This window comes from Lygodium microphyllum, unplaced genomic scaffold (genome assembly GCF_053477565.2).
Source record: "Lygodium microphyllum isolate KBCC unplaced genomic scaffold, Lygodium_microphyllum_v1.1.10 scaffold_31, whole genome shotgun sequence".
Taxonomy (NCBI): Eukaryota; Viridiplantae; Streptophyta; class Polypodiopsida; order Schizaeales; family Lygodiaceae; genus Lygodium; species Lygodium microphyllum.
Window position 1 is genome coordinate 15,886,658 of NW_028229514.1, and position 72,089 is coordinate 15,958,746.

The window sequence follows — 72,089 nt, forward strand, 5'->3', positions numbered from 1 at the left end:
TCCAACACTAAAGAGAGAAAATTATGAGAATGGGTAGCCTATTATTCTCACCGTGGATACAAGCCCAATTGGCATTGGTTGGGAAGTGGGCCAGGATTATGTTGATGGGAATAGGTATGCCATTTGGTTTGGAGAAAAGGTCCTCAGTGAACGGCAATGGCGGTATTCTCAGGTCAAAAGAGAGCTTTGGGGTGTTGTGACAACCCTTAACTATGATAGGGGGTATTTTATGGGAGCACATGTAGTGGTAGAGACTAATTGTCTACCTCTATTGAGCATGATAGTAAATTGCTGAACTCCTGATATTGCCATGTTACAGTTGATTGCATATATAAAGTCACTTAACCTTGATTTTTAGCATTTACATGTAGAGATAACCCCATGGCTGACATGCTTCCGTGAGCAAGGTTTGAAGATGAAGAGGATGATGTGGTAGGTGCTGAAAATGGCTTTATAACAACAGGGAATGAGTATGTTGTTACTACAGGTACAACTCTTGTAAGAAGGATTTCAGTAGTAAAAAAAGAACTTACAACCATGAAGAAGAGATCGGTAGTAGAGAGAAACCATCATCAATGTTATGCTTCATTAAGAACACGATTTTTGGAAGAGTTGTATGAGGATGATTGGCTAAAAATAGAGGCCAATATCTTAGCCTCATGACAAACAAGGATGAGTGATCTAAATCTGAATTCAAAAGGATTAAAAGAAAAGCTTATGGGTTTTTCTTGAAAGACCAATATTTATGGAGGCATGCAAAGAAAAAGAGAGGAGCTCTAGTACATGTATTGGGAGATACAACATCTCAACGATAGGTGATGTAGGAGTTTCATGAAAGCTTATGGGTTGGACATAGAGGAGTTTGGGGCACATTTGCCAAGGTTAGAGGGAAGTATTGATGGCAAAACATGTATAAAGATGTGGAGCATTATGTGGAATCATGTAGCGTCTCTCACATGTATTCCATGGTAAAGCATAGAGATGGGTTGCAACCGACCTATCCATTGTCTATGCATTACAAGTGGGTAGTTGATTTGGTTACTATGCCTAAAGGTTTATGGAATATGATCTTGTGCTTGCATAAGAAAACTTGACAAATAAAATGGAAGGTCGAGCTCTTAGTGCAAAGACTAGTCAAGAAGTTTGCAGATTCTTATTGGAAGAAGTCTTTTTGCAAGTATGGTTGTGTTGGCAACGTGGTTGAAGATAGAGGAGAATTGGATGCAAATGAGGCTCATCACTTATTTTCACAATTGGGTATCGAGCTGGCTTTAACTTCAGCCTATAATCTTAAAGAAAATGGCAAAAGTGAAAGAGATCATCAACCTATGATTAAAACATTAGCAAAGTCATGCAAGGGCAAGATGAAAGAGTCACCAAGATTGTTACCCTTTGCTTTGTGGGTTCATAGGACCACTCATAGTGCAATTACAGGGCATATGCCTACTGAATTAATGTATGGACAACAACCAATCATGCCTATTGAGGAGACTATTGCTACTTGGAGTGTTCTACCATGGGAAGAGGGTTTGAATAGAGAAGAGTTGCTGACCTTGTGCATTAGACAATTAGAAAGAAGGCATGAAGACATTGAGACAACCATGAAAAAGCTGAAGACTACAAGGATCAAGAACTAGAAGAGGTTGGAAAAGCAACATAGACTTCGACCACGAGCTATATAAGAAGGGGACTAGGTACTAGTTTATGACAGTAGCTTGGAAAATCAGCATAATGCTAGTCAAAAGATGGCAAAGTGGTGGTTTGACTGATAAGTGGTAAGGTTTGTTTTTTATAATGCTACGTATGCACTAAATGAGATGGATGGGATAGCTCTAAGGACTTCAGTGGGCTGGAAAACGTATCAAGCTCTTTTAACATAGGGAGTCTTCAGCATATGAGTTAAAAGAATTGGATACTAAGCATAAACATGAGAATATGAAAGAAGAAGAGGTAGAAGATGAAGACATTGACATGGCACAACTAGATACTTCTTCTGACACTACAGATGCATAAGACTTTGGCACATGTAAGAGGATGTGTAGGTTAGGAGGGGATGGATGTCGTGCCGCTATGCCATCAGAGTGTGTAAAACTCTAGAGTGAAGCTTTCTTATTGATCTAGTAAGCAAATGCCATTTTAGTCATTAATGTTAGTGTCTGTAGTGTGGATGGTTCAGAAATATTAGATTTTTGGACAGTTTAGCCAATTTTTGATATTTAAGATATTATCTCTTGTAAAAATCCAAAACTGTAGACAACTTCTAGAATAGGATGACATGTAAAAGAAAGTAGTTTAACCATTTTGAGATGATTTTATGTAAAAAGAAGGATTGAAAAAATTGCGCGACGCGCAATCACTATTTTAAAGCAATGAACAACACTTTGAAGTGGGAGATGAAGGAGTGATATGCCAGAATTCCGGTCACGTGTCACGCTATTTTATCCCCCTTTCAAAGCCAATGGAGGCATCAGATTGGCGGTTTGAGCAGCATAGAGGAAGGTATTGTTTTATGCACTTTTTTGTCTACAAGAGATTTATATTCTCATAATGGAGAAATAAACTAAGAGGCTTCATCTCTGTGAGTATTCTTCTACATCTTCTATTTCTTTGAGCTCCTTCTCTTTCATCTAATCCTCTCCTTGAATCTCCCTTCACCCTATTGTCTCTTACCCCCATGGTAGAATTTCGACCCCAAATGCTCTAACACTGCTCCTAGCTCCCACATATCACTCCACCCATCATCCTATCCTCTATCATGCCGTCATGCCACTTGCTTCTATGCAACAACATTGCCTCTTGCTCTTCATCCTTCCTTGACCTCCCTGTAGACCTCACTATCTCATCACTTGCCACCTGCCTATGGTCACATCCACCACACTCTTGCCATTGCTACTAGTTGTGGCCTTGTGCTCACATGTGTAAGAGAGCATCAATCAACCTTCTCTATCCACTAGCCTATTCATATCTCCTTGCCTGCCATGTCGACGCCTAATGGTCGTTGAATGGCTACCAGGCCTTTCATAGTGTCCTTCTTTTACCACTCAACATCATCTCCTATGGCTCCCCCTTGCCACTATTGCCAGTCACCATTGTTCTCCCCATACCCATCTTCACCTCCCTCAATCTCCACCATGACTAGTGCCTACTTCTCTTATCCACCTCCTCCATGCTACATGCCACAAGCCACCCATCCGCTATCTCAAGTAGCCACTATCATCCTCCAACCTCTTCCCACCACAAGTTTCTATTGCCCTATTGCATCTACCGCAAAGTTGCACCACCATCAACCATCAAACACACTCACCCCTACCACATAAATACGCAAACACACTCATACCCCACCACCCACATTAACACATAAACACATCACACACACCACACCACATGAACATCATCCCATGTACACACATAGACTACACATTCCTCTTTGTAGGGGGATATAAAGTAGTAACTCATTTCCTTGCAATTATTTTTAAATCTTCCTCTTTTCTCCATTTAAGGGGGGTTGTTGGAAGAATATTCAAATATCTTATGTAAGCCTTCCAAAGTCAACAAATATTATCTACTCGAACTCTTCTCATTTATGATCATCTTATCATGTAGCACATACCAAGTGCATATCGTTTTCCACTAACTGCCCACCTTCCAGAATGACCTCTTTATGAGGCATGCTTGTATATAAACACTACTTGTACAACAATGAATACAATTAAGCTTCAATCAAGTGTTTTCTTTTCTTGCACTCTTGCATTCTTTTCTCCATTTTCTTAGAGTTGGTTTTAGAGTGTGAAGTAGCCTAGGGGGGTTTACCTATAAGTAATCATCTATATAATGTGCATTCAAAGGATATTAAGAAATACCCTTTCTTTATATGCTATAAGACCTTAAAACGACTCCTTTTCCTTTAGTAAACTTATAGCTTTTTTAAATTATAAATTAAAAATCTAAATTTTAAATATAATCCTGTAAATTTTACGAAATATAATACCCTTTCTTTTGAACTTATGTAGTATCTTACATGTTCAATAAAGGAATCCTTGGGGAAGCAACAAAGTTAAACATGCATTAGTGCATTTACTCCATACAATTATAATCTCCTTTATTGTTTGAATGTGTCTGTCTTTTCTATATGGTGAAATTATGCTCGCTAACATAAAGACTTGATATGTGCCACATTGGCTAGTGACACCTAATCTAGTGGCTGTAGCAAAAATAATACTAATAGTAGCAAAGTAGAAGGAGAAATCAAAGTAGTAGTCACAATCATAGTAGTGGTAGTAGTAGCAGTAGCGATAGTAGTAGTAGGGAAGTTTAAAAATTCCATAAGGTAGTAATAATAGTGATTATTGTGATATTTATGATAACTATATTGCATAGAAGGGTTTTTCTTGCGTAACGTTATTAGTGCTTCCCATTTCGATAAATTTTTTCATAAACAAACTTAGGGAGCATGGAACATGAAACCTCGTATTTTTGTGACTTCTTGATGGTTTATTTTTTATGATTCTCAAATTTGTAAGTGTTGTGTGTAAAAATAAGGCACAGTATTGAAGAAAGGTAATGGCAACAATATGGATTCTTTAAGAATAATGCCTAAGCATATTGATTTGTATAGCAATAATGTGTTAACATAGTGCGACATATATCAGGATGTTTTTGTGACCTCTCGATCGATGGATTACTTTTTATGATTTCCAAAAGTGTGGTAGCGACGCTTAATGAGGTTGTAAACCTCGACTGTGTAGCAACGATGTGTCGAGAGGGTGTGACACGAATTAACATGATCACGGCAGTGTGGTGGCGACGCTTTTAATGAGGCTATAAACCTCGTCCTTCTCGATGGCGAAGGCGGTCTGGAGCACGTCCTCGGGCAGCGGAGGCTTGGCGGCGAACAGAGCGGGGGCGACCTGGGAGGTGCCCGGGTTCTGGCTGTTGAGCGCGGAGATAGCGAGGGCAGGCTTCTTCTTGTCCGGGTTGATCTGGAAGTGGACGAGACCGCGGGGAAAGACGAAGAGATCGCCCTTGTACAGGGTCTGCTGGAAGAGGGTGTTGTTGGTGGTGGAGACGAAGCCTACCACAAGCGTGCCCTCGGCAAGGAAGAGAACCTCGGTGGCACGCGGGTGGACGTGTGGAGGGTTAAGCCCACCATTGGGCGCGAAGTCGATGCGGGCCACGGACAGGCCTTGGGTGTTGAGTCCAGGGAAGGTGAGGGCCGACGCCAGCTGCACAGCGGAGCCGAGCGCCTTGTTAAATTGGCCTTGCTGGCGAAGCAGAGGAGAGGCGAAGTCCTTGGCCTCCACTTGTTGGGGATTCTTGCACAGCAGACCGTTCACGGTTGTGATTCCGGCCGCCTGCGCCCACTGATCAGCCACGCAGAAGTCCTGCAAGGGGTCCTCATCCGCCGCCTCAGTGCGAGTTATCGGGTCGACGAGCTGCTGCGCCAACGTGATAGCTACAATTAGCATAGCAAGCTTAATTAGTGATGATGCCATGGATACAGTATTGCGTATGGTGAGTGCAGGACGGTAGATATGAGAAAGCAGGGGTCCGAATGGTTCTCTAGTATCTAGTTAACCTCTTCCGATCAGCGAATACTGTATAAACAGATCACGCTTTTCAGCAAGCACAAATGGGGGTTTCTAACGTCTAGGAATGAACAACTGCTGCGCCGGTGATCGAATGGTGGGAAGATCGAGCCTTCGATTCCATATAAGTAGTACGAGCTAGATGCGTGGATAATCGTCCGTATACCAGGTCATGAGCTTGTTTACCAGGTCTTTCATACTCTTGTGGATCCAATCACGCGGGGAGGTTTTTCGTCGCACAGCAGGTTTTATCCGGCCTGCATAACATTAAAATAAGAGACTCTACGTTTCAACTAAGTTGTATGCAAAAAGTATTTATCTTATGTAAAATACATATGAAGTCGTCCTTCACTCGTTCATGGAATGCTTCCAGTCGCTCCGGCCTACGACTTGGTAGTTCATCGTTTCTCATCGGCTTTCTTGTGACACGGGTAGGTTATTGAAGTTTTCCAACGTGTACGATGTTTTTCCAAAACGGATAGAAAACATGTTTTCATGAGCGTGGCCCGTCTATGGCAAATGGCCACTACAAGGTGTGAGCTTGGGGATTTTCATATTTATATCATTAACCCATCTAATAATATGATTGGTAGGATAAACTAATGCTATTCTTGTAATGTGTTGTAATGAACCCAAGGTCAAGTGTTCTATTCTTATGGGCAACAATATTCTACAATGTAACAAGGTGATGTAATCATAAGGGCCTACCAAGGTAAAAGTGGAGGCTTAGTTCAGATATAATAACCACACGGGAAATCTACATAGGAATAGTTATAAAGGTGCTAAAATAATAGAGAAATTTGGATAGATCTTAAGAAATAAGTTACTCAAATTACACATATCAAGTTCTTATTTTGCTCAGTGTTAACTTTTTATTTCACAAGTTAATAGTAAGATATACATAAAGATCTCTTAAAAATTTATCTATCATGTTATATTATATATATTTGATTTGATTTAGGAATTTTCTTAACAACTCTATCTGTGTGTGTGTACACGTGTGCATAGATATGTGCAAGTGGAGGATGGGCTTGAGGGATTCACTACATATATATCCTTTGTATCACATGCGTTCAAGGCTTGTTTATAGATAACCTTATCGATGAATTTTTCTTGAATGAAACCGAGAGAGTTCACTTAATAGAACATGTAAGGTACCATGTGAATTCAAAGGAATTTGTATTTTACTTAGTAACATTTTTAGGTTTATTTTTACAAAGGGGGTTTTTCAATTATTGCTTGAAAAAGCCCCTAAATTTAGTAAAGGGGTCATTTTATAGCCTTACAGCATGTAGAGAAAGGGTACTTATTAGTACCCTTTCAACACACGTTATATAGATGATTTTTGATAAGTGCACCCTCGGAAATAGAACACAACGCTTATTTATTAAATGTATAAGTAACTCTTTTATTTGACACCCTTCTATATATTAAAAATGTATAAAAATAGTATTTTTAAAAGCACTTTTTTTTGAACCCATGTGATACACACATATATTCTAGACTAACCGCCTCGAGGGAATGGGCAATATATGTGTAAGTTACACATGCGTACATATTTATATGTGTGTGTAGACATGCATATGTATGGATGTTAAAGATATAACCTTTCCAAATATCTATGCATATAGGGATATGTACTCATGCATGCGTACTAACAAAATAGTTATCAAGGATATTTAAAAGAAGTTCAAAAGATTTCTATAGCTAGGTTTTAACACTTGCAAGCAGGCATCTTCTAAAATAGTAAAGTACTTATTGATTGTAATGCAACTCTATTACACTACACAAACAAGGTTATTTGAAAACAAATAAGGAGGTAGTTAACTTTTGTGAACATCAACCATGTGTGCATATGGGAAAGTGAAAAAAGCCTAATAAACTTGTTTTATAGAGATCTTTGCATTGTAGACTAATTAGACATCTTTTTCGTTGAAGATGATGCATTAGAATGATGATAACTGTGAAATTTTCTTTATAATATCATATTTATGAGTGAACAAGAAAAGTAGCACCACATTATCATATGCTAATGAGATCCTTTAAGACATATCTTACTTGCCCTTGTGTGTAGTGTATATGAGAATGTAGAAGCAAACACATACACAAGCGAGACCTCCTCACTACAACATATCCTTTGGCAAGTAAAGATTGTAATTACTATTTAACTTGTAAGAATTTTCTCTTGTTAGTGGGCTTTCACTTCCTAACTTGAATGCAAGAACTAAAAGCTTAACACCCATACAATAATGGAAGTGTATTTGCCATCGGTATGTGGCTTCTATGTCGTTGGTTAGATTTCCTAGATAAAAGACCAAGAATGGTAGCTCCTTTTGCATGTTTTAATAGTACACATTGTGGCATGGCATTCATTGGGCCCCTTATATTAGCAAATACCACTATGCAACTCATGATCCTAGTAGCTACTACACTTGCATGTTTGGTTGGATGGACAAAGACCCACGTAGACTACTATGGTAATCTATCACTACAAGGATATAGGATAATAGTGACCATCATTTCCGACGCAAATTAGCCGCGTTGTTATTAGCGTCGCAAATGCGATGTAAATAGTGATGGTAGTCAGATGAAAAAATGCAAAGCGCGGCATTTTGCACAAAAGAGCGAAAGAGGGAGGAAAAGAGAGATTGAACTGCATCTTGCATTTGAGAGGGAGAAGGAGAGTTTCTCATTGGCGCTGCCGCCATTTGCGAAGAAGATGAGGAATTGCATGAAGGGAGAAGAGAAGCCGCCATCGTGAAGAGGAGCTACCGAATCCATCCTCGGACCTTTGCCGTGAATGCATTGCTCCCTCTTGGTTTGTTTTTGTTATTTCTCTTTTTGTTTTGCTTGTTTTTGTTAAAAATGATGTGTATTGAGAGAGAAAGAGAGGAAATGAGAGAGGGAGAGGAAGAGAGAAAAAGAAAGAAGGAATGAGACAGAGAGGGAATAAACATGAAACATAATAAAGAAAGAGAGAGAGAGAGAGAGAGGAAGGAGAGAGGAGAATGAATGGATAAAAAACAAAGAGAGAGTAAGATCTTGTTCTTTAATATCTTATTTTCTTGTTTGTTATAGTAGTAGTAATTCTTTAATATCTTCTTTTCTTGCTTGTAGTGGTAGTAGCAGTAGTAGTAGTAGTAATTCTTTAATTTTTTCTTTTCTTGTTTGTAGTGGTAGTAGTAGTAGTAGTACTAGTGGTAGTGGTAGTGGTAGTGATAGTTCTTTAATTTCTTATTTTCTTATTTTTTGTTGTTCTTATTATAGTAGTGGTAGTGGTAGTGGTAGTAGTAGTAGTAGTTCTTTAATTTATTCTTTTCTTGTTTTTTTTTTCTAGAAGTAGTAGAATATATATATATATATATATATATATATATATATATATATATATATAGTGAAAGGTGTACCTTTAGTGTGTTCGAGAAGGCGAGTACTAGTAGTAGTAGTGGTTTTGTGTACTACCACGAGATGGAAAACACTTCGACATAGGGTAGCTACTCCCTCGTCCCCATGCATAGCATAATAGACTTTACATACTATAGGCATGAGCCTTGGAATACAGGTGCTACTCCTCACTCCCTTGCAAGTTCGAGAGAGCATGGCTCAGGTGGTTGTTGTGGAGGTACCGACGTAGTGTCTCTGTCTCGTCCTGCTACATTACCTATGGGATTTATCACACTGGTGGGACGTCTACTCTAGTCACTCCAACTTTTTCTTAGTCATCCGCAAATGACACCACTATGGGTGCTACTTTGAGAGATACTATCCTTGTAGGTAAACCAGATCATGTACAGGGTCTCATAGATATGCCCAAGAGCGTAATTGTAGGTACTCGGGGGGGTTCACTATATATATATTCTCTATATAACGTGAGTTCATGGCGTATTTATAAATATCCTAATCTGTGAATTTTTCTTGAATAAAGCACAACCCATTTCTATTCAATTTGTAAGTAACCCCTTTATATAACACCCTTTTATATGTAAAAAAAATATAAAATTGATGTTTTAAAAACCCCTTATTTTGAACTCACATTATATATACATATATTCATGAGTGACTCCCCCCAACGTAGGTGGGAGAGGACAAATCTTAGGCTTATCCTAGAGGGATATGGATATGTTGTAGATTATAGGACCGAAGCCATCATCATGAATGATCAAGGGAGGAGAGTAATGGCTTGTATGAGAGAGTTGTGCCAATAATTTTTTCAGTATGTCTTTGATCATTGGAAGAACATACTAGAGTGGAGCAAGGACTACATAGTAGCATCCTTGGATGAGGAGTTTTCGATACCCACAGCAGCAGATAGGTTTTGCATAGGATGGATGATGGAGTGCATGCGTGCATACACACACGAATGATCAGACGTATGCAAGACACTTAGGAGTGGGGCTTCAAAGTCCGAGTGCTATGACTAGCATGGACTTAGAGAGGAGGCTACAAATTCTCCAGGACATTGGAGAGAGAAACACATGAGGCGGCGAGGGCACGATTGGAGGCATGAGTGGTCCATCATCTTGGGAGTGCTGTCCATAGGACTTATCTAGAGGACTTTGTAAGTTTTTCTTTTGTTTTACTTACTTATTTTTTTGCATTATCCCTTGTACTAACAATTGTGTTTTTAACAGTTGTATTTTGTTTTCTTTATAACACTCCATTGCAAAACGTGATTTCATTGGCCTAGAGACTTGATATGCAGAGAGATACAGTCTCATGCATTGATCGACCGATTGTATGGACACGGTGGCCCAATAAGTCACTCATCTTTCTTGTTTGTAATTACTAATTTTAAAATGCATTATTATATGGTGGACTGATATGTAGTTTTTTTTTTTGCAGAGTCTGTTTGATGCTCCTTTGTAGTGGGATGAGCTTTCAGATGGCGAGGATCTATAGCTCACCCTTTGATCTGTGGACCACATATCCTCCTCTTTTTTTATCATGTGATTTATGTAGGCATTTTCTATATACTATCTTATTATCATCATTTGTAGCTTGCCATGATTGTACCGTTGCATTCATTACGTGATCTTGTATTTATTTTATGTATCAGTTTTACAGATTCAAGTACACTTTTCCTTTATGGAGACGAGCATTGTACACATAACTATAACTCTTTTGTATGGCCCAAATAAAGTACATAGTGCTATTTGTGCCATGGTAGCTTGCTGTCTTGCCACAAATTTTTTTTCCTATGTAACCATTACTATTAGCGTCACAAATTTACTACACATGTCGCTATTAGTATTGCAGTTAGTGTTGCAAATCATCGCTATATACTTCGCTAACTGCGTCGCTATTAGTGTCGCATATGCGATGCTGATAGTGACACAAATAGCGACGCATATAGCGACGATAATAGCGACTTGTCTATGGCATCGCTAATACCAATGTTTTTTTTTAAAGGACAGGGGCAAAAATTTTTATGAACATTTTTATCGCCTTGAACGTTGGTACGAGACATGTATCTTGTAGTGTATATGTTCTAATATGGAGATAGGCATCCTTTGTTGGAGAATCTCTATATCCATAAAGAATGTAACTACAGTTAGATGATTACCAAGGCTAATTACTACACCATATTGGCCAACTTGGCACTTGTGAGCTAGCCACTTCTTCACTTAGCATAATTGGTCTCTCCTTTTCTCTCAACTTGATAGGATTGTTGAACTATTTGAGTCCCATTATATAATGTAGCTTTATGGACTATTTAACTATGTTTTTTCCTTTTCCTATGGCTAATTTATCACACCTATTAGAGGCAAAATTAATTTTTCTAGGCCATAAAATTAACAAGTGCTATAGGAAAGTAACCTTTCTGTATGTTTTTGTCACATAAAAAAGTATGTAAGTGTTTCCTTCTTTGCCCAAGTAATGTATCATAACTTCTATTATTATTGCTTTCTATCTTCCCTAACCCTATATTTATCTCACCTTCACTACAAGGATATGAGCCTATAGCGATGGGCATTAGCGATGATAAATAGCGGCATCGCTATTAGCATCGCAAATGCGACGCTAATAGTGACACAAATAGCGACGGTACCTGGAGCAAAAAAACGCGGGCCAAAACTCGAGCATGTCATTTTTTGCGCATTCACGAAACAGAGAGTGAGAGGGAGAGCAACCATCTTGCAGAGAGGGAGAGAAAGAGAGAAAGAAAGCTTCTCACCGCTGCCACCGCTGCCACCGGCGCCGTTCACGAAGAAGAGGAGGAGGTGTACGGAGGGCGAAGAGGAGCTCCGATTGCAAAGAGGGCGAAGAGGAGCTGCCAAGCCCTTCTTCGAGTCTTTACAGTGAGTGCATTGTCCATTCTTGCTTTGCTTTTGTGTTTTCTCTCTCTCTTTTACTTGTTTTTTGTATAATTTGTATATATTGAGAGAGAGAGAGAGGAAATGAGAGAGAAAGAGAGGGAGGGAAAGCAAATGAGAGAGGGAGAGGGAGAGGGAGAAAATGGGAGAGGAAGGGAGAGAGAGAGAGAGGGAGGGAGAGGGAGAGAGGGAGGGAGAGAAAATGAAAGAGGGAGAGAAAGTTTTCTCTCTCTCTTTTCCTTGTTTTTGGTATAAAATATGTGTATTGAGAGAGGGAGAGGAAATGAGAGAGAAGGAGAGGGAGAGGGAGATGGAGGGAGAGGAAATGAGAGAGGGAGAGGGAGAGGGAGAGGGAGAGAAAATGAGAGAGGGAGAGGGAGTTTTCTCTCTCTCTTTTACTTGTTTTTTGTATATAAATTCGTGTGTATTGAGAGAGGGAGAGGAAATGAGAGAGAAAGAGAGCGAGAGGAAATGAGGTATATTTCATGTGTATGGAGAGAGAAAGAGAGGGAGAGGGAGAGGGGGAGGGAGAGAAGATGAGAGAGGGAGAGGGAGTTTTCTTTCTCTCTTTTACTTGTTTTTGGTATAATTCGTGTGTATTGAGAGAGGGAGAGAAAATGAGAGAGAAAGAAAGGGAGAGGGAGTTTTCTTTCTCTCTTTTACTTGTTTTTGGTATAATTCATGTGTATTGAGAGAGGGAGAGGAAATGAGAGAGAAATAAAGGGAGAGGGAGAGGGAGGGAGAGAAAATGAGAGAGGGAGGAAATGGGAGAGGGAGGGAGAGGAAATGAGAGGGAGGAAATGGGAAAAGAAGAGGGAGGGAGAGGGAGAGGGAGGGAGAGAGAAAGAGAGGGTGAGGGAGAGGAAATGAGAGAGGGAGGGGAGAGAGAAAAAAATGAGAGAGGGAGAGGAGAGAGAAAAAGAGAGAAAAAACATTAAACATAATAGGGGAAGAGAGAAAGAGAGAGAGGGGGTGAGGGAGAGAGAAGAAATGAGAGAGGAAGAGGAAGAGAGAAAAAGGAAATGAGAGAGGGAGAGGAGAGAGAAAAAATGAGAGAAGGAGAGGAGAGAGAAAAAGAGAGAAAAATCATTAAACCTAATAGGGAAAGCGAGAAAGAGGAAGAGGGTGAGGGAGGGAGAGGAAATGAGAGAGGGAGAGGAAGAGAGAAAAGAAAATGAGAGGGAGAGGAAGAGAGGAGAGAGAAAAAGAGGGTGAGGGTGAGGGAGAGAGAAGAAATGAGAGAGGGAGAGAAAGAGAGAAAAGGAAATGAGAGAGGGAGAGGAGAGAGAAAAAAATGAGAGAGGGAGAAAAGAGAGAAAAATAGAGCAAAATCATTGAACCTAATAGGGAAAGAGAGAAAGAGAGGGTGAGGGTGAGGGAGAGAGAGGAAATGAGAGAGGGAGAGAAAGAGAGAAAAGGAAATAAGAACTTACAATAAGCTCATCCTAGGCTCATAGGGGTTAGGCCGATCCTCAACAAACCTAAGGGATATAGGCTAGAGGATCCTAGTACGCTTGCACCTCCTAGCATAATGTTCTTCCTACAAAGAGACCTCTTATACATGGGGCTTGTCCTAGCCTCTACCACATTCAAACTATCCCCTTGGTGAAGGAATCTAGCCACTAACCTTGGGGGAGGTTTAGCTGTGTGTAACCAAATATCCACCTATGAGGGCACAAGAACTTTTGTAGAAGTATACAACGAAGGCAATCAGCCTATCAGTTAGAAAACCATTCATTTTTCATAACGTAAATCTAAAAATAACTTTGAATATTCTATAAAAATCAATCTCTTCTTAAAAAGACAAATACAAAAAACTAAAGTAGCATCATTCTAATGCTTCACAAAAACTAAAACAGCATCACCACAAGATCTCTTAGGAAACTCATCTTCAACTATCAATTTTAATTTAAAAATATAATATAAAATCACTTGTAAGAAAGGATACTCTTTAATCATTAGCCCTCTTTCATCCTTATAATAGTCAACAAATTTCTGCTCTAACAAGCATATATTTGAGCATAATAACTATTTTAAGGTTTCTTCCATGAGTAGTAGTAGTATATATGCAACCATCAAGCTACAGATCATGCTTTGGTATCTATGGAGATCCCAATCTTATGCCCTCATAGAGATTGTAGTGTGCAATAGTGTGGAGAGAAGGTGGGTGAGTTGTAAATGGTAAAGGGGAATTTGTAGTCGTGGTCGTGGTCATGGTCGTGGTCATGGTTGTAGTTGTAGTCATAGTCGTAGTCATAATCAATCTGTGCTTGTGTTTTCCACGATGTGTTGGCTATGGGTGTCAAATGCTCTAGTCGGATCTCTCTCTCTTCTCTCAACCATTCTCTCTTCCTCAATCTTCCCTCTTCCTATACTCTCTCTGAATCCTTCTCTCTCCCCCTATCTCTTTTCTCTTTCTATCTCTCTTTCTATTTCTACCTCTCTCACTTCTCTCCTCTTCTTTTCTAACTTTACTCTCTCCCTAACTCTTGTCTCTCTCTTTATCTCTATATAAGTAGTCGTAGTCGTAGTCTTAGTCATGGTTGTGGTCATGGTCATGGTCGTAGTTGTAGTCGTAGTCATAGTCGTAGTAGTGGTCATAGTCATAGTCGTGGTTGTGGTCGTCGTAGTCATAGTCGTGGTCGTGGTCATGGTCGTGGTTGTAGTCGTGGTCATAGTCATAATCGTAGTCGTGGTCGTGGTAGTAGTCCTCCTAGTCATAGTTGTGGTCTTGGTTGTGGTCGTTGTAGCCGTAGTCGTGGTCGTGTTCGTGTTCGTAGTGGTAGTCATAGTCAATTTGTGCTTGTGTTCTCCACCGTGTGTTGGGTATGGGTGTCAAATGCTCTAGTTGGATCTCTCTCTCTTTCTCTTCTCTCTTCTCTCAACCATTCTCTCTCCCTCAATCTTCCCTCTTTCTCTCTTCCTATACTCTCCCTAAATCCTTCTCTCTCCCCCTATCTCTTTTCTCTCTCTATCTCTCTTTCTATTTCTACCTCTCTCACTTCTCTCCTCTTCTTCTCTAACTTTACTCTCTCCCTAACTTTTGTCTCTCTCTTCATCTCTATATAAGTAGTCATAGTCGTAGTTGTGGTCGTGGTCGTGGTCGTAGTCGTTGTCGTTGTCATAGTCATGGTTGTGGTCATAGTCGTGGTCGTGGTCCTCGCAGTCGCAGTCGTGGTCATGGTCATAGTCGTAGTCGTGGTCATACTCATGATCGTGGTCGTGGTCCTCCTAGTTGTAGTTGTAGTTGTAGTCGTAGTCGTAGTTGTAGTCATGGTTGTGGTCGTGGTCGTGGTCATAGTTATAGTCATAGTCGTGGTCGTAGTCGTAGTCCTAGTCAATTTGTGCTTGTGTTCTCTACACTGTGTTGGCTATGGGTGTCATGCTCTAGTCGCTTTCTCCTCTCTCTTCTCTCAACCATTCTCTCTCCCTCAATCTTCCCTTTTTCTCTCTTCCTATACTCTCCCTAAATCCTTCTCTCTCTATCTCTCTTTCTATTTCTACCTCTCTCCCTTCTCTCCTCTTCTTCTCTAGCTTTACTCTCTCCCTAACTCTTGTGTCTCTCTTCATCTCTATATAAGTAGTCGTAGTCGTAGTCGTACTCGTAGTTGTGGTCCTGGTCCTAGTCATAGTCGTAGTCGTAGTCATGGTCATGGTTGTCATAGTCGTAGTCGTAGTCGTGGTCATGGTTGTCATAGTCGTAGTTGTAGTCGTGGTCATGGTCGTGGTCGTGGTCGTGGTCATGGTCATAGTCGTCGTCATGGTCATGGTCGTAGTCGTAGTTGTAATCTTAGTTGTGGTTGTGTTCGTGGTTGTGGTCGTGGTCATAGTCGTGGTCGTGGACATGGTCATCGTAGTCCTGGTCATAGTCATAGTCGTAGTCGTAGTCGTAATCGTAGTCGTAGGTATAGTCGTAGTCGTGGTCCTAGTCCTGGTCGTCGTAGTCATGGTCATGGTCGTGGTCGTGGTCGTGGTCATGGTCGTGGTCGTGGTCGTAGTCGTAGTCGTAGTCGTGGTCTTTATAGTAGTCGTAGCCGTGATGGTTAAAGAAAATGAGAGAGGGGGAGGAAGAGAAAAAAGAAGAAGGAACGAGAGAGAGGGAGAGGAAATACATGCATCATAATAAAGAAAGAGAAAAAGAGAGAGAGATGGAAGGAGAGAAGAATAATTTAAAAAAGAAAAAAAGAATGATAACAAAAATAAATTGTTTGTTGTAATGTAGACAAAATGGAAAACGATGAAGGTCTTGTTGTTCAAGATTGCGAGGCATATCTTAATCAACGTGTCCCATGTCCTTGGTCTCAATGCAAGTTGGAAATTAGGCGAAAACGTCGATTGTCTATAGAACAAGTACGAGCTTCGGCGAGTTTCAATCTCAGATCATTGATCATGCAATTGCGAATTTTTAGCAAACGGTAAGAAAAGTTAATATCAATCATGCATTGTACTCGCAAGCTAATTGAATACCATATACAAGAAGATTGGGTGTGGTTGGAAAATTTTATATCCAGGGAGGTGACGTCTCATCCCAAGGTGGAATGCATCCTTTACGGCCAATTAGAAGAGTTCATGGGCGTGGGATGGATGGAGTGCATGAGCCAATCCACCACTTGGAATGCACTACCGAATCTATACCGTCAATACCAGAGGAGACATGAAACCTTCGAGACCTGCCATTAATCTTGGAGCCTGAGATGGAGGCAATGATCGATGCTTTGATTTCCATGGATGTCGAGACTTCTAATCTACTTAGAGAGGAAGCATCCATACCATTATATGATGAGTGCCGAGTATCTCGCATGAAGACACTGCTTACACTTCTAAGTGTACAAGCAAAATATGGATGGAGCGATGCGAGTGTGATCAAGTTGTTCAAGTACCTTGTACGTACACTTCGTTGATTTCTTTTCAGCACTATTATTAAAAACATTTGTGCTTTTTCAAGGTGTTTTATGATTTTTTTCAAGTTATTGAAATATCATATATTACCACCTGCAAATACCATGCCTGAGTCTCGTGATGATGCACGACATGTTTTACGAAAGCTTGGCATGGACTACAATAGTATCCATGCATGTATCAACGATTGCATGCTATTTCAAGGAGAATACAAGACTATGGAGACATGTCCAAAGTGTGGTGCTCACAGGTATCGACAAGAATTGCAAGGGCAAACCATCCCTCAAAAAGTTCTCAGACACTTTTTGCTTATCCACCCTATAAACCACATGTTTCGTACGTTCGGCATGGCCAGCTTGACAACGTGGCATGCGCAGAATAGGTCCACAGATGCAGTTCAACATATATCAGCGGATTCACGCGCATGGAGCCACATATACTCTACCTTCCCAGGCTTTGTCGGAGAGCCAAGGAATCTTCGGCTCGGTCTTGCAATGGATGGTGTGAACCCATTCGGTCTACGCTCAACTTCTTACAGTGTGTGGCCTATAGTCCTTGTTAACTACAATATCCCTCTATGGCTCTCTACGAAGAAATGACATCTCATCCTTAGCTTACTCGTCCCTGGCCGCTACAAAGTCAAAAATATGGACATGTACCTTCGTCCATTAGTCCATGAGCTTAAGATTTGTGTTTGATGGCAAGGCAGGTGGTCGTGTCCAAGATTTATGCAATGAAGATGGAAGAAAATGACTCTGATTGAATTTTCGAAAATTTGAATTGAATTGTTTGGAACTAAAGTTACCACTAGTTGGAAATTGTTGTGGTCGCTTATCTCGTCTGCGAATTTTGTCTTCAGTGTCATGGGCCAAGGAAATTGCATCTTCAAGGGTTGTTGGCTTGAACATATTGACCTCCGCATAAAAATGTCCAAGTAAGCTAGACATAAACTTGCGTTTATGAGTTGCTTCAGGTACATCTTCGAGCATTCGTAGTTGCAATAGAGCATTCCAGAAACGCTCAGTATATTGTGAAATAGATTCGCGATCCCTTTGTTGTAGAAGATCCCATTGTTTGATTGCTTTTTCGTGGAATTGAGGTGGAAGGAAATTTTGCAAAAATTCTTTTGGAAAGTATCCCAGGTAGTGGAACAATCAACGCTTTTGCGGACAACAGTCCACCATAAGGAGGCTCGGTCAACTAGATGGTTAGTGACACATTTAATTTTGTCTTTCTCAGCATATGATTCTTCATGAAAATAATCATCAAATTGACTGATAAAAGCAAGTACAGTATTTCTATCGCGTGATTCATTTAAAGTACGGAATTTGAAGTTTTTTTTACTTATCTTTGTTTCTTTCCGAATAGATTGGGCTTCAAGTGTTGCATCGATCGTACGTCGTATAAGATCTTTAGGTTGCGATCCATCTTGGTCGGCGGTAGATCGTTGCAGATTGGCCAATTGAGCTTACAAAGTTTATCGTGCTCTTCGTTCCTCTTGATGTTGCATCATAATCAAATCCAATTTTTGCTCCATTGTTAGTTCAGGTAGATCACCTTCAGTCATAAAATCTTCCATGGTTTGATCAGTCATCTTGCAAAATTCCAAAAGACCTCACACACTCGAAACCTTGTTAGTGGGATGAGCGTAGCTCAAAGGCGGGTTTACAAGGCTTATATATATATATATATATATATATATATATTAGTTTGGCTTTTGTAGTATTTCTCCTTTACGATTGCAAAATTTGATGTCACAGTCGTCTTCCAAGAAAATAATTTTGTGTATAAACTGTGTGTTGCCGATTGTTCGCTAGAATCTGATTCTGTCAATTCACAGGTGTGAACAGGGGCTTCGAGAGAGTAGTAAGCAGATTCGTGTATTGCCGAATAGGAACTGTCTCTATGGTAGTTGATGGAGATTGGAGCTTAGGATCTTTAGAACCTTTGTAACTTAGAGCTTTTAGTTTTTTTGACTAATCGTGATTTTGAGGACAAGAATATGTCTTCGTCCGTTTTGGCGACGGGCAGTACATACTGCTGCCACCGATGGATTAAAAACGAATTTTGAAGCTTTTATAAAGCTTCTCTTTAAGCCTTCCAAGCTTAACTTTGAAGATTTAAGAGCTATGGAGGAAATTGACTTATCTGTTAAGAAGAAACCAACGACTTGATGTAGGATCTTTCCGCGTGGTCCTCCGCCTACAGAGGCCGGTCCCTCGCGATCTGAGTGTACAGCAGGGGGTTCTTGACTGCCAGGAACATGATAGTATCGACCGTTTGCCACGAGACTGATTGTAGAGCTCGATCGTTCCAGGAGCTCCGCATTTACGCGAGATGGTAAGCGATTGGAAGCTCTCGATCTCAGCTTCGCTCTGATACCACTAGTGCACAGATCAGACATCATATGCGCACGTAATGAGCATCGAAAGGTCCACAAGAACAAAAGAACTCTACTTTTGCACAAAAAACAAGGAAGAAAGCTTGCACAACATGAAGCAAGAGACTAATTGGGTACAATTTTCCCCATGCCTTGTGTGAGCGCTCCACAAAGCATGTATTTTATATATTATTGATCTTCAAGCTCAAAAAATAGCCAATTTACAATTAGTACGCTTTAGCTTTTGTGTCTGCTTTTGTGCCACTAAAGAATTAAAGCTTTTGGGCACCCAAGGAGTTAGACGGTACCCAAATACAATATCCAATACAAATATTTAAATCATGCGTCCATGCGCATACAAAAGTAATAAATAAATATCAAGAGATGCACGCCCATCAAAAATTGATAATAATTTGAATACACACTATCCTCCAATGCTTCCCAATGCCACCGTTGCTTGCTCTACACATCAATTGAAGCATTCACAATTGTTAGAAAAATAATACAATTAAACTGACAAAAGTGAATACCTAGCAGTCTTCAGCTACAAAATAAATAAATTGGTTAGAACTCAATCCTAACCTTAATTTATTACGAGTGCGCACTCTAAACTCATAAACGTTTATTAATTTAAATATGTATTTTGCAGAATCACCCACTATGGAATCATCCACTTACATATTAAATTAACAAGACGCCCGAAAGGATAGGCGTCCCCATCGACTTTTCGCACAAAGAATCCACCTTGTGTATGAGCCCCGGTAATAAAATTATGGAATCCACCACAAAACCTCACGGAATCCACCATGGAATATGCCTCCTAGCATCAAGCATCCCCCATGTAAGAAACAATTGCCACTAAAGGAATACAGTTTGTGCTCTTGCACACAAGAATTGCAAAAAATTTCTTCTCAAGAGCCCACTTCCAAAATAGCCCTTGCTTAATGTCCCTTTGCCTTGATGTTGTAGGTGGCTAGAGTAAGACTATCTTGGCACCTAGCCATGCTTGTCATTTTGAATGTCAGTTTTGTCAAAACCTTTGTCTCCTGGCAAGACAATGAATGTGAATAGAAGACAATATAGGAAACAAGAATAGGTGGCAAGCCTCTATTATTGCTGCAAATCGATCCATCCTCTATTTTTCTTGTCCAGGATGTAGGTGCCAAGGACCACCATGACTCTTGGGTGCCACTGTTTAACTACTTTACAACATAGAAGTCGGAAAATTGATGCAATTACAAACCTTCTAAAAAATATGATTTTTTTTTTTGCCCCCAAAAAAACCTATAAAAGAATAGCAAAAAATGAAGCTTATCACCTTGCAGATTCCTTCTTTTTCAAAGTTTGGTTGCAGTCTACTAGCACTACAAGATATAGACCTTATAGCGACGTTTAAAGCGACGAAAATACAAATAACAAAATTTGCCCCCGTCGTCGCAAAAAGCGTCGTTATTGATGACGCCATAGAATCGTCGCTATAACCGTCGCTATATGCGTTGCTATACGCGTCGCTATATATAGCGACGCGTATAGCAACGCATATAGCGACGTTGCTATACGCGTCGCTATATATAGCGACGCGTATAGCAACGCATATAGCGACGGTTACAGAGAATTTGCGACGCTGATAGCGACGACAATAGTGACGCGTGCAGTAAATTTGCGACGCAAATAGCGACGATAACATAGAAAAAAAAAATTGTGGCAGAAAAAAAAAATTTGTGGCAGGGCAGCTTGCTGCCCTGCCACATATAGCACTGTGTGCTATATGAGAGCCATACAAAATAGTTTCTGCACTGCTGCATACAAAGCGTTTGCAAACAAAAAGAATACTAAAATCATAAAACTGATGGATGAAATAAATACATGATATCACATAAAATGCGATTGGTACAATCATAAAACAATATCAGTAATACATAGAAAATGTCTACATAGATCGGGCGACTAAAAACTAAAGGTATGTGAGCTCTAAGGATCCAAGGGCGAGCTACAAATTGTCGTCCCCCGAAAGCTCTTCCCGCTGTAAAGGAGCATGAAACGGATTCTGCAGAAAAAGAAACAACATATCAATCCACCATACAATAATGCATTCAAATATCTCATGGTAACTACGGACAAGAAAGATGAGTGACTTACTGGGCCGCCGCGTCTATACAATCGGTTGATCAATGATCTGAGACCATGCCTCTCCGCATATCGAGTCTCAAGGCCTTGCGGATCACGATTTGTAATGGAGTGCTGCAAAGAAAACAAAATGCTAACTATTAGAAACATGATTGTCAGTACAAAGAATATCTCAAAAAAACAAATAAGCAAAACAAAAGAGAATCTTACAAAGTCCTCCAAATATGTCCTATGGCCGCCACTCCCAAGATGATGTACTGATCCGGCCTCGATTTATACCCTCGCCGCCTCCCGCTGCTGACTCCAACGTCTTGGCGAATTTGTAGCCTCCTCCCTCAGTTGGTGCCAGTCGTCTGCATCTAACCACTCGGGCTTTGGAGCCCCACTCTTGATTGCCTTGCGTGCGTCGGATCGTCTATGTGACATGTATGCATGCATGCAATCCATCATCCAGCCCATAGAGAATCTATCCACTGCGGCTAGCACCAGGAACTCCTCGTGCAAGGATGCTACTATGTACTCCTTGCTCCCCTCCGGTATGTTCCTCCAATGATCCAGGACGTTGTGCCGAAAAACTTGTTGGCACAACTCCCTCATGCGAGCCATCACCCTCCTCCCCTCATCATTCATGATGATGGCTCCTGACCTGCCATCCACTAGGTATCCATAATCCCTAGGAGTGTGCCTTGTATGGGCCCTCTCCCATCTCCGTCCACGCTCCTGGGCATATCCAGGAGACCCCTGAACATCCGGTGTACCGACGGGGGTACCCTCTCTCGGAGTGCCACTCAAAGGGGTGCCACCAGAGGGCCTCCACCCCTTGTAATTTCGATCCCTCTATTTGCATATTTTCTTCATCTATGCCTGGAACATCGCTTTGATCGTATACTCTCGCACCTCGAGGAGTTGAAGGTATAACATACCACCATCGAGGTTGTCGGGGATTTGGATAGAAGATTACCTGTTCACAAACACTTACAAACCGTCTTCAAACCATTGTGACATAAACCATGTTGTATTACAATTAGCAAGCAAATGCCTAGTTGCACCTGTTCACAATGGGCCGGCAACACAAAGGTGTCGCGCAAATCCATCCATTTTTTTTCGGAATCTATTTCGAGAAATCCAGATGGACCTCGTCGAACTGTTGCACCAGCTCCTCCAAGTACCACTTTGAACCACTGCACGTCGAATATTATCATGGAGAAGCTACGGTAATCCACCGTAATAATACTTTGCAAATTCCCAAAATACTCCATCTCATCCACAACCGTGTTCGGATCCGTTGCTCGTCGCCGGCTCTCTTGCTCAAACCTTGCCATGACACCACAGTCCATTGTGGAGCGCATTTTGTCAATACGCTCCACCCGAAAATGCCATCCGCGCGACCACGCTGTACTATATATTTTGTGCTGCACATTGAAACACTCAAATTAGATGTAGCAAGCAAATTTAGATACGACACATTCTAAACCCCTCATTACCTTTGGACTACATCCCCTCGAGAACTCCCACTCCTCCATTGAGACCTCTGTCCCTTCGTTGGATGCTGCAGTCAAGGCTCCATGCAACCATCGTGTTGACATAAACCGCGGTATCTCCTCCATGCCTTCGGGATATCGAATCGGTCGATGACGCGTACTGCGTCGGAATTCAGCTCGCGCTTCCTCTCGATCTTGCCTTGCAATCTGGTACTTGGCGAGCCACGTCTCCATGGAGGCATGGTGCAACATACAAAAGCGATTCACGTTCTCTTCCATTGAGGCATCCATTCTTTTTTCTACCCCATTTCCAACCACCACATCTCTAGTCAGCCTCTCATCGTCCTTCAGCGTCCATAGCATTTCATTGTCTGGTTTCACCGTTGGTGGCCATTGTGAGATATGCACGAACGCCTCTGACACCAACCAACCTTCCGCCATGCCACCTTCCGGACGAGCTCGTTGTCGCACAAAGCCTTTCAGGGTTTTCATGAAGCACTCCAGGAAGAATATCCATCGCGTATGGACAGGTCCAGCAATCTCCACTTTATCCACAAGATGCACAAGAAGGTGAACTTGTATCGTGAGCATGCTAGTGGGCAGGTATTTCTCAAAGAGACACACCGTCTCAACTGCTCCCCGCCTTGCGGATTCAATAGAGGACGTCTTAATCTCTTTCTGTGAGATCCATTGCACCAAAGTCGACAACTTGTAAATGCCCCCGCGAATTTCTGGAGTTAGGCATCCCGCGATCGCAATCGGTAGGACAAACTGCCACAAATGAGAAAGCATTAAGAATAATGGTCACTTTTCAAATTTCAAAATGTCCACGCTAATTAAAATCCATTCTGTTCACAAACCTGACATATCTTATGCCAATCATGGGATTTTAGCCCAGAAATCTGGTCATCTTTAGAAAATGCGGACCTGAGAGAACGCATCATACCCGTTGGAGTGCGGATAAACTTGATTACTTGCTTCACAATGCGCTTTTCTTTGGTAGACAAAACCCAGGGAGCGCGAGGAAACTGCACTCCCCCTTCAGCACTCGACTGCGGCCAAAGCGCCTCCATCTTACCTACCTCCTTTAAATCCATTCGTGACCCTATAGTTTCTCTCTTTCCTGTGATGTGGTCCCATAGCAAGCTGCCCACATTTTTGAAAATATGCATGGGATCCAACAAGTGGTTAACCTGTAAGTGGGTCCAATATGGCAACTCGTAGAAAACTGAGAACCGTCGCATTCCATTTGGATGTGAATCCGGGTTTACCATTTTCAGCTCGTACCAGCTTGCAGCGTTCATACGTGCTGGAGGTCGTCCAAGAAAACCTTTCCTGAGTTCATGATCCTTCGGCAAGAAAGCAGCGTGTCCTTGATATACCATCTTCTTCATGGTTCGTGACCTTCGGGAGTCTAACTGTGGCCCACACAATGGACATGCATGATAACCTGAGGTAACGAGACCTGCAAGGCGATCCACGAGCTAGTGAATACTTGATTGAATGAAATAAAATATAGATATTACCGGCGAGAACAAAGGTCTGCTCACCTGAGCACTCTCCCAATCCCGGAAAGTCATGCATCGTCCACATGAGAATGGCTCGAATGTTGGCTGACCGCCGACCATCGCGCCTGCTCATATCTTGCACCGTGACCCCCTCCTCCCACAAAATCTTAAGCTCATCGACTAATGGACGAAGATACACGTCCATATTTTTTACTTTGTAGTGGCCCGGGACGAGCAAGCTAAGGATGAGATGTCATTTCTTCGTAGAAAGCCATGGAGAAATGTTGTAGTTGACAAGCACTATAGGCCAAACACTGTAAGAAGTCGAGCGCAGACCGAATGGGTTCACACCATCCATGGCGAGACCGAGCCGAAGATTCCTTGGCTCTCGCGCAAAGCCTGGGAAGGTAGAGTCAATGTGGCTCCATGCGCGCGAATCTGCTGATATTCGTTGCACTCCATCCGTGGACCTATTCTGCACATGCCACGTTGTCAAGCTTGCCATGGCAGACGTGCGAAACATGTGGTTTATGCGGGGGATGAGCAGAAAGTGTCTGAGGACTTTTTGAGGGATGGTCTGCCCTTGCAAGTCCTGTCGATACCTGTGAGCACCACACTTTGGGCATGTCTCCATAGTCTCGTATTCATCTCGAAACAATATGCAGTCGTTGATACATGCATGGATGTTATTGTAGTCCATACCAAGCTTCCGTAAAACATGTCGCGCATCATCACGAGACTCAGGCATGGTGTTTGCAGGTGGCAATATATGATATTTCAATAACCTGAAAAAATCATAAAACACCTTGAAAAATCCATCCATGTTTGCAATAATACTGTTAAAAAAAAAACAATGAAGTATGTGTGCAAGGTACCTGAATAACTCAGTCACACTCATATCGCTCCAACCATATTTTGCTTGCACACTTAAGAGTGCAAGCAATGTCTTCAACCGAGATACTCGGCACCCATCATATAATGGTATGGATGCTTCCTCTCTAAGCGGGTCAGATGTCTCAACATCCATGGGAATCAATGCATCGATCATTGCCTCCATCTCAGGCTCCAAGATTGTAGGCAAGTCGGGAAGGTTGTCTGTCTCCTCTGGCATTGACGGTATAGATGGGCCTTGCGAGTGGTCGATTGGCTCCTGCAATCCATCCATCGCATGTCCACGAACTCTTCTAATTGGCCGCAAAGGGTGCACTCCCCCTTGGGTCGAGACATCACCCCCCTAGATACAAAATTTGCCAACAAGACCCAATCTTATTGTGTATGGTTTTCAATTAGCTTGAGAGTATAATGCATGAAAAATGCTAACTTCAAATTACCGTTTGCTAAAAGTCTGCAATCGCATGATCAATGATCTTAGATTGAAACTCGCCAAATCGTCGTACGTGTTCTATAGACAATCAGCGTTTTCGTCTAATTGCCAACTTGCATTGAGAGCAAGGACATGGGACACGCTGATTAAGATACGACTCGCGGTCTTGAACAATAGGACCTTCTTCCTTTGCCATCTTATCTACATTATAGCAAACAAGGCTTAAATGGATAGCTTTATGGAGATGTACATCAAGTTGCAAGTTGACCATAAACCTTGCATTGTATATAGTAGTCGAGAGATTTTCCGATGTTACATCTCGGCCTTGTATCATGCTCAACAATTTGTTTATCCCGGTAGATAATTTTTTGTTATATCTCGGCTTTGAGTATAAGTAATCCATTTTAAAATTAATGCGCGCCATCTATGAAATTTTATAACTATAGTAATAAAATTTATTTCAATCAATTCTACTCATAGTCATAAGACCTGAGAGAAATTATCATATACTCAATTTAAGGGTTTCTTCTTCTATAACAATAATTTTGGGTTCATTTTGATGAAGTACGTGGCCGTATGCAAAGCACATTGCATACCATTATCAATACGTATATTATCTTAAATTTCCTTCCCTTCCCTCTCCCTCTCTTTCTCTTTCTCTCCCTCTCTTCCTCTCTTTCTCTCACCCTCTCCCTCCCCCTCTCGTTCTCCCTCTTTCTCCCTCTCCCTCTCCCTCTCCCTCGCTCCCTCTCCCTCCCCCTCCCTCTTTCTCTCCCTCTCTCATTTCCTTCCCCTCCCCCTCCCTCTCCCTCTCCCTCTCCCTCTCCCTCTCCCTCTCCCTCTCTCTCTCTTTTTCTCCCTCTCCCTCTCTATCTCTCTTTCTCTCTCATTTCCTAAACAAGCAAAAAATAAAGTGATTTAAACATCCTCCAAGCAAAAGGGAGAGGGAGAGATACAATGCACTCTCCCTCTCTTTCTCTTTCTATCCCTCTCTCATTTCCTTCCCCTTCCTCTCCCTCTCACTCTCTTTCTCTCTCATTTCCTCTCCTAAACAAGCAAAAAATAAAGTGATTCAAACATTAAAAAAGCAAAAGGGAGAGGGAGGGAGAGAGAGAATGCACTCTCCCTCCTTCTCCCTCTCTTTCTCTTTCTCTCCCTCTCCTATTTCCTCCCCCTCCCTCTCCCTCTCCCTCTATTTCTCTTTCTCTTTCTTTCCCTCTCCCTCTCCCTCTCCCTCTCCCTCTCTTTCTCTCTTACTCTCTTGTTTCCTCTCCTAAACAAGCAAAGAAGAAAGTAATTTAAACATTAAACATGCAAAAGGGAGAGAGAGAGAGAGAATGCACTCTCCTTCTCTTTCTCTCCCTCTCCCTCTCTTTCTCTCCCTCTCTCTCCCTCTCCCTCTCCTTCTCTTTCATTTCCTCTCCTAAACAAACAAAAGAGAACGATTTAAACCTTCAACAAGTAAAAGAAAGAGAGAGGGAGACTCACCAATGAGATATGGCGAGTGTGGGCGGCTTCTCTTTGCAACGAGGGCTCCTGCTCTCCTTCGCGAACAACGACGGTGGCGGCGGCGGCGGCGGCGGCGGCGGCAGCAAGTCTCTTCCTCCTCTTCTCTCACAAAACCTTGGCTCTCTCCCTCGCTCTCTCCCTCGCTCTCGCTCTCAAAAGGCGAAGAAAACAAAATGAAAACGGCGCTCTGGTTTCGGCCGTGCTGTTTTTCCCTGCGGCGTCGCTATATGCGTCGCTATTTGCGTCGCATTTGCGACGCAAATAGCGACGCCAATAACGACGCCTATAGTGACGCCGATATCCGCCGTCGCTAATCGGCATCGCTATTGCCCCATTCCCTTGTAGTGTAGTGAGCCAGCCATAACCCAAAGAGCCTTGATATGAGACCCTTTCTATGATTATGGTGACTACAGGTGACCACACTAATATATTGTTAGACATTACTTTACATCTAGCACCATTTCTCTGAGATCCAGGGCATTGAATGGTGCATAACCATGATAATCATTGTTGAAATATGCATAAACATCCAATCCAGCTTTCATTTTCTCTTTTATCCATGAGGCATAAGTTTGCAACTCTTCAGGCTGGTAGTATCTTTGATAATTATATCCATGAAAGCGAATGTAAGTCCAGTTTGCAGTAAAAGCTTGAAACATCACATTTATATAATGCTTTCACTTACAAGGACTCACCTTTCAACATTCAATATAATCGAAACATAGTGCACATAGTCTTGATGGTGAAGTTTATAAAGCTTTTGCTGCAAGATGATCAAAAGAAAGGTACATAATTGATGATGGATTTAATGGATTCGGATGATCAAGAAAGATCATTAATCTTCTTTCTGAGATCAACCACAGTTGATGGAACTTTGATATTCCATTGTTATGCTACAGAGCAGAATCACAATGGATGAAATCGATTATAGAGGAATAGAACACTTAGCTTTTATAAGTCCTAGTGGTCTCTCTGGGCGACATCAGGTGGGTCGTCCGCCGTTGGGCTTCTAGTGCTGCATGGCTGTGTACCTCCATCTACGCTGCACAAGATCTCGAATTACCAAAAGGTATAATCATCTACAAATGGCCTGTATCCGAAAATAAAGTGATTGGTTTCTCGGAGCAACAGTAGGCAGAGCATAAATAGTCTTCCACGGAGCCAACTATTTTGGTTTCAACACCACAGTAGTTATTGGACAAGTTGATTGCTTGGTATGTGTAAGCACGATTGCCACCATCACTACCACAGCTACTGGATATGGATGATAGAGGCAAGAGGTGAATTAAAATTGTAGCAGCTAGTTCAAGGCAGGAATCTCGATGCCTAGTACTTGTTGTTTTAGCTAGTCCTTCACACAAACTACTTAAATGATCTTCTGCGTAGTATTTTGTACAAGTATCTTTATGGCCTGCTCTTCTCCTTACTTTCTTAAGGCATGGATTGGAATCCTTACAAAAGTTGATGTTGGTGTAGCCTGAGTTGGATCCAGCGCAGTGCTTCTGTCCAGCAATGTGATGATGGTGATTATGATGCAAGCTCTTGAGGTCCTCTTCTTGATCTGTAGGTCCCTTCGATGTGCAGTATTCAAGGTCAAATTCATCCAAGTTGATTGAGCTGCAGTAGAACATTGGATGTCCAAAGATTTTCCTCTTTGAATGACCAACAACACATGATTGCAACATCTTGTGCTAGTGGCTGTGATCATGCCTCTGGTGCAAATAAATGATCATGACAATGTTTATGTCCACTGTGATGATGATCATGATTATGTTGACCTGTATTGTAAGAGCCATTAGCTCTAGTCTGTCTGCCTAGCAATAACATGCTACTGAAGATCACAAGCAAGCAAGTGCCCACATTAGCAACAACAGCACCCCATAGGGATGCATATCCAGCTGCCGCAAGCACAATAACTAGTAGCTTGACTGTGATTGACAGGAATATGTTTTGCTGGATCTTTTTTTGTGCTTTGCGTGCTAACTCCACAACATGTGCAAGGTTCTTAAGATTATTGGTCATGAGAGCAACATCTGCAGTCTCCATGGCCACATCTGAACCAATAGCACCCATGGCAATGCCAACATCAGCTCCTGCTAAAGCAGGTGCATCATTTATGCCATCTCCCATCATGCCAGTCAATCCCTTTTTCTTGAGTTGCCTAAGCACACTCATCTTTTCTTCAAGAAGTAGTTGGGCATGCACTTTGACAGAATTGGTGCCGAACTGCATTTTAACCAAATTAATCACATGATCACAGTGATTTTGCTAATTAGTATTTATCTGAGCATATATATAATAGATGTCAAGAGATGCCTAGTAAACTGTATTGTAGGTGAGCTAAAAATTTCAAATGAGCATCACCTTCATGTTTACAGCATTTGCTATAGTTAGACTATCTCCGATAAGCATGACAATGTGGAGGCCCAACCTCTGCACATATCTCCTAGTTATCTCTCTTTGATTAGAATAGATCGGAAGAAAAATTTTAGTTCTCATTAGGTAATGGCACAATCAAACATTTAGAGTGGGTAAATGATTAGAAATAAATTTCTCACCTTTATATTATGCACAACTTCAAGTGCTTCAGTACGAAGCTGATCACCAGCACATAAAATCCCTTCCAGTTTTTCGTTCACACTTATCCAACAAATTGTCCATCCTTGACTCTTCCAAGTTTCTATGGTCTCTTCTATGTCTACAGATAGTACAAACCAAAATGTTACATTACATATAATAACAAACAAATGAAGAAACACACTTATAGATGTACTCTGGCCTCTACCAAAAGGCCCTGTTCTATATCCATACATACCGTGATCAATCCATTGAAACCGGTTTGCTAGTCTCTCATTACCGATGTGTATTTGGTGGCCATCAAGCACACCACTAACGCCTTCCCCATCTATAATTGTGAAGTCCTCAACTTGACCTGAAGGCTCCATTCCATATTGTAGCTTTGCATATGAAACCAGGGCCAAGGCCATTGGGTGGCTTGATTTGCTCTCGACACATGACATCCTGTAACAAGTATTTGGGTGTTTTGAAATAATGAGTGAAAATGAGAGAGACAAGTTTTACAATTTTCCGTTCTAATCTAGTTTCAACGGGTGCAAGGTACTAACTTGTTAGCCACAACTAATTATTTTACCAGTACATGAGCCTGAATAAGTCTGTGTTATTGTTGATGGGCAGCACCTCTACCACTTGGAATTGTCCCTTTGTCAAAGTCCACTACAAGAGCCTGTATAAGTGTGTGTTGTTGTTGATCAACAACACCTCTACCCCTTGGAATTGTCCCTTTGTCAAAGTTCCTATTTTGTCCAAGGCCATAACCTTAAGCTTCCCAACAGCCTTCAGAGAGCTTCCACTTTTCACAAGAAACCCCATTTGAGCACATAAGCCCCTAATCTATACTGTCTTGGAATTTGGGTTCATCGACGAGACTTGATCAGTATCAGATTATAGCCTAAAGATCAATTATCAGGCTTTAACCTAAGTGATTGGAATTAGAGCTCATAGATGATTGATGTCAGCATAGGTCCCATGGCTTGTCAATTGTAGGAGCTAAAGCTCAGTGTACACCTTGACCTCTTGAATAGCAAGTAGGTCCAGCTTCCTCAATCTCAGGAGTCTCATGCATACATCCTTCTTGGGTTCACAGCCCAATCCTCTAACATCCCATGTTACCATTGTGACCTTGGACATTGAAGCTTCACTCATAAATGTGAATCTCATCACTCTCCCCATGGTTCTCATCGAGAACGACATACTAGTTTCTATCAATTAGTGGCTTGTGGGTGAGTTTTTGAGTGATACCTTCTTCCTGTCCTTGCCTTTGGCTTTGTTTGATAGATGCACATTCTCTTTGTATGCTTCTTCAATATTTTGATTAGTTGTACCCCCTGCATGCGCTGCTCGGGCCTTCTTCTGCTTCTCTTGGACTAGCACATGATCCTAATGTTTGCCATTCCCCTCCTCCTTCTTACCTGTTGGGTTCTTTTGTTGCATGGCTTGCACATCTGGTTTTTTCCTGTCATCCAATGGGGTAGACTCTATGGACTAGATAAAGTGGCTTGCCCAAAAAGAACATGTAAATACCACAGCTAGAGTGCGCAGCATATCTTTGTTTGAGAGAGAACAGAACAAGTGTTTTGAGAACCACCTTATCCTTACTGAGATCTGTACCCTTCTTGCTTTGGCTGAAAGCCTTCTGGTCAGCTGATCGCAGTGAGCTAATTTTGATCGGATCACCAAAATCAGCAGTATAACAGTAGCAGCGCCATGCCCGGCCTGCCATTCTTTGAAGCCATGGATGCTTCTCCTCTTGGACTAGGGCATGATCCTAATGTCTGCCATTCCCCTTCTCCTTCTTGCATGTCGAGTCCTTTTGTTGCATGGCTTGCACATCTGGTTTTTTCCTGTCATCTAGTCGAGTAGACTCTATGGACTAGATAAAGTGGCTTGCCCAAAAAGAACATGTAAATACCACAGCTAGAGTTTGCAGCATACCTTTGTTTGAGAGAGAACGGAACAAGTGTTTTGAGAACCACCTTATCCTTACTGAGCTCACCCTTCTTGCTTTGGTTGAAAGCCTTCTGATCAGCTGATCGATCGTAGTGAGCTCTTGATCGAATCACCAAAATCAGTAGTATAGCAGTAGCAGCGCCATGCTTGGCCTACCATTCTTCGAAGCCATGGATGCTCTTTGCAGTGGCTACTGTGTTGTGCAGCTACCCGCTGTGATTCCTGATGCGCATTGTGGGTTAATTATAATGCCTGGTCAGTCCCAGTCTTCTGGCAGCAGTACTATATTGACTACAGTGTGCATGTGAAGACATCATGCATGAGAGCTAGCCATGTGTCTGTTACATCATGATTCATGCTTAGGACATACCTCTCCTCCTTTATTGCAATTGTCTCGAGGTCTCCAACAATGTTTAGGACATACCTCTCCTCCTTTATTTCCCTCAAGTAGCTCTAGTGATTCCTCTATGATAACCACAAAGTATGTTGCTCTAGAGCCCCACTTGGACTCTTCATCACAAGAAAGAGCAAGCTTACACCTAGCTCCAAGCCATTAGTCTTCCTCACTCTTTCTATCCTTTTGTTTTCCCTCATTTTTCCTCGACTTTCCAATCCCTTATCTTGGCCTCATACCCACTTATGTGCTCATCAACTAATGCCAATGTTTACAAAATTTGACTCCATCACTTTAAGGAAGTGTTTAGGAAAGATTGCTTCTTTTTAATTGTTTTTAATTGTTTTTAATTATTTTTAATTGTTTTTGAGCAAGTGTTTGGGAAGTTTTTGAGAAAGATTTCTTCTTTTTAATTGTTTTTAATTGTTTTTAAGGAAGCGTTTGAGAATAACAAACTAGTATAGACTATGATATCAACTATAAAGTATGGTTTTAAATGTAGCTCTATTGCTAAACTAGTATAGACTATGATATTAACTGTGCAACTAAAATATGTTATTAACGTAAACCATGTTATGGGCCGTTTTTTTGCAGTCTTGGAGTTTTAATTGTGGAGCTCATAATTTCATCAACCTTCGATTGAAGATTGAAGATACTCAAGTAAGGGATGTCTTCTTCTACAAGCACATTAAGAAAATGCACATGTAACTATAAGTGTGCACATAGTATTGAAGGTTGGCAATCAGTGAATCATAGTACTTACTTTAGACATGCTAAAAATGACATGCTTGGGATTACACATTCTTCTCTACAAAGATCACATCCTAGTGAACCAAGGGACTCAAATGTGCAAGAATATCATCTTGAGAACCGAAGGCACGAAGAATCATCTCTAATGCATGGTGAAACTAACATAGATGAATTAAATAGATGACGTAGGTGGTGTGATTGCGTTGCATATTGTAATGGTGGGAGGAGTGTTGGTCCACAAACTTTTATTAGGCACCAGGAGTTGAAGGCCAAATATGATGCACTAAGTATGCAAATTGGTCTTACTCCTTCTAATGAAAGGCAACATGAACAAGGCAATGATCAAACTATCAATACTTCTATAAGTCCCCCCTTTAGTCATGACAACAACTCAATTAACCATGTTGAGGCTCCTCAAATAGATCCTTCTATAGACAATCACATATCTATTACTGGGCCATCATTATATCAACAAACTATACAAAAAATAATTGAGCTTCAAGCTCTTTGGGATGAGAACCAAATATCAATTAGTGCACAAGAGAAGATTATCCAATTATTATTTGGAGACATGGGCAATCCAAGGGCTAGGGCTCAAAGAGTTGAAGAGTGCAAGCCAAGTTTAAGTAAGCTATTAGTGCAACTACCTGATACATGCGATGGAAACCTTGATGGAGTGAGAGTTCCGACATCTTGGGAGCAACTTGACTCTATGTATCATGGTCTTGGCATGGTCCAACCTGAGTGCTATAGGTTTTGCATGGGAAGTAAAAACAATGATCATGAAATTGAACTTCTTACACCTAGTAAAGAATATTCTTATGCCAAAGATATAGTCTTGTGTTATTGCAAACAAAATATGTGAAAAAGAATACTAAAGCGTGATTGTATTGAATGTTGTGAAAAGTGTAAAAAATGCAATAAACCAAGGAGAGAAATGTTAGCTATTGATTGTTTACCTCTAAAGAAACAATTAGAGCTTTTAGTGTGATCTAGGACACTTTGTCATGATTTCCTAAGCATGTGGCGTCATAAAACAATATGGTTAGGGAAAGATATCCATATGCAAATCAGAATTCATAAACGAGTTTTGGGATGGAAAAAAGTGACGTGAGTATCAAGATTTTTGGAATCTTGATGCTAAGTATGAGATGGTTGTTGCATGCAACAACCCTACATGTGGGAAAGTATATACAACTTTTCCAAGGTCTTGTTTTTCAATAGTTCTAGAACAGGGTTTTGACCAAGAGATGCAAGAGTATAATTTTGTTTCTAAAAGATGTGGACATATCAACAAATGTAAAAAGAAAATGTGTAGAGGTGATCCTCAGAACTTGGCACTTCTTTTACATTGGGATGGCTTTCAAGCCTCTCATACCACTCAAAAGGAATGTGGTGTGGTTGAAATTAAGGTCCTTAATGGTGGGAAGGGTTCCATATTAGGCATTATTCCTGTTTTATTCATACCTTTTAGTTTCTCTAAATTTATTCGTAATACTCCTGATGTATTTCAAACTTTTTTAAGACCACTTATTAGTGAGCTACAAGACCTTTACATAAATGGTATGCAAGTGTCATACAACTACCCTGTAGAAAATATTTTTGAAAATCCAATGGGACAATCAAACTTTTGTGTTGTTAGATTAATACTAATGATGGTTACAGAGGATCATCCAGCACAATGCAAAATAGGATCCTTCAAAGATGGTGGGCAATTCTTTTGTCGTAGAGACAAAGCCCAAGCTACTCTTGATACTTGTAATCCCTCATTCCAAGGACGTTACCTTTATGATGGTAGTCGATATCAAGCAAGATATCCTCCAACCCAACGGTCCATAGGTGAAATGATTGATTCCTTATCAAGTTCAAAGAGGGCATCCACGCAAGAAGCTGAAAACGATGGAAAACTAAAGCTTGCAGGATTAGCTGGAGAGTCTATTCTATGGAAACTATATGATTTGTATGGTTTTAACTTGTCAATAAACTTGGTATATGATGCGATACATGTGTTATCTCTAAATATATTTCAAAAATACATACGAGTACTCATGAGAGCCATGTCCAATGAAAAGAAAAAGATGATAGATTTTTGTTGTGAAAATGCTTATAAGCTCTCTCCACCCTCTATTCGTCATGGACGCTAGCCTCATAATCCAACTAAGTACAATGAAAGCTTTAAGGCTGAAGAGAACCAAAAGTTCATCCAATGGTGCTTACCATATATTTTAGGTATAATTGATGAGATACCAATGTCAATTTTTGACCTAGGTTTGTTGCTCATAGATATTGCACATGCCTTCTATAGTTATAGTCGATGTATTGGTTGGTCAAAAGAATGTTTAGGTGTTGTACATACTTTGTTTTCTGCTTGGAGAGTTTGAAAGGAAGAAGCCTTTGGTGCTACTTCTTCTCCCTTAGAACACGTTGCAGGAAATGGAGAACTACTAGATGACATATTGAGACATGGATCGCATGATGTATATTGGTGTTGTGACTTCGAGTGAATGGGAGCATTATATATAGTGGTAAAGACTAATAATCGCTTTAACGAAATATCTTATGTATATTATTATAAGACGACATTCTTAACTTCAATATTTAAGTTATTAGAAATGGAAGTAGATGGGCTTTTGCCACATGAAAGAATGCTTATCCAAGTACATGCCCATCTTGTTTTACCTGATGGTTATGCTTTCACTGATTATCAGACACCGTGTTGTTATTCATTTCATGAGAATGGCATTGTGGAGGTTTCTTCAATTGAGAAGGCAAAGGAGATGTGGAAATTTTTTGAAAGAGATGATTCCCAATATCCTTGTAACATAATGATGCGTGAAAAAGGCATTTTAATCACAAAAAAGAGAAGAGAACGTAGGCCCCTTTCATCAGCAGAACAAAAATATATTGCGCAATTTCTTGATCTTTAAGAGAATGCACTAGTAGGACATCTAGTTACCACATATAGAAGAATTATTTATGATGGAGAAATATACAAGATCGCAGACGACGTCGTGGTAAAAACTGACACTTTTGTAGTATGTTAGAAAGTATAGGTCATTCGAAAGAACGACTCACTAATTTCTTTTCCATTCAATGGGATGGAGAGTATTACACCTTTTTCAGTGGAGAATATTACAAGCAATGCATAACTATAAAAGAATATGAAGAATGCTTACTTATAGATCCAATCATGGGAATGAGTGTACTACAAACTCAACGACTTCCATTTACATGGGATTGCATAAGACCATTGAGTTCTTTATTGCATAAGTTCATTCCTTTACCTTTACATAATAGACTTGTTGCATATGAGGTAAAAGATCTAATTCAAAGAACAAGATTATAACAAATAGAGGCAATTGGCTGTATACCTCCTTAGTTGAAAAAATATGATATTATATTGGCAAGAAAACATGATGATATGGATGGGGAGTACATTCATGCAATGATAAGAGAGGTAAATTATGAACAAAAAAGGTACAAATTGTCATGGTTGAAGTGTGATCATAATAGAAGTACATGGAGAATTGATATTGATGAAGATATTTGGAGGGACTGGAACTTGTGTAGCATGGTAATGTCAAACTTTGAAGTTACAAAGAGAAGGAGAGTAACATTATTAATTGGAGAGTCTATAGATGTTCCAATAGTGTGGAGATCACGTGATGTAACTTGACTGCTTTAGAGAGAGTGTGTGTGTGTGTGTTGCATTCTTGGAGATCCAAATGGGTGCTAGTAGCATTGGTCATAATGGATCATTATCTGATCACAATCCCATTGTGTATATCATAATGCTTTATCTATGGGTGTTTGTATATTAGGACGGTATCTCGTGGATATAGCTCATGTTGTGTCTCATGTATAGGTAGTTGGACCTTTGTGTGTATGTGTGTATGTGTGCATGTGTGATTATTAAAGAATGAGAAAATTTCTTGCTTAAAGAAGATTAATGTATGGATATAATCTCTTGTTTGAGGAATACTAGCATATAAAGTTGTAAAATTGATTTTAGCTTGTATCTTGTTTGATTTTAGCTTGTCTCATGGTTTGTATAGTTGTATATTGCATTGTTGTATGGTGTTTTTCTTTAAAAATTAAAAGCCCATTAAAATCATTGAGAGAGAGAGAAAAAGAAAGTGCGATCATTGTTGTATCCTTTTTATATGATTGATTAATTCTTTATTGGTTGAATATTAACATAGTTTCTTGATTTAATTTTAGCTTGTCTCATGGCCTCCCCAAGTCAACAAACTCTAGATTCAATGATGCAAACTATCATCACTCTGCAAAAAACAATTGAGGAACTAAAATCAAAGAATGATAGTTCCAAACAAAGAGTGAGCATGAGCAAACCGGTTTCAATACAAAGTAAAAGAGTCTAGTTGCCACCTCAAAAGCAAATCAAGAGTATACAAATAGGGGATGTATCTCTGATGAAGACTCCTACATATGACCAGATTTTCAAACCACCTAAAAGGATAAGTCGAGAAGACCAAGATGAGTTTGGAAAACCATTTTTACTAAAATACTATCGAGATACGCAAAATGTTAGGTATTGTGCTAATCACAGAAAAGTGTATAATTGTGCAATGATTTGCGGTTTCATAATATTAAAGATGACAAACATAGAATTTTAGAGATCATAGATCAAAACTATGATCAACTTTTACCCCTTGAGTTTCTTGGTGCTACTTACCTTTGGAAAAAGGAGGATGTATATCTGTACTATCTTTCTGTTGCTCAAAATCTTAGAAAGAAACTCAAGAGGAAAAGATAATCTTTGGTGGATATATCTTTGGTAAGCATACTTATTTATCAAAATTTTCTCACCATAGATTATATACATAAGAAATTGGTACTGATTGGCACAACTATATTTTTTTAATAGAAGAATCATAGCTTCGAGCAAGTAGATATGCAACAAAAACCGGTAAGATTTGTAATTTTCATCTCAAGTTTTATTTTTTCTATTGTATAAATTTTATTATCTTTATCTTTATTATAATCATTTCACTTGAAGTTTCTTAGATATATTTACCTCTCATTATATTTTCTCTAAAATTTTAGGATACAAGTGACGAGGTGTATTATCCACAACTTATGGTGGAAGAACAATGTATCTTTTCTGAGAATAGTGTAACACTTGTATATACATCATTCACTCATTTAAATAATTTAATATTTGGAGTTTTTAGTTTTTGATATTGACTTCAATTTTCTTGCTTGTACTAGTTGAAATCTCACAATGATGGTCTGCCTCTTGTTTCAATTTCTGCTTCCGAAAAATGTCAAAAAAATAATGAAATGGTTAGTATACCTTTGTTTGTAGTCTTTTTCCATTTGATTGTCTCTAACACTTAACCTATGTTCCAGGACTATTTAAACTCAGATCATAGTTGTATGGAGCTACTACAAGGAATTCCATCAGTATGAGGAATATATACATATATTCTTAATTTTTGTATACTTTTAAATTAAAAGATATTCTATTTTAAGTTTTACTTTTCTTGTATTATAGGGTTCATGTAGTAGTGAACACTCTCTTCCACAAGATATGATCCAAGATCTTGAGGAGGTTGAAGTAGCACGGAAAAGTCTTCGTGTACGAAAGGTATGCTTAGCCATCTCTTGATATTTTATTTTAATATATGCATTTAATAAATTATATCTAATTACAAACTTATTGTGATAAGATGAACGAGAAAATGCAGCAAAGTAAGCAACAACAAAAGGAGAGTAAGGGAAAAAATAAGAAGTTACCCAAGGTACTTCTTTGCATTTTTTTAAACTAAATGTGCCATAATTTAATTTTGTTAACTTTATTTTCTTGTCTATGCTATAGGATCTCGACCATGTTGAGTCATCAATAAGTGTGGATCCTTCTAATATAGAATTGCCATCAAGAACTTCACTGTGGTAACTCAATGTTATTAAATATTAAGACAATAAAGTAGCTAATTAACTTATGATGTAGTAGCACAGTAATCTATAATGTATTTCTAAAATGCAGGTTGTTAATGCATTTGAAAGGGAAGACCAAGAAACCATTCTCCTCAAATATTTAGACATCCAATCCATTGATGAGCTATATGCATCGTTAAAATCTACATATGGTATTATAAAGAGAGATCCTACTTTTTTAGGAGGACACAATGAGCAAACATTGCCAGCCATGAGAAAAGCTCTCGTGGATTGGTTACTCTATAGAGAGAAAATTCATGTCACAAAAAATTACAATAAACCTTTGAGTATTGATGATATATGCATCTTGAATTGACCTCTTTATTAATGAAGATAACATCTTTTAATTCTTTTTATTATTTTAATTTATATATGATTAATTCTAACTAGTCTGTTTATATAGTAAAATTTCACTACATGGATAACTAGAGAATTTTGAAATTCCTACACAGAAATATTTTACTATATCACTAACTTATAAAGTGTTCCACTTTTACTAGTTGACACTTTTTCTAGAGTATCTAAAAATTTTCTCTTTTTCTTCTATATGAATAGGTGTCTAAAGTTCCTTGTGATGGTTGTGTTTTCGGCCGCCTGTGCCCACTGATCAGCCACATAGAAGTCTTGCAAGGGGTACTCGTCTGCCGCCTCGGTGCGACTTATCGGGTTGACGAGCTGCTGCGCCAACGTGATAGCTACAATTAGCATAGCAAGGTTTAGTGATGATGCCATGGATACAGTATTGCGTATGGTGAGTCAGGACGGTAGGTATGAGAAAGCAGGGGCCTAAATGGTTCTCTACTAGCTAATTAACCTCTTCCGATCAGCGAATACTGTATAAACAGATTACACTTTTCAGCAAGCACAAATGGGGCTTTCTAACATCTAGGAGTGAACAACTGCTGCGCCCTGATCCAATGGTGGGAAGATGGAGCCCTCGATTGCATATAAGTAGTACGAGCTAGATGCGTGGCTAATCATTCGTGTACCAGGTCATGAGCTTGTTTACTAGATCTTTCATGCTCTTGTGGATCCAATCACGCGGGGAGGTTTTTCGTCACAAAGCAGGTTTTATCCGACCTGGTTAACATTAAAATAAGAGACTCTACATTTCAGCTAACGTGCATGCAAAAAGTATTTATCTTATTTAAAATACCTACAAAGTCGTCCTTCACGCGTTCATGGAATGCTTCCAGTCGCTCCGACCTACTTGGTAGAGAATCCTTTCTCATCCACTTTCTTGTCACACACCTAGTTTATTGAAGTTTTCCAACGTCTACGATGTTTTTCCAAAACGGATAGAAAACATGTTTTCATGAGAGTTGCCCGTTTATGGTAATGGCCACCACAAGGTGTGAGCTTGGGGATCTTCATATTTACATCATTAATCCATCTAATATTGTGATTAATAACATAAACTAATGCTATTCTTGTAATGTGCAAGGCAATGCAATATAACTCAAGACTTGCTAGATAGAATGTAGTGAGATGGTGTAATAAACCCAAGGTCAAGAGTTCCATTCTTATGGGCAAGAGTATTCCACAATGTAATAAGGTGATGTAATCATAAGGGCCTACCAAGGTAAAAGTGGAGGCTAAGTTGAGATATAATAACCACATGGGAAATTTACATAGGAATAGTTATAAAGGTGCTAAAATAATAGATAAATTTGGATAGATCTTAAGAAATGAGCTTCTCAAATTACACATATCAAGTTCATCTTTTGCTCAGTCTTAAGTTTTTGTTTTACAAGTTAATAGTAATATATACTTAAAGATCTCTTTAAAATTTATCTATCATGTTATATTATGTATATTTGATTTGGTTTAGGAATTTTCTCAACAACTCTATCGGTGTGTGTGTACACGTGTGCATAGATATGTGCAACTAGAGGATGGGCTCAAGGGATTCACTACATATATATCCTCTATATCACGTGCGTTCAAGGCTTGTTTATACATAGCCTTATCTGTCAATTTTTCTTGAATAAAACCTACGGAGTTCACTTTATAGAACATGTCAGATACCATGTGAATTCAAAGGAATTGGTACTTTACTTAGTAAAATTTAAAGGATTATATTTACAAAATGGGGTTTTCAATTATACTTTGGAAAAAACCCTAATTTTAGTAAAGTAAAAGGAGTCATTCTATAGCCTTACAACATGTAGAGAATTGGTGCTTCTTAATACCCTTTCAGCATACATTATACAAATGATTTTTAATAGGTGCATCCCCGAAAATAAAACACAACCTGTATTTATTCAACTCCTTTATATGACACCAATCTTTATATAAAAATAGTTTTTTTAGAGCACTTGTTTTGAACCCATGTGATACACACATATATTCAAGAGTAGCCACCTCAAGAGGATGGGCAATACATGTGTAAGCTATACATGGGTACATATTTATATGTGTGTATAGACATGCATATGTATGGATGTTAAAGATATAACCTTTCCAAATACCTATGCATATAGGGATATATACTCATGCATGCATACTAACAAAATAGTTATCAAGGATGTTTAAAAGAAGTTCAAAAGATTTCTGTAGCTAAGTTTTCACACTTGCAAGAAGGCATATTCTAAAATAGTAAAGTAGTTGCTTGTAATGCAACTCTATTACACTGCACACACAAGGTTATTTGAAAACAAATGATTAGGCATTTAACTTTTGTAAACATCAACCATGTGTGCATATGGGAAAGTGAAACAAGCTTAATAAACCTATTTTATAGAGACCTTTGCATTGTAGACTAATTAGACATCTTTTTCTTTGAAGATGATGCATTAAAACGATGGTAAGGGCGAAATTTCATTTATAATATCATATTTACAAGTGAACAAGAAAAGTAGCACCACATTATCACATGCTAATGAGATCCTTTAAGACATGTCTTACTTGCCCTTGTGCGCAATGCATACGAGAATGTAAAACCAAACCCACACACAAGCAAACCCTCCTGACTACAACATATCCTTTGGAAAGTATAGATTGTAATTACTATTTAACTTGTAAGAATTTTCTCTTGTTAGTGGGGTTTCACTTCCTAGCTTGAATGCACAAACTAAAAGCTTAACACCCATACACTAATGGAAGTGTATTTGCAATTGGTATGTGGCTTCTATGGAATTGGTTAGATTTCCTAGATATAAGACCAACAATGGTAGCTCCTTTTGCATGTTTTAATAGCACATATTGTGGTATGGCATTCATTGGGCCCCTTGTATCGGCAAATACTATTGTGCAACTCATGATCATATTTACAAGTGAACAAGAAAAGTAGCACCACATTATCACATGCTAATGAGATCCTTTAAGACATGTCTTACTTGCCCTTGTGCGCAATGCATACGAGAATGTAAAACCAAACCCACACACAAGCAAACCCTCTTGACTACAACATATCCTTTGGAAAGTATAGATTGTAATTACTATTTAACTTGTAAGAATTTTCTCTTGTTAGTGGGGTTTCACTTCCTAGCTTGAATGCACAAACTAAAAGCTTAACACCCATACACTAATGGAAGTGTATTTGCAATTGGTATGTGGCTTCTATGGAATTGGTTAGATTTCCTAGATATAAGACCAACAATGGTAGCTCCTTTTGCATGTTTTAATAGCACATATTGTGGTATGGCATTCATTGGGCCCCTTGTATCGGCAAATACTATTGTGCAACTCAGGATCCTAGTAGTTACTACACTGGCATGTTTGGTTGGATGGTCAAAGCGCCATCCACGTAAACTACTATGGTAATCTATATGTTATACTATGGAGATAAGCATCCTTTGTTGGAGAATACCTATGTTCATAAAGAATGTAGTTGCACTTAGATGATTACCAAGGCTAATTACCATACCATATTGCCCAACATGGCCCTTGTGAGCTAGCCACTTCTTCACTCAACATGATTGGCCTCTCCTTTTCTCAACTTGGTAGGATTGATGAATTATTTGAGTCCCATGATATAATGTGCCTTTATGGACTATTTAGCTATGTCTATACCTTTTCCTATAGCTAATTTATCACACCTATCAAAGATAGAATTAATTGTGACACACTTTACATGGATGGCCGCTAGCTGTGTATCATCGAATAAGTCGATGAGAAACCCCTCTACAACCGTTTCTAGGGCCTCCATAGCTACAACAGTCTACCTTCCTATTGGTGGGCCATCCCACACTCACGCCCAAAATCTTACCATCCCTTTCAGCTCCAAGTCTTGCATGACTTCCTGGACAACCTTATGAAAAGATATTTTCAAGATGAGAAACTTGTATCCGCGCTGGATTCTCCTTGTCTCACAAAGGGTGACAGTGCCCAATTTCCATCTCCTCTTCTTTTGTGGTGGTCATTGTGCTCTATGGGGAGCGCGTGCTGCTGCACTAGAGGAAGCTTCACCTTGTGCTCCAAGTGGCAGGCCTTGGCATGAGGCCTTTCCATGGCTGAAACAATGACATACTTGCTTAGTGCATGTCATCAAGCTCGAGGAGAGCAAGATGAAGATGAGATAGAGATTGGCGGTGTGAAAATCGGGTTGATGCAATTTCATCCACATTGTCCATCGTGTAATCATAAATCCATAACCTTTTATCAGAATGCGACGAAGCTTCACACACACACTCGTTAGGTGGCCAAGAGCCCAATTTTTTTTTTTTGGAAAAAAATTATATGCAAATCCCTTGTCTGAAGTCTAGCATCTAGAGCCACTTTCTGCCACTACAGACCCTGGTTTGAAGTCTAGCATCTAGAGCCACTTTCTGCCACTACAGACCCTTGGTTCAAAGTTTAGCGTTTGGAGCCACTTTCTTGGCTAGAAAATGGATCTAGATGCCAGACCTCAAATTAGGGGTTTGCATGAATGTTTTTTCTCAAAAAAAAAAAAGGGCTCCTGGTCACCTAACGAGTGCGTGTGTGAAGTTTCATTGCATTCGTATACAATTTACTATTTTAAAAATTATCCCATACCAAAATTTTGGACGGATTGATAATGGAGAAATCAACATCACAATTACTGGCCCTTAGAAACTTCGCACCACATTGACTATACAGAGGCATCAGGAGTAGAGTTTGCAACAAGAAATGACAATTTTTGCATGTTTTTTCTATTGAAATTAACAATACTAGCAAAAATTGTAAATAAGAGTTGAAAATGCGGCGAAGATGCACAATCAAAGTTAAGAGTAAAGGATAAGAGTAAAAATTTAATTCATATTTTAAGGGTGCGTACCATAGTTTTGCATTGGGACATAGTCTTATGTCCAATGCACGAGGAGAACACTGTGCCAAAAAAGATAACATTACAAATTGTGTTAATTTCATTGGAACGAATGCATCCTTCACTGCTTCACATGTATTACACAATGTTGAGCATCACTCATCATGTCAACTAAAAAGGCCTTTGTAGTACACTGAAGAGCATAAAGACATTCTTTTGTGAAGCGATCAGGTCTATCCTAACCTTGTGCCAAAAACAACCTCCTACTTTTTGTTCGGTAGAGGTCTTGCATAATCTTGCAAACAAGTCTCGAGAAGCTTACGTTCGTAATGATGAGATCAAAAGAGCGTTGATAATTCCTAATTTCTCTTAGGGCCATTGTACCTCACTTTCACTTGCATTTCTTGTGGGGATGTTGAGGAGGATCCTTGTGAGGGTGGCTTGAGGAAGCTAGGATAGGTTGAGAAGGGGGTGCATTTGAGCTAGTAGATGCTCAAAGGGACTGAACACAATATGGGGCTCTGAGCAGAATCTTATTTGCAACTACCTTAGGTCTAGCCATCTTTCCTGCATAAGAGATTTGAGAACTCAATGAATAAGATAGAAAGTAAAACCCTCTTTTATACAATCCTAAACTGTAAGACTCATTTACTTAGATACACAGTCTCTCTTTGTCTCTTAAAATATGAATTGCATTCACACTGAACACATTGTTCATCTTACTATCTTAGTTCTCTTCGAATCCATTTGCTGCCTTGTCGAAGCCTTGTTTCTACCCACTTGGCATGGTTTTCTTTGGCACTTGAGGCTTTATAATGCACTCTTTTAGTGACACGACGTGATTCCATCATGTCTGCAACCGATTCATCAACACTTTCATTTGCTCTCTTCTATCAAAGTTTAGCTTTATTAGCTACTATAATCCTATACTACCAAGATAAAAATTGAATCATTGGATTGCTACCATTCACCCCTCCACCATGATCAGTTTTTCTTTGGTGTGCACCACACACTATCTAATGTGAATTTTACGTCACTTGTGTGGACTAAAATCCAATGCTTTCCTTTTTTGCAAAGTATGGCCCATGTGCCTGAAGGATATGCTACAAAGACACATATCACACATGAGTAAAACTATACTCAATCATTTCTACAATTCATACAATTTTAAAATATCAACTTAGTATGCACCATGTAATGTGTGATAGAGCTTTTGCCCCACACTTCCACTATGTTTGTGTAGACACTATGCATAGCATCGATAAATTCTTGCTTATCTTAATTGTTAAACACCATCTTGCGAAGTAAGGGACCCAATTCGTTAAGACTTATCCAAACCTTAGCTTTGGACAACCTTGTTTTTCCTCCATTACTTCGATCAGGAACTGCAAAATGTAACTTTTTCCACCCATCATAGTCATGCGGTCTATGAACCATGACATTCCCTTCCTCATTGATGGGTGCTGAGAGAAACTTTCTAGCCTTTGCTCCTTCAAAGCAAGGCTTTTTTGTCAAGTTACCAGATTTTCCTTATCTCTTTTAATCTTTTTCAATTGTCACTTGATGCTTGTGTAGCCTGATTTCTGATAGCACTCACTCCACATTCCTACATGTTGCAATGGCTTTTTTTTCTGGTTGCATCCTATAAGCAAAGCAAATGTATTCATATACAAGTTTCTCCATGATTCTGACAAAAGCATGAAATGAATAAATGTGAATATGATCCAATGGAATGTTGAAGATGGGCTTCCAAGTGGGATCTTCTCTATTGTGCGTCGGTGTAGCACTTGCCACCCTTTGCCAGTTTTTCTTTCCGTCCTTTCCTTCCGCCCTCTCTGCCAAGCAATATAGGTGTGTATTCTTTGTATTTCCACCATTGGAGATTCCACAAATACAGTTTAAAGTTTTGAAGTCTCATGCACGATGCCATTCAACCAAGTATTGACCATACCCTTCAACCGAGAGTATCTCACCATGTTCCTAATGATCAATGATGCTTGGAATGCTTGTGTGTATAACAAATAGTTGCAACACCTCAAATGTTTTCTTAGGAACATCAAATGTAGCGAGCCATCACACATGGCGCTCGGATTGAACACTAAAGTTTCCTAGGTTGTTCTTATCAAATTGTAAAGCTCTATTCATCAGAGTTACACTAACTCTTTCAAGCTTTACGCCTTTGATGACCTCACTTTCATCTACTTTTATAACAAACTGCAATTTACCATTACATTTCTCAACAGACATATTGTAGTACATTACCATTTCCGATTGCACCTTGTACAAATCTAAATAGTAATTGTTGAGTTCGGTGAAATTCACCTCATATGCATTCTTAGTCCCAATCTTTAGTGTTTTCATGTGTTGAACATGCATGAGATCTCCTATCAGCTCTAAAACCTTTGTATTAAGCTTCTGTTGGGCCTCTATTAACTTTGAAGGTTAAGGAAGAGGCATGATTCTATTTCTCTTTAGCACACGACCAAACCTAGCCTTTATACCTTTGAATATCTTTGAGTAAGTCGTGCTAATATCAGCCCTGTCACAAATGAATTGTGCATCCATAGCTAAGAACTCATTTGACACATCTTTTAATGTGTACTCAATCACCTTTTCCTTCATAGCCTTAAACCTAGGATTTCTCAAACCGTTTTCCAATGTGCTTGCCTTCAGGAATCTACTAATACATGATCCAATCTCACCCTCGTCTAGATTCTCATTATGAGCTACCTTATATGCTTTGAAACATCACTTCTATTGGCCACTATTTACAATTAACTCATTGATTGGCTTCTTTTTTCATTTCTATTAGCTGCCTAGTATAACCGAGCAACCCATTTTCACCCTCACACACATTCTTTAGCAAATTTGTGATTCCTGAGAATGTTGGAGGTTCTTGAGAATGGTGGATTCTGTGAGGTTTTAAATATTTTTTCGTCGGGGCTCGTACTACACAATGTGGATTCCTTGTGCGAGAAGTTGACAGGGGCGCTTGTCCTTTTTGGGCGTCATATTAATTTAATATGCAGGTGGATGATTCCACAGTGGGTGATTGCATAAAATACATATTAAATTAATGGACATTTAAGACTTTAGAGTGCACTCAATCAAAGTTCGGACAGAGTTCCAACCTATTTAATTATTTTGTAGTTGAAGACTGCTAGATATTCACTTTTGTCGGGTTTATCTTATTATTTTCTAACAATTGTGAATGCTTCAGCTGATGTGTAGAGCAGGCAGTGGTGGTGTTGGGAAGCACTAAGTGATGACATGAATTCAAAATACTTAGAATAATTATTATTTTTGATGCACGCACGCCTTATCACTAAAGGCATGGTACCAATATTTATTTAGGAGCACTTATTTATTAAAGCGCTTGACAAATATTTATTATTTTGTATGTGCATAAACTCTTAGCTAAATATTCCATTATTTAACATTATATTTGGGTACATATTGACTTTTGGGATGCCCAAACACTTTACTCTTTATTTGAAAAAAAGCAAACACAAAAGCCAAAAGCATGTTAATTGTAAAGTGGGCCTTTTTTTAACTTGGAGATTAATAAATCTATAAGTATATGGCTTGTGAAGTGATCACACAAGGTATGGGAGGAGATTGCACCTAATTCATATTCTTGTCTCTTGTTGTGCAAAATCTCTTTTTTCCTTTATGAAGCTTTTGTAGAGTTCTTTGTTCTTGGGGACCTCTGGCATTCACTACACACGCATACAACATCTGATTTGTGCAACAATGGTATCAGAGCAAAGCTAAGATCAAGGGCTTCAAATCGCTTACCATCTCGCACAAAGGCGAAGCTCTTGGAACAAACGGGCTCTATAGGCTATCTCATGATAAACTGTCAATACAGGTGTGTTTCTGGAGGTGAAGAACCCCCTGCTACATTCTCAAATCATAAAGGACCTCTCCCAAGAGGCGAAGGACCACCCCTAAAGATCCTTTGTAAGTGGTTTTTGTGACAAAGAAGCAAAGAAGAGGTTTACTAACTTTGGAGTTAAAAAGCTTTAAAAAATCTTAAGAAAGGCTTAATCTCTACGATTTCACGAATTTGTGGCAGCAGCATGTGCTGATCGACGTTGACATCATCTAAAATATACCGCCATCCTACGTACTACCAATGACTTATTAAAGCTTTCCTTTACAAAGCTTAAAAATTCTAAAGCTTATACTAAGGCTTTAAATAAGCTATTATTCTCCTATCTAGCAGGTATTCACACCGTGTTACTCCTGAACCAGTTTCGTAAATCCATCAAGCCTCTATTTACACTTGTGATTTGGCAAAGTTGATTCACAACAAGCATATTGTCACACACAGTCTATGCGGAAGAATTTTTTTATGCTTCCATCATCAATTGCTGTACTTGCAAAAAAGTAAGATCGTAAAAGAAAAAAGCCAATTTTTTTTTTTTTAAGCAAGCCTTCTAAACCCAAATTTGAGCTACGCTCATCCTTCTAACAAGATTTCGAGTGTGTGAGGTTGTTTAAGATTTTTGCAGGATGTTCGATCATCACATGGATGATTTAATACGCGAAGGTGATTTGCTAGAGAAGACTATGGAGCAAAAATTTAATCTAATTATGATGCAGCTTCAAGAAGAGTGAAGAGCATGTCAAAATTTACAAGCACAACTAGCTACACTACAATGTTCCATTATTGATCAAGATGGAGTGCGACCTGAAGATGTTATTCAACATATGATTGATGCAACACTCGATGCACAGTCTCTTAGGAAATAAGGCAATATAATTTCAAAGAAACTCAAATTCCATACTTTTAATGCGCAACATGAAGGCGAGATGAAGGCAAATTTTTTCTTGCTTTCATCAGTTAGTTTGATGACTATTTTCATGAAGAAAAATATGCTGAAAAAAATCAACTTAAATGTGTCACTAACCATCTAGCAGACAGAGTATCATTATGGTGGACTATTGTTCGCAAGAGTGTTGATTGATTATCTCTGTACTTGCGAGGCCTTTCAAAAGAAATTTTTACAAAATTTCCTTCCACCTCAATTCCATGAAAAAGTAATCAAACAATGGGATCTCCTACAACAAAGAGATCATGAATTCATCCCACAATACACTGAGTGTTTCTAGAGTGCCTTAGTACAACTTCAAATGCTTAAATATGTTCTTGAGGCGATCCACAAGCGCAAGTACATGTCTGTTTTGCTTGGTCACTTCTACAAGAAAGTGAATATGTTCAAGCCAAAGACCTTAGAGGATGCAATTTCTTTAGTGCATTATGCGGAAGATAAAATTCGTGGATAAGAAAAGAGACCACAACAATTTTCGACTAATGGTAACTTTGGTAAAAAGAAATTTAATTCTTATTTCCAAAGATTCAATCAAAATCGCTTTATTCCTTATTCTTTCCATAAACCCTAGACTCGACCTCCTGCTTTACCATCAAACACAAACTCAAACCCTAAGCCTTCACAATAGCCAAATTCCAATATACCCAAACTTCTATCCATTATCAATAATGTCTTCAAAGAAAAGTCTATAGTTTGCTACAAGTGTCATCAATCTAGACACTTAGTAGTGAATTGTCAATCCAAGAAGCAAGCTATTCAAATCAATTACTTGGGAGCAACTAATGATGAAGACCATGAAGATATGCTAGACTTCAGTGAAGATGATGATGATATCGACGATGCTTCAAATACTTTACCAAGTATGCAAAATCCTCATTCGTTAATAACAATGAAATATTTTGTGCATGGTCAAGAAAAGATTGTTTTGCATAATTATGGAATTTTATTTCCGCAAAGTTGGTAAAAGAGTTGAATTTACCTACTATTCCAACTCATCATCACATAAAGGCTGCATTCTTAGGCACAAGATACAATGATACACAATAAGTTCATAATTTATAAATTAAAATTGGTGATTATGTTGAGCACAAAAAATTCTTGATTGTGCCTTTGCCGTAGCATGGGTGAATGAAATTGAAGCTAAGAAAAATCATATGCATCCTAGGCATGCACAATTTCTTTCACAATTGAAATATTGTTTTACTGCTGATTTACCACCTACTTTACCACCTACATGTCTCAAAGATCATAAAATAGACTTAATCCCTCGTTCTCAACCACCATGCAAAGCACCTTATAGACACAATCAGATTGAGAAAAAGGAAATCCAAGCACAAGTTGAAGAGCTGTTGACCCGATGACTCATTAGGCCCAGTAGTTGTCCTTTTGGAGCATTTTTCTTATTAGTTAAGAAGAAAAATAATACCTATAGGATGTGCATTGACTATCATCCCCTAAACAAGATCATTGTTAAGAATAGATATCCAATCCCCATGGTAGATGACCTCTTGGATAAACTACAAGGAGCCACTATTTTTAACAAGCTAGATCTCAAATTTGGATATCATCAAGTACGATCGGACACACTTGACATTTTCAAGACTACATTTAGAACTCAAGTTGGTCATTATGAATTTCTTGTTATTCCTTTCGATTTGACCAATGCACCAGCTAAATTCAGTTGTATGATGAATCGAATATTTTTAAAGTATCATAATTGTGTGATTGTTTTCTTTGATGATATATTGATTTTTAGTAAAAATGAAAATGAGCATTGTGAACATCTATCTTTGGTTTTTAAATTGTTGAAAGAGAATCAATTATATAGTAACCCTGACAAGAGTGAAATTTTCCAAACCCAAATTGAATACTTAGGTCACATTGTTTCTTCTGATTGTATGTGTGTTGATCCTAAAAAGATAGAGGCAATTTTGAATTGGCCAACTCCTAAAAATGTGCATGAGTTACGTTCTTTCTTAGGTCTTGGCAGCTTTTATAGAAATTTTGTGAGAAAATTTTCATTGCTCGCATTGCCTTTGACGAATTTGTTAAAGAAATGTGTTGTGTATCATTGGTCTAACAATCAACAAAAGTCTTTTGATTTATTGAAATATACTTTGACACATGCATATATTTTGCAATTACTCGATTTTAATCAATCATTATTTCTAGTAGTCACTAATGCTAGCAGATTAGGAATAGGAGTTGTCCTCATGTAAGATTCGCATCCCATAACGTATTCTAGTTGCAAACTTAAACCCTCTAAACTAAAGTATTCCACCTATGATAAAGAATTATTAGTTATAGTTCAAGCCTTACGTCAATGGAAACATTATCTAATGGGATCTGAATTTATGATCAAAACTGACGAGCAAAGTATCAAACATCTCCTTAGTCAGCCAAAATGTTTTTATTGTCATATCAAATGGGCTGCTTTCATTCAAAGTTTTCATCCACTTATCCAATATCAATTGAAAAGAGAAAATGTTGTTAGTGATCTATTGAATAGAAGACCAAGTATCCATAATATTTCCATTCTATCTTTTGATTCCATTATTCCTATGAAGGATACCTATGACCATGATCCCAGTTTTCAAGATGATTGGAACAAATTGGTTGCTAATAACTAGATTCCAATTGATTCTTTGTCTTATTCTGATGGATTTATGTTTTATGAGAAAAGATTGTGTGTCACTGTTCAATTTAGATCATTTGTGTTGCATGAACTTCATTGTCCTCTAAGACCATAGAGGTATTATTTCCATTTTAAGAACATTGGTTGAATATTTTCACTAGCCACAAATGAAATTTAATGTTTATAACTTTGTTTTTGAGTGTTTAATTTGTCAAAGAGTCAAGTGACACCATGGTAAGCAATATAGTTTTTTAATGCCTTTAACAATTCCTAAACGTCCATGTAAACATATTTCAATGAATTTTATAATTGGTTTGCTTAACACACAAGCTAATCATGATATGATTTGGACTATGTAGATTGATTTAGTAAACAAGCATATTTTCTACCATGCAAAAAATCATTAACTACATCTCAAGCTGCACAAATTTTTTTGAAGATTGTTTTCACTGACCATGGTTTGCCAAAAGTTATTATTTCTAATCATGATTTTAGATTCTATAAAAAAAATTGGACTACTTTGTTTACTAATTTGGACACTAAGTTTTATTTCTCATCTGCATTCCATCTTGAAACCAATGGGCAAACAAAAGCTACTAACATTACAATTCTAGATCTCTTGCATGCATACACAATTTCAAAACCACAAACATGGGATACACATTTGTATCTACTTTATTTTGCATATAATAATACACTACACACATCTACTCATAAAGCACCTTTTGAAATCATTTATGGATATAAATTGCCTACACCTGTTACATTATTGTCAAATAAAGTTAAAGCTGATGATGATATTGCCAATACACATGCTACTATTTTTGCTCAAGTTACAAACATGATTGCAAAATCCCATCAATCATACACTAAACAAGCTAATAAGAAAAGAAAAGCCATGAGTTTTAATGCTGATGATTATGCTTGGTTACACATTGAAAAGATAATATTGCAAAGTGTTGAGAAACACCCTATTGTTAAATTAGCACCTAGATTTTATGGACCTTTCAAAATAATTCACAAGATCAATGACAATGCATTTAAATTAGAACTACCCTAACATTGGAAGATACATAATACTTTTCATATTAGTTTACTAAGATCTTTTAGAGGCCAATTACCTGTCCACCCTGTCTATGAAAACCCTCCTTTGTTAGAAGAAGAAACTGAAATCCTTGAACTTGAAACTATTCTAGACACTAACTTTATAACCACTAGAACTGGCCGTAGATATTCTAGATATTTGGTTAAGTTTAAAAATCATCCTGTTGAAGAAGCCCAATGGATGCACACCCGCAACCTGAGTGCTTACCTCTTACTGCTCATTCCACATTAAGCTAATAGTGATTGAGGTTATTTGCTATCCCACCTCGAGGGTATACTGCCAGCAGGGATATTCCATGATGGATTCCAAGAGGTTTTTTATTCCACAGAAGATTTAGTGAGGTTTTTCGATGGATTACGTAAAACTATATTTATTTGTCGGGGCTCGTACAAAAGGTTGATTCCTAGTGCGAGAAGTTGACGGGGACGCTTGTCCTTTTCGGGTGTCAGATTAATTTAATGTGCACCTCGGTGATTCCACAATGGGTGATTCTGCAAAATACATATTAAATTAATGGATATTTATGAGTTTCGAGTGTACTGGAATTAAATTAAGGTTATGAAAAAGTTTTAACCTATTTAATTATTTTGTAGCTCTAGGTATTCACTTTTGTGAATTTTATCTTATTATTTTCTTACAATTGTGAATTACTTAGAACACTCCATACTTAGAAGTTTATTGTGACAACACTCCATGTGATATAGTAAGAGCCACAAAGTTTATCGTGAGTGAAGCCATAGGGAGGTGCCATTTGAGTGGACAGGATAAAAAGATCAAGCAAAGAAGAGATTTTAAAATAAAGTACATCAAAAAAAAAAAACTAGACTTGCATGAGTTCACACATAGTGTAAGGGTTGCAGATCACAAAATGATTACTACAACAAAGAAAATATGGTGAAGAAAACTCGAAAGAGCTTGAAAAATCAATTGTCTAGCTTATATAAGAGAGAGAATGTGATAATGTAGATGTTGGATAGTAAAACACAATTACTGTGAGAATTAAATGTAGCAATACCTAAATAAAATAATTCAAGAAATAGAAAATGTATATGGTTGATTAGAAAACATAGGGTCAAATCATAAGAATGGAATTTGTTTAAATAGTAATTGTAGCCAAACTTGAAAAAGTTGATTGTTTTCTCATGCAAAAGCAAAATTCCTGCATTTGTGTATAAAAAATTGGCACAGAGACAATAAATAAAACAATCATCATGAAGAACACGAGCTGCCTAAGCCAACAAACAAAAAATGCAGCTTGATATAGACAAAATGCAAGAAAGATAGTGGAGACATGCCAAAAAGCTTCACATACTAGTTTCCAAGGCTACACAACACTTATTGTAGTTTAGAATAGGTCTAAAAAACAGTAGAAAGATCAAAACACACAAATATGGTGCTAAAAAATAGCACCAAGAACTCAAGCATAGAGGGTTGAGACTTTGATGCTAAACTTAGATGCCATGTCAAAAGTGGATGCAATAATGGAAGCATAGAAAACTACTATAGTAGATTGACTAATACAAGAGAGAAGAGAAAACAAAAGAAATAGGTGGCCACATCATTAGTGAACAGAAATGTGCCCATCCCATTGCAGGGGCATGTAAAAACTCATACAAGAATTGAGGATATCCATTAACTAGGCTATAGCTAAGCAAGAGCTAGTTGTGATGCCTAACAAATCCAAGTAGCTCCAAGGGTGCAACCACCACATTAGGGGGGTAGGAAAGGAATAGGAATCATGAAGAAGGAGAATGATTGAATATGGAGAATGACTGAAAGAGTAAGAATAGATGTAGACCATAATGTCCATGTCCTATTTATAAGTACATGAGATACTCAACTATTTAGAGTGGCACTGAGGCTATCTCAGGTGACACTTGGAAACCATTAAATACGAAATAATATAAATAAAGTCTTTTTAGAGTTGTAAATAAAAACCAAATTAATTATGAAGTGATATAGCATAACCTTTTTTAAATGCACTTAATGACATTGGTTTGCTCAACATATGTTCCTAACAAGCTACGATAGCATGTTTATTCTATATCAACATTATGTTTCTATCCTAAAGTTGCAAGTAGAATATATGACACCGATACCAAAAACCTAAGAGCACTAGAATGTAAAATGCCACTAGATCCTCACAATCATGGCAGAGATGGCCCTTCTTACCATAGTGATGGCACTAAGCCTTCATCTTATCCTTGTTATCACCCCTCTCTAAAGCTACCAAAGCCTCCTAGTGACTTCCATATCAAGATGAAAGCCTCTTCTATAACTACAAAGAGGCCTCATGCTCAACTAGCATGGAGAACATCTGATCAAAGGTGATGGGGTTCACCGATGTTTGAGCACAATCACCAAGTTGAAAGCCTCTCCCAATTGCTTCCATATCAACAAGAAAGTGTCTTCTATAACCACAAGGAGGCATCAATGACATGCTTAAGCAACAGAGAACATATGATCAAACCTAATGGGGGTCACCAATGTCTAAGCACAATCCCCAAAGACAAAGCCGCTACAAAGGTGGATTACAACACCAAAGTTAATCATGTATCTACATCTCCTAAAGTAGAAAAGACTAGATTGTATTCATAGGTTGAAACATCCGGGTTTGTACATGGCCATTTAGGGTCGCAACTCGCACGATCAATGGACTCTAGTGCAACATCTACTTATAGCTTCTCCCTAACTTTTAAAGTTATCCAATAAGTGATAACAACCTAAAGGACCTTTTTAGAAATGCATTTGAGAAGCACATAATAAGCATGGTTGTCATCCATCTCTCATGTAAAAACTATCTCTTCATAGTTGTTTCAGTTCTAATCTTTTGAAATATGATTTGGCACCTAAGGATACATGATAGCTCATGAAACAACATACCACAAGTACTTTTTTGAAAACAATGCTTTCATGTGATGACACTCCAAGTGAGATAGTCAGAACCTTTATGCTTGTTATAAGTCAAACAACATGGAGGTGTCACTATAGAGGAGAAGGAAAGAAGGTGAAGAAAAGAAAAGATGCACTAAGAGAGAGAGAGAGAGAGAGAGAGAGAGAGAGAGAGTACAACTACGAAGACTCAACACAAGAATTACTTTGCAAGAGTTCTAATAGTGCAAAAAAGAGCCTATCAACAAAGAAGTAAAACAAATAAAATAAGAGTATTATTCACAAGAAGTATGCAACATACAAAAGGTACAACTAAGCATGATAAGGAGCCAAAATTTTTGAAAGTATAAGTCTTTGGATTATTAACCACAATATAATATGCATGAATCATTGCTTATTTGACGTGCCAAAAGGTTACAACAGTTGTATTGATTTATTATAAATCTACAACAAGGAAGGCTTGATCCCATGCAAGTTGTAATGATTGCATAGGCTCAAGTTGAAAAATCACAAAGGTTCTAGTTCGTTTTGACCATAGGAAAAACATGCAATGAGAAATGAATGGTCCTAAATTCCTAAAGTGGGTTGGATACCTAGGAGGGATGGGAAAAACTAACCCTAGAAATCATGTATAAAAAAGATGACTGTGAGAATAGAATAAGATGTTCATGTAGGTACATTTATGGCATTATAGTTGCCTAGTATGGTAAATTGATCTAGTTTTTTTCAAGAGATCAACGCTTATAATCTACACTTGCCTTCCTAATTTCATTGTGAGAGAGTAAGTGAGGATGAGAGTGAGAGATTGAGAGCAAGAGAGTGAGACTAAGACACCAAGAGATTGAAGCTCTACTCATCATCTATCTAAGCACTCTCTCTTGCCATGCCCATGCTTCTCTTTTGCATGTGGAGATCACACACGATTGAAAGATGAAGGAGCACTCATTTAGATTGTGGAGTATGCAAACCCCATCCTTCATGGGATTAAAGGAAGGCCATAGCACTCATCACTATAAACGAATGCTTGCATTTGTGTGTGAAAAACGATGTGAGAAGAGGTACTCATTTGATTCTCCTAAATCGAAGCTCTTGAAGGAATAAGAGTGTGTCCAAAGTCCCACTATGTTGAGCTCTTGTAGCATAACATTTGGATTCCATTACCAAGACCAAGGACACATCAACCGCATAATTTTTCTAGCATGCATCACAATGAAAAATAGGGGGCATTATATTGCTAACCCAAAATGCTTTTGCAAGTACTTCAGATTTGATATTTTTTTATTGGATTATTGAGAGTGTTGATTCGTGATAACATTGGAAAAGAACATTCTACATATTGTAGTTAGGATATGATGGTGCTTTTTATTCTTCTTTTTTTATTTTAAAAAATCATTGAATTTTGATGATATCTGTTGGGATGCTTTTGCATTGGAAATTGTGGTTGTATGGTTCTATTTTTTAAAATTTTTATTATGATAATGTGGTTGGTATACGTGGTTTAGGTTAGTGAAAAAAATGAGGAGGAGAAGAAGAAGAAGAAGAAGAAGAAGAAGAAGAAGAAGAAAAGAAAGATGGAAAAATGAAGAGAAAGAAGAGAAAAAGAAAAAGAAAGAAGAAATGATTGAAGAAGAAGGACTAGAGAAGAGAAACAAAAAGATTATTAAAAAAGGAGAAGGAAAAAGAAGATAAAAATGGAGAAAAGAAGGAGAAGGACAAGAAAATGAAGACGAAGTAAGAAAAAAGGGGGGACTACCCAATTTTTGATGATATCCAATGGGATGCTTTTGCATTGGGAATTGTAGTTGTATGGTTCTATTTTTTAAAAATTTTACCATGATAATGTGGTTGGTATACGTGGTTTAGGTTAGTGAAAAAGAGAAGAAGAAGAAGAAGAAGAAGAGAAAGAGGTGGAAAAGAAAAAAGTAAAAGAAAAGAAAGATGGAAAAATGAAGAGAAAGACGATTAAAGGAAAAAGAAAGAAGAAATGAGTGAAGAAGCATGACAAGAGAAGAGAGAAAAAGATTTAACAAAAAGGAGAAGGATAAAGAGAAGAAAAAGAAGAGAAAAATGGAGAAAAGAAGAAGGAGAAGAAGATGAAGAGGAAGTAAGAAAAAAAGGGGGGGACTACCCATTTCCACCCCTATCTAAAAAAAAAAGGGATATTCCTGCCCAGCACCATTCATGGAAGCATGAGCTGATCTCTTGGTTGCCTATGGATCCACCCTATTGTCCTTATAACTCCATGCGCTTCCATCACCTCCAAGGCAACCACACCCACCAAGGGCCCCATTGTCGTGCCGCTACACAGTCATAGTGTGAAAAACTCTAGAGTGTGACTTTCTTATTGATCTAGAGAGCAATGCCATTTTAGTCATTAATGTTGCTGTCCGTAGTGTGGATGGTGTAAAAATATTAGATTTTTGGACAAGTTTAGCCAATTTTTGATCATTTAGATATTATCTCTTGTAAAAATCCAAGAAATGTAGACAACTTCTAGAATAGGATGGCATGTAAAAGAAAGTAGTTAACCATTTTGAGAGGATTTTATGTAAAAAGAAGGATTGGTAAAATTGCGCGACACACTTCGAAGTGGGAGATGAAGGAGTGATCTGGCAGAATTCTGGTCAGGTATCTTGTTATTTTACTGCCCTTTTAGAGCCAATGGAGGCATCAAATTGGTGGTTTGAGTAGCATAGAGGAATGTATTTTTTAATGCACGTTTTTTGTCTACAAGAGATCTATCTTCTCATAATGTAGAAATAAACTAAAAGGCTTCATCTATGTGAGCATTCTTCTACATCTTTTATTTCTTTGAGCCCCTTCTCTTTCATCTACTCCTCTCCTTGAATCTCCCTTCACCCTACTGTCTCTTATCCCCACGGTAGACTTTCTACCCCAAAGGCTCTGACAGTTGTGAACCAGACGTGAAATTCGACAGCAAAGGTGTGTAAAGATGGGGGATTCTACTAGATCAAGTGGTGGTGATGCTTTACAACAGATGATTGCTTTGTTGGAGTACCAACAACATCAACAATTCTTGTTACAACAAGAGATGCATACTCGATAGGAAGTAGAAATAATTGATTCCTTAGTTGTGAATGCATTACAAGCAGTGGGACAATAATTAAAACAATTTAAAGGTCAGAATGTTTAGGACTTCATCTGATTGTATGAAGAAAGATGTTGTTTCATGGGGTACCGGATTATCCATGGAATCGGTATTTCTCCCATTTGGCCATGCATGCTTTGCATGATCTGGTTGATGAGTTACATAAAAGAGATACTGATTGGATAGCTTTTAAGAAAGCTTTGAGAGAAGAGTTTTTCTTGGAAGATGTAGGATTGGTAAATAAAAAGACATTTATAGATTGGATTGAAAATCCCAATAAAGGGTTGGCTGCTATAGCTTTGCTTCATGAATTTGAAAGTCGGTATGTGCAGTTGGATGTCGATGAGTAGCAATCATTGGAGAGTCGGAAAATTGATTTGTTTCTAAAGGTTGCAGATCCTGTATTGCACGATAAGTTGACTAGTTGTTTAGAAGATGTCTATTCTGAAATAGGATAGAAGTAGGACTTACTAATCATTTAGAATATGCCTCTTCTGAAATAGGACTAATTTAACTGAAGAAGTGCATATGTTGGTAAAGAGAGAGCATATGAAATTAAGATGGGGTATAGGCAGCACACCGGCTAGTGCTTGGCTAGTACCCAGAAGGGGTTGAAATTGCATCCAAGGCACTTGTAACTACGACAGAATAATCGGCTATACCTATTGGTCTAACTCTTAAAGGTGATGTTGTGGATGAATTAATCAAAGGCATGCGTCATTTGAAGTTGAATTTGATAGAAATTAATGCAAAGGTCAAAAAACTGGATGTCAAGGTAGAAGAGAAGGATCACGCAATAGCCCAAAGGCCATAGAGAGAAGGATACAAGAGGAGATGCATTTGGTGTGACAATTTACAGCATGGAATGTGAGATTGTACAGCCTACCATGAAGTGGAAGAAAAATGGTTAGTCTTTTGGAAAGATGAAAAAATACATGCAATAGAAACTGGTCTTCCAATAGAGCCAAAATTTGGAAATGGTGGCATGTAGAAGAGGTTGGAAGAGATGGCTGCAAGGACATCATTTTTTGCCATAGATGCAGCCACATATGGATTGAGAATTCAAAGGACTGATGAATCTCGTAAAGGAGGCATGGCTGAAGCAAAATCTCGTGTTTGGATGCAAGCATTAGATTGCATGGAAAAGGGTAAACAACAAAGTCTAAATTGGCTGATGCAAGTTAGAGTATAGGAGGGAGAATAGGATGGATTGCATCAGTGGATTCATTTTTAGGCTATGCTTATTTGGCCATGGTTCATAATTAAGAAGCTCTTGTGGAAGAAAAGAGAAGAAGGGATGAGGACACTACTAGTCCTTCCTTTTCAGGCCCATCTAAAAGCATAACACGAAGTAAAACAAAGCAATAGAAAGAGGTTGAAAGAGCCATACTTGAGCATATTATGGAGGATTCATCTCAAAAGAAGAAACAAGAAGGAAAGAAAAGGGGCAAGCAGCCCAGTACGAGGTTACAATCAGATCTTAAGACTGCCACAAACCTTAAAAAGGTATTGGAAGATCGCATACTCGCTAGTAGAGTGAAATTCACACTTGGCCAAGTTCTTTGAATCGCAAAGCATGGATTTCATGATGCAATCATTGATATGTTGAAACGAAAAAGAAAGTTTGATGGTGAAATTTTGCAAGGATTGATGCAGGTTGACAAAGACATAGAGAAACATCTTCAGAGGGAATATGATGATGCATGTAATGTTGTTTTGGAATAGGATGATGTTGAAAGTGGGCTAAATGGGAGTTGAGACAATAAGCTTGTGGCTAAAATTGTTCTTATGGATAGCAATAAGCATAGAGAGAAGGTTATGTATAATGGGGATGTCCATCATCAAGGCATGAAGAAGAAGATTCATTGTTTTCCAAGCAGTCATTATTCATGAACGCATTAGGCTTTTGCTACAACAAAAAAATTTGTTGAAGTGGGAGATACAAAGACGCCTTGCATAGCTCTCTTGGATCATGGTTCCGAAATCAATGTTATGGTGGTAGGCAACTTGTATGACAATGGAGGTTGGCCGATTGATGTAGATCCGAGATGGCACATGCGGGTAGTAAACAATTCATCAGGGGATCTTTATGCGGCTTGTTCGAATGTACCCGTGAGTATTGGAGAAGATAGGAATGAATATCATTTTTTTCTGTAGGATTTATGAAGATATATGGTGATTTTGGGGCAACCCTACATTTCGAAATCAACGCTAGAAAAAAAATGCTTGGATGATGGTTCTTTATATGCTCGGGTTTGGACTAAAGACAATACAAAGGCAGTACAATTTCTCACTGTTTGTGTGAATCATCCCCGCAATCGTGATAGGCTACGAGATAATCCTATGCAACCTAATGCACAAAAGTTTAAGGGTTTTTAGACAACACTACTGTAAGTGGAGACTATGGCAGTGCATTTAAGAAGATAATTATGCCTTCAAGAAAGGGAAAAATTGTTTTTGTGTCTGGATTGCGGGAATGGACAGCATCTAGTCTTGGCAATTTTAAGAATATTTCAACCATGTGTAGGGCTGAAAAGAAATATGTAGGATGGGTTGAAAAAGAACTGAAGATATATGGTTTGATGACTGCAAATGAAGGTATTTAAAGGTTAGTTTCAGGTGTGGTTGATGTTGATACGGTCGCTAAAATTTCTCTAGCAATTAATGCTAAAAATAGGACAGAAAAAGAGGTTACTTCTCTTGACACTTTAGAGATGTATGAAGTCATTCAAGAGTTTGATGAGCATGAATGTTATGGACTGCAATATGGGCTACAAAATAGGATTGAAGCAAGGGTGGACATAAAGTACAAAATAGTTGCAAAGAAGGTTAAGCCTATGGATTTGCCTTTACCATCTAAAAGTGATGGGTTGGCTTAAAAAGTGACTCGACATCGTAGTTTATGGGATCCACAAATTTACAACTGAAACTTTGCAAAAGTTGAAAATTGGTGATACAAGCTTTCTTTTGCCTGTAGAAATGGCTTCTTTCTTGGAGATGTTGGCAAGGCATGGGAAATCCTTTGCATTTCAGCCAAATGAAATTGGATGTGTTGATCATAGTTGCACCTTTGGTGATCTTTGCAGTACCTCATGTGCCATGGAATTTAAAGATTATTCTAGTACCTTAGGCATATTTGTCTAAGCTACTTGAGCTTCTGAATGAGAAGATCATGATGTGGATTTTGGAGCCCTCTTTAGCTCCATATTCGAATCAGTGGTTTACTGTTCCAAAGAAGAATGGTTCTTTGAGGTTTGTACAAGATCTACAACCAGTTGATAAGTTCACCATAAGGAATGTTGAATCAGGCCCGATAGTGGATGAATTTGTAGGCAAGGAAATTTACTCTATTAAAGATTTATATTCATGATATGATCAGTTCTAGCTTGCATTGGAAAGGCAGAATATCACCACCATGAAGACACTGCTAGGATTGGTTATTAGGATGTGTATGCTTCCACAAGGAGCAACCAATTGAGTGGTGCATATGGTGAATACTATGCATAAAGTTGAGGGAATATATTTCTCAGTCCACCTTACCCTTTCTTGATGATGTGCCAATAAAAGGTTTATGATATCCATGAGAAGAATGAAGAGCTGAATGATCAAGGATGTAGAACGTGTGTGGCTGATCATATTATTGATTGTGACACGATTTTGAGCCATCGTGAAGAAGTGCATTTAAGTCTATCTAGAGAAAAATCTGTTTTTTGAATAGAGGAAGTATTAGTTGTTGGGCACATATGTGGACTATATGGGAGAAATCCCTCACCAGTAAATATTGAAGCCATAAGTAGGATGAGAGAGACATGTTCGAATGTATTCGAGGTGAGAATATTTTTGGGTGCATGTATCTTTTACTTGATATGGATTCCACATTTTCCTCATGTGGCTGAAAGTTTATATCAACTCTTGAGAAAAGGGCAAAAGTTTTGGTGGGGTAAACATCATACGAAAGTAGTTTAGAAGTTAAAACGCTTATTGATTTCAGCTCCAACACTAAAGAGAGAAAATTATGAGAATGGGTAGCCTATTATTCTCACCGTGGATACAAGCCCAATTGGCATTGGTTGGGAAGTGGGCCAGGATTATGCTGATGGGAATAGGTATGCCATTTGGTTTGGAGAAAAGGTCCTCAGTGAACGGCAATGGTGGTATTCTCAGGTCAAAAGAGAGCTTTGGGGTGTTGTGACAACCCTTAACTATGATAGGGGGTATTTTATGGAAGCACATGTAGTGGTAGAGACTAATTGTCTACCTCTATTGAGCATGATAGTAAATTGCTGAACTCCTGATATTGCCATGTTACAGTTGATTGCATATATAAAGTCACTTAACCCTGATTTTTAGCATTTGCATGTAGAGATAACCCCATGGCTGACATGCTTTCGTGAGCAAGGTTTGAAGATGAAGAGGATGATGTGTTAGGTGTTGAAAATGGCTTTATAACAACAGGGAATGAGTATGTTGTTACTATAGGTACAACTCTTGTAACAAGGATTTCAGTAGTAAGAAAAGAACTTACAACCATGAAGCAGAGATGGGTAGTAGAGAGAAACCATCATCAATGTTATGCTTCATTAAGAACACGATTTTTGGAAGAGTTGTACGAGGATGATTGGCTAAAAATAGAGGCCAATATCTTAGCCTCATGACAAACAAGGATGAGTGATCTAAAGCTAAATTCAAAAGGATTAAAAGAAAAGCTTATGGGTTTTTCTTGAAAGACCAATATTTATGGAGGCATGCAAAGAAAAAGAGAGGAGCTCTAGTACGTGTATTGGGAGATACAACATCTCAACGATAGGTGACGTAGGAGTTTCATGAAAGCTTATGGGTTGGACATAGAGGAGTTTGGGGCACATTTGCCAAGGTCAGAGAGAAGTATTGATGGCAAAACATGTATAAAGATGTGGAGCATTATGTGGAATCATGTAGCGTCTCTCACATGTATTCCATGGTAAAGCAAAGAGATGGGTTGCAACCGACTTATCCATTGTCTATGCATTACAAGTGGGTAGTTGATTTGGTTACTATGCCTAAAGGTTTATGGAATATGATCTTGTGCTTGCATAAGAAAACTTGACAAATAAAGTGGAAGGTCGAGCTCTTAGTACAAAGACTACTCAAGAAGTTTGCAGATTCTTATTGGAAGAAGTCTTTTTGCAGGTATGGTTGTGTTGGCAACGTGGTTGAAGATAGAGGAGAATTGGATGCAAATGAGGCTCATCACTTATTTTCACAATTGGGTATCGAGCTGGCTTTAACTTCAGCCTATAATCCTAAAGAAAATGGCAAAAGTGAAAGAGATCATCAACCTATGATTAAAGCATTAGCAAAGTCATGCAAGGGCAAGATGAAAGAGTCGCCAAGATTGTTACCCTTTGCTTTGTGGGTTCATAGGACCACTCATAGTGCAATTACAGGGCATATGCCTACTGAATTAATGTATGGACAACAACCAATCATGCTATTGAGGAGACTATTGCTACTTGGAGTGTTCTACCATGGGAAGAGGGTTTGAATAGAGAAGAGTTGATGACCTTGTGCATTAGACAATTAGAAAGAAGGCATGAAGACATTGAGACAACCATGAAAAAGCTGAAGACTACAAGGATCAAGAACAAGAAGAGGTTGGAAAAGCAACAGAGACTTCAACCACGAGCTATACAAGAAGGGGACTAGGTACTAGTTTATGACAGTAGCTTGGAAAATAAGCATAATGCTAGTCAGAAGATGGCAAAGTGGTGGTTTGGCTGATAAGTGGTAAGGTTTGTTTTTTATAATGCTACGTATGCACTAAATGAGATGGATAGGCACAAGGAGATGTCTAATTCATATCTCCTTGCCTATTCATATCTCCTTGTTTTTTCATATCTCCTTGCCTGCCATGTCGACAACTCGCTACCCATGCATCCCATCTTTCCCACCACTTGCATGAGGCCTACAACCTCACAACCAAGGCCTTCCCCTACATATCTTATCCTCCTGCCATCATCCATGTTACCTTCCCATTTTCCATTCTAGTTGGCCACTCCTACCATGGTGCCAATGCCACACTCCCCACTCTTCTCCATCTTAGCACTCTCCACCACCCTGCCAACAACTCAATTGGTGGCCTAATGGTCGTTGAATGGCTACCAGGCCCTCCATAGTGTCCTTCTTTTACCACTCAACATCATCTCCTATGGCTCCCCCTTGCCACTATTGCCAGTCACCATCATTCTCCCCATACCCATCTTCACCTCCCTCAATATCCACCATGACTAGTGCCTACTTCTCTTATCCACCTCCTCCATGCTACATGCCACAAGCCACCCATCCGCTTTCTCAAGTAGCCACTATCATCCTCCAACCTCTTCCCACCACAAGTTTCCATTGCCCTATTGCATCTACCGCAAAGTTGCACCACCATCAACCATCAAACACACTCACCCCTACCACATAAATACACAAACACACTCATACCCCACCACCCACATTAACACATAAACACATCACACACACCACACCACATGAACATCATCCCATGTACACACATAGACTACACATTCCTCTTTGTAGGGGGATATAAAGTAGTAACTCATTTCCTTGCAATTATTTTTAAATCTACCTCGTTTCTCCATTTAAGGGGGGATGTTGGAAGAATATTCAAATATCTTATGTAAGCCTTCCAAAGTCAACAAATATTATCTATTCCAACTCTTCTCATTTATGATCATCTTATCATGTAGCACATACCAAGTGCATATCGTTTTCCACTAACTGCCCACCTTCCAGAATGACCTCTTTATGAGGCATGCTTGTATATAAACACTACTTGTACAACAATGAATACAATTAAGCTTCAATCAAGTCTTTTGTTTTCTTGCACTCTTGCATTCTTTTCTCCATTTTCTTAGAGTTGGTTTTAGAGTGTGAAGTAGCCTAGGGGGGTTTACCTATAAGTAATCATCTATATAATGTGCATTCAAAGGATATTAAGAAATACCCTTTCTTTATATGCTATAAGACCTTAAAACGACTCCTTTTACTTTAGTAAACTTATAGCTTTTTTTAAATTATAAATTAAAAATCTAAATTTTAAATATAATCCTGTAAATTTTACGAAATATAATACCCTTTCTTTTGAACTTATGTAGTATCTTACATGTTCAATAAAGGAATCCTTGGGGAAGCAACAAAGTTAAACATGCATTAGTGCATTTACTCCATACAATTATAATTGCCTTTATTGTTTGAATGTGTCTGTCTTTTCTATATGGTGAAATTATGCTCGCTAACATAAAGACTTGATATGTGCCACATTGGCTAGTGACACCTAATCTAGTGGCTGTAGCAAAAATAATACTAATAGTAGCAAAGCAGAAGGAGAAATCAAAGTAGTAGTCAGAATCATAGTAGTGGTAGTAGTAGCAGAGCAGTAGCGATAGTAGTAGTAGGGAAGTTTAAAAATTCCATAAGGTAGTAATAATAGTGATTATTGTGATATTTATGATAACTATATTGCATAGAAGGGTTTTTCTTGCGTAACGTTATTAATGCTTCCCATTTCGATAAAATTTTTCATAAACAAACTTAGGGAGCATGGAACATGAAACCTCATATTTTTATGACTTCTTGATGGTTTATTTTTTATGATTCTCAAATTTGTAAGTGTTGTGTGTAAAAATAAGGCATAGTATTGAAGAAAGGTAATGGCAACAATATGGATTCTTTAAGAATAATGCCTAAGCATATTGATTTGTATAGCAATAATGTGTTAACATAGTGCGACATATATCAGGATGTTTTTGTGACCTCTCGATCGATGGTTTACTTTTTATGATTTCCAAAAGTGTGGTAGCGACTCTTAATGAGGTTGTAAACCTCGACTGTGTAGCAACGATGTGTCGAGAGGGTGTGACACGAATTAACATGATCACGGCAGTGTGGTAGCGACGCTTTTAATGAGGCTATAAAACTCGTCCTTGTCGATGGCGAAGGCGGTCTGGAGCACGTCCTCGGGCAGCGGAGGCTTGGCGGCGAACAGAGCGGGGGCGAACTGGGAGGTGCCCGGGTTCTGGCTGTTGAGCGCGGAGATAGCGAGGGCAGGCTTCTTCTTGTCCGAGTTGATCTGGAAGTGGACGAGACCGCGGGGAAAGACGAAGAGATCGCCCTTGTACAGGGTCTGCTGGAAGAGGGTGTTGTTGGTGGTGGAGACGAAGCCTACCACAAGCGTGCCCTCGGCAAGGAAGAGAACCTCGGTGGCACGCGGGTGGACGTGTGGAGGGTTAAGCCCACCATTGGGCGCGAAGTCGATGCGGGCCACGGACAGGCCTTGGGTGTTGAGTCCAGGGAAGGTGAGGGCCGACGCCAGCTGCACAGAGGAGCCGAGCGCCTTGTTACCGGTGATCGAATGGTGGGAAGATCGAGCCTTCGATTCCATTTAAGTAGTACGAGCTAGATGCGTGGATAATCGTCCGTATACGAGGTCATGAGCTTGTTTACCAGGTCTTTCATGCTCTTGTGGATCCAATCACGCGGGGAGGTTTTTCGTCGCACAGCAGGTTTTATCCGGCCTGCACAACATTAAAATAAGAGACTCTACGTTTCAACTAAGTTGTATGCAAAAAGTATTTATCTTATGTAAAATACATATGAAGTCGTCCTTCACTCGTTCATGGAATGCTTCCAGTCGCTCCGGCCTACGACTTGGTAGTTCATCGTTTCTCATCGGCTTTCTTGTGACACGGGTAGGTTATTGAAGTTTTCCAACGTGTACGATGTTTTTCCAAAACGGATAGAAAACATGTTTTCATGAGCGTGGCCCGTCTATGGCAAATGGCCACTACAAGGTGTGAGCTTGGGGATTTTCATATTTATATCATTAACCCATATAATAATATGATTGGTAGAATAAACTAATGCTATTCTTGTAATGTGTTGTAATGAACCCAAGGTCAAGTGTTCTATTCTTATGGGCAACAATATTCTACAATGTAACAAGGTGATGTAATCATAAGGGCCTACCAAGGTAAAAGTGGAGGCTTAGTTCAGATATAATAACCACACGGGAAATCTACATAGGAATAGTTATAAAGGTGCTAAAATAATAGAGAAATTTGGATAGATCTTAAGAAATAAGTTACTCAAATTACACATATCAAGTTCTTATTTTGCTCAGTGTTAACTTTTTATTTCACAAGTTAATAATAAGATATACATAAAGATCTCTTAAAAATTTATCTATCGTGTTATATTATATATATTTGATTTGATTTAGGAATTTTCTCAACAACTCTATTTGTGTGTGTGTACACGTGTGCATAGATATGTGCAAGTGGAGGATGGGCTTGAGGGATTCACTACATATATATCCTTTGTATCACATGCGTTCAAGGCTTGTTTATAGATAACCTTATCGATGATTTTTTCTTGAATAAAACCGAGAGAGTTCACTTAATAGAACATGTAAGGTACCATATGAATTCAAAGGAATTTGTATTTTACTTAGTAACATTTTTAGGTTTATTTTCACAAAGGGGGTTTTTCAATTATTGTTTGAAAAAGCCCCTAAATTTAGTAAAGGGGTCATTTTATAGCCTTACAGCATGTAGAGAAAGGGTACTTATTAGTACCCTTTCAACACACGTTATATAGATGATTTTTGATAAGTGCACCCTCGGAAATAGAACACAACCCTTATTTATTAAATGTATAAGTAACTCTTTTCTATGACACCCTTCTATATATTAAAAATGTATAAAAATAGTATTTTTAAAAGCACTTTTTTTTGAACCCATGTGATACACACATATATTCTAGACTAACCGCCTCGAGGGAATGGGCAATATATGTGTAAGTTACACATGCATACATATTTATATGTGTGTGTAGACATGCATATGTATGGATGTTAAAGATATAACCTTTCCAAATATCTATGCATATAGGGATATGTACTCATGCATGCATACTAACAAAATAGTTATCAAGGACATTTAAAAGAAGTTCAAAAGATTTCTATAGCTAGGTTTTAACACTTGCAAGCAGGCATCTTCTAAAATAGTAAAGTACTTATTGATTGTAATGCAACTCTATTACACTACACAAACAAGGTTATTTGAAAAAAAATAAGGAGGTAGCTAACTTTTGTGAACATCAACCATGTGTACATATGGGAAAGTGAAACAAGCTTAATAAACTTATTTTATAGAGATCTTTGCATTGTAGACTAATTAGACATCTTTTTCGTTGAAGATGATGCATTAGAATGATGATAACTGTGAAATTTTCTTTATAATATCATATTTATGAGTGAACAAGAAAAGTAGCACCACATTATCATATGCTAATGAGATCCTTTAAGACATATCTTACTTGCCCTTGTGTGTAGTGTATATGAGAATGTAAAAGCAAACACATACACAAGCGAGACCTCCTCACTACAACATATCCTTTGGTACGTAAAGATTGTAATTACTATTTAACTTGTAAGAATTTTCTCTTGTTAGTGGGGTTTCACTTTCTAGCTTGAATGCAAGAACTAAAAGCTTAACACCCATACAATAATGGAAGTGTATTTGCCACCGGTATGTGGCTTCTATGTCGTTGGTTAGATTTCCTAGATAAAAGACCAAGAATGGTAGCTCCTTTTGCATGTTTTAATAGTACACATTGTGGCATGGTATTCATTGGGCCCCTTATATTAGCAAATACCACTATGCAACTCATGATCCTAGTAGCTACTACACTTGCATGTTTGGTTGGATGGACAAAGACCCACATAGAATACTATGGTAATCTATCACTACAACGATATAGGATAATAGTGACAATCATTTCCGATGCAAATTAGCCGCGTTGTTATTAGCGTCGCAAATGCGATGTAAATAGTGATGGTAGTTAGATGAAAAAATGCAAAGCGCGGCATTTTGCACAAAAGAGCGAAAGAGGGAGGAAAAGAGAGATTGAACTGCATCTTACATTTGAGAGGGAGAGAGAGAGAAAGAGAGAAAGAGGGAGAAGGAGAGTTTCTCATTGGCGATGCTGTCATTTGCGCAGAAGATGAGGAATTGCACGAAGGGAGAAGAGAAGCCGCCATCGTGAAGAGGAGCTACCGAATCCATCCTCGGACCTTTGCGGTGAATGCATTGCTCCCTCTTGGTTTGTTTTTGTTTTTTCTCTTTTTGTTTTTCTTGTTTTTGTTAAAAATGATGTGTATTGAGAGAGAAAGAGAGAAAATGAGAGAGGGAGAGGAAGAGAGAAAAAGAAAGAAGGAATGAGACAGAGAGGGAATAAACATGAAACATAATAAAGAAAGAGAGAAAGAGAGAGAGAGGAAGGAGAGAGGAGAATGAATGGATAAAAAACAAAGAGGTTAAGATCTTGTTCTTTAATTTCTTATTTTCTTGTTTGTTATAGTGGTAGTAATTCTTTAATATCTTCTTTTCTTGCTTGTAGTGGTAGTAGCACTAGTAGTAGTAGTAATTCTTTAATTTTTTCTTTTCTTATTTGTAGTGGTAGTAGTAGTAGTAGTAGTAGTGGTAGTGGTAGTGGTAGTGGTAGTGGTAGTGGTAGTGGTAGTGGTAGTGGTAGTGGTAGTGGTAATGGTAGTGGTAGTGATAGTTCTTTAATTTCTTATTTTCTTATTTTTTGTTGTTGTTATTATAGTAGTGGTAGTGGTAGTGATAGTGGTAGTGGTAGTGGTAGTAGTAGTTCTTTAATTTATTCTTTTCTTGTTTTTTTTTTCTAGAAGTAGTAGAAGATATATATATATATAGATATATATATATAGTGAAAGGTGCACCTTTAGTGTGTTAGAGAAGGCAAGTACTAGTAGTAGTAGTGGTTTTCTGCACTACCACGGGATGGAAAACACTTCGACATAGGGTAGCTACTCCCTCGTCCCTATGCATAGCATAATAGACTTTACATACTGTAGGCATGAGCCTTGGAATACGGGTGCTACTCCTCACTCTCTTGCAGGTTTGAGAGAGCGTGGCTCATGTGGTTGTTGTGGAGGTACTGATGTAGTGTCTCTGTCTCGTCGTGCTACATTACCTATGGGATTTATCACACCGGTGGGGACGTCTACTCTAGTCACTCCAACTTTTTCTCAGTCATCCGCAGATGACACCCCTATGGGTGCTACTTTGAGAGATACTATCCTTGTAGGTAAACCAGATCATGTACAGGGTCTCATAGATATGCCCAAGAGCGTAATCGTAGGTACTCGGGGGGTTCACTATATATATATTCTCTATATAATGTGAGTTCATGGCATACTTATAAATATCCTAATCTGTGAATTTTTCTTGAATAAAACACAACCCTTTTCTATTCAATCTTTAAGTAACCCCTTTATATGACACCCTTTTGTATGTAAAAAATATATAAAATTAATGTTTTAAAAACCCCTTATTTTGAACTCACATTATATATACATATATTCATGAGTGACCCCCCAAGCGTAGGTGGGAGAGGACAAATCTTAGGCTTATCCTAGAGGGATATGGATACGTTGTAGATGATAGGACCGAAGCCATCATCATGAATGATGAAGGGAGGAGAGTAATGGCTCGTATGAGAGAGTTGTGCCAATAATTTTTTCAGCACGTCTTTAATCATTGGAAGAACATACTAGAGGGGAGCAAGGACTACATAGTAGCATCCTTGGATGAGGAGTTTTCGATACCCACAGCAGCAGATAGGTTTTTCATAGGATGGATGATGGAGTGCATGCGTGCATACATGTCATACAAACGATCAAACATATGCAAGACACTTAGGAGTGGGGCTTCAAAGCCAGAGTGGCTAGACGTAGATGACTGGCATCGACTTAGAGAGGAGGCTACAAATTCTCTAGGACATTGGAGACAGAAACATATGAGGCGGCGAGGGCATGATTGGAGGCATGAGTGGTCCATCATCTTGGGAGTGCTGTCCATAGGACTTATCTAGAGGACTTTGTAAGTTTTTCTTTTGTTTTACTTATTTTTTTGCAATATCCCTTGTACTAACAATTGTGTTTTTAACAGTTGTATTTTGTTTTCTTTACAACACTCCATTGCAAACTGTGATTTCATTGGCCTAGAGACTTGATATGCAGAGAGACATGGTCTCATGCATTGATCGACAGATTGTATGGACACGGTGGCCCAATAAGTCACTCATCTTTCTTGTTCGTAATTACTAATTTTAAAATGCATTGTTATATGGTGGACTGATATGTAGTTGTTTTTTTTTTTGTAGAGTCTGTTTGATGCTCCTTTGTAGTGGGATGAGCTTTCAGATGGCGAGGATCTATAGCTCACCCTTTGATCTGTGGAGCGCACATCCTCCTCTTTTTTTGTCATGTGATTTATGTAGGTATTTTCTATATACTATCTTATTATCATCCTTTGTAGCTTGCCATGATTGTACCGTTGCATTAATTACGTGATCTTGTATTTATTTTATGTATCAATTTTACAGATTCAAGTACACTTTTCCTTTATGGAGACGAGTATTGTACACATGACTATAACTCTTTTGTATGGC

The 72,089-nt window shown here is 38.7% G+C and overlaps 2 protein-coding genes and 1 pseudogene across 2 annotated transcripts; all 3 read right to left on the minus strand.

Annotated features, from left to right (window-relative positions):
* Positions 1-4,513: 4,513 nt before the first annotated feature.
* Positions 4,514-5,666, minus strand: LOC148009353 (germin-like protein 8-2 pseudogene; annotated as a pseudogene).
* A 23,165-nt stretch (positions 5,667-28,831) lies between these two features.
* Positions 28,832-31,427, minus strand: LOC148009354 (cadmium/zinc-transporting ATPase HMA2-like). The gene is made up of 4 exons (XM_087673541.1): positions 31,270-31,427; positions 29,943-30,148; positions 29,686-29,825; positions 28,832-29,353 (listed from the first exon to the last, which is right to left on the minus strand). Exons 1-4 carry the CDS (start codon positions 31,425-31,427, stop codon positions 28,832-28,834), a joined length of 1,026 nt encoding a protein of 341 aa, XP_087529667.1.
* Positions 31,428-66,486: 35,059 nt separating this feature from the next.
* LOC148009355 (germin-like protein 1-3) lies at positions 66,487-66,993 on the minus strand. Its single transcript, XM_087673542.1, has one exon. The coding sequence runs from the start codon at positions 66,991-66,993 to the stop codon at positions 66,487-66,489; it is 507 nt and encodes a 168-aa protein (XP_087529668.1).
* Positions 66,994-72,089: the final 5,096 nt, after the last annotated feature.

Bases quoted from the DNA above. Each gene is read 5' to 3' on its own strand.
- LOC148009354 (XM_087673541.1), bottom strand. From the start codon at position 31,427: ATGGCAGGCCGGGCATGGCGCTGCTACTGTTATACTGCTGATTTTGGT. The intron at 29,826-29,942 runs GTATGTATGGAT...TACTATCTGTAG, and splicing joins GTTTCAATGGATTGATCACG to ACATAGAAGAGACCATAGAA. The intron at 29,354-29,685 runs GTGAGAAATTTA...GTTAAAATGCAG, and splicing joins AAGTTGTGCATAATATAAAG to TTCGGCACCAATTCTGTCAA.
- LOC148009355 (XM_087673542.1), bottom strand. From the start codon at position 66,993: ATGGAATCGAAGGCTCGATCTTCCCACCATTCGATCACCGGTAACAAG.